The sequence below is a fragment of the Serinus canaria genome, chromosome 3 (assembly GCF_022539315.1).
Source record: "Serinus canaria isolate serCan28SL12 chromosome 3, serCan2020, whole genome shotgun sequence".
Lineage (NCBI taxonomy): Eukaryota > Metazoa > Chordata > Aves > Passeriformes > Fringillidae > Serinus > Serinus canaria.
Window position 1 is genome coordinate 41,347,623 of NC_066316.1, and position 72,089 is coordinate 41,419,711.

A 72,089-nucleotide genomic window follows, 5' to 3' on the forward strand; every position below is an offset into this window, starting at 1 on the left:
CCTTTTTCTGCTTTTTTCCCCCCTCTCCCTCTCTCTTTCAGATGCTGGACTAACGGGGAGACTGTTTAACTTAAGTGTTTCTATAGGAGGCTGTTGTAGTTTAACTCCTGCCCACCAGTAGCTGAGGCGAACAAAGAAGGGACTCGAGGTCTAACTATTCATCCATTCTCTGCACTTTAATTTTCATTGATTTCGAAGACAAGGGGAGCCCTTAGGGATTCTCGCTGAAGGGGGATGACACGCCTTTAGACGCGATCAGCCCCCCAGCCAGCCATCTGCTCCCAACCAAATGGCGCTTTTTCGCTCCCAACCGCGTGTCTCCGCACCGCGCTCGCCCGCCGCTCCCCGCCGCCCCCCGCCGCCCCCGCGCTCTTCGCCGTGCCCGCGCACCGCCACCGGCCCCCGCTGCCGGGAACGGCCGGTCCCGTCCCGTCCCGCCCGACGCCCTGCGCGGCCGCACCCGCCCCGCGGGGTGAGCCGGCGGCGGGACCCCCGGGGGCGGGCGCGGGGAGCGGGCCCCTGCCAGGGCACGGTGACCCCGCACGGCCGGGACTCGGCGGGCTCGGCACCGCCTGCCAGCGGCTCGCTGGGGCTGGTGGGGTATTGTGCTCTCCCTCCCTGCCCCTAATTGATACCCTTCCCGCAACGCCGGCCCCCCTCTTCTGCTCCTGCGAGTATTTACGGTCGCGCTGAGGACCAGCGCCGCCGAGAGCTCCCCATCAGCTGCAGCTTTTATTTCTAAGCGAGCCAGATTATGGGAAAAGTCACTCAAAAAGGGGGGTGGGTGGGATATGTGCGTATATTAATTACGGCGACGCGCTGCCATCGCTGGCGTGCAACACTGATTTTTCCCGGGACGGGGGGCTTCCGGGCATATGGCGAACGGCGCGCTGGCGGAGGGACGTGAACGTGTGGAGCTATGTGTAGCCGAGTGTGCATAATATTTTAATTAGATCTATAGTCCCTACGGAGGTATGTGTGCGCTGCTGTCCCTCCGCCGCACGCCCCCTTCACCTGTTCCTCCGGGCCGGGCCGGGCCGGGCGGGAGGGGATGCGAAGCGGGGGGAGGGCAGGCAGGGTGCTGCTGGGCCGGGGCTCTGGCTCCCCCGCTGGCCCCAGGCTCGGCGGCGTGACCGGGGGTGCTGGCGCTGCCCCAGGCCCCGCCGCCGGGCGCCCCGACCCGAGGCGGGTGCGTGACGGGCGCGGAGGGGCCGCGGTGCCGGAGGGGCGCTCTGCAGCCCTTGCCGTGTGCGCGGAGGAGGATTAAGAAGTTTAGCGTGTAGGTTAGCCCAAAGTTGCAAAGGCATGTGCTGATTAGAATAAGAAAGGGCAGTCGCGTGGCTCAGCTGGCACACAGCGAGGCCAGATGATAGATAAGCAGCTCTGGGTCTTCCCTTCCCCCCACCCCCCTTTTTGAAATCGCAAATCATCTGCTCCGGCCCTATCCTCGCCCCTCATTTTCATTACAATGGTTGTGTGTTTACCTGTGATCCTGGGACGGGGCATTCCTTTGTCTCCCGAGGAGATTACCGCAGCCAGCTGCTCTCCAACCCTTCCCTGGGCAAATCCCGAAGTGGCCCCTATATGTGTTTTACTGATTGCACACGAGGAGAAAGCCAGATACCCCCTCCCCCCGCCCCGGCCCCGTTTATCTGCGCTACTTGTTTGTTTGGGTTTGCTCCCTGGCTCGCTTCCGACGGGATTTAGCTTGTGGGAAACTAAGAGGGATAAAATTGATCACTCGTGTGCGTGAGCTGTCATTGCTCCCAAAGTCGGGAGGGTGAAGGGCTGCTTACCTCCGCCCGGGGCGCCAGAACCACAGGACCCCCCAGGGAACGACAGGACAAAAGGGATTCGGGGAAATAAGGTTTCCCCCCTCCTTGCCCTCCCTTAGCCCTCGGGTTCCCCCACCCCACTCTGGGACATAACTTTTCCCGAAACCTCCCGTGGGTGCCCTGAGCTGGGCAGGTCCCATTCCTTCCCCTGCCCCTGCTCTGGGACATGCAGTTTCAAATGCTCTTCTTGCCCATGCCCCCCTTGGAAACACCACGGCCTTGCATTTGGAGTACTGGCATCTTTGTCTGCCTTTAAATTCAAGGATTTTCAAGGTCTTCACCACACCAGAAGCCACCGAACATATTTGAACTAGAAAACCTTCTGAAGTGCCTTACCACATTAAATATCCCTTGATCCTGATATTTATCCTGCACACCAGCACCCCATTTGCCCTGTCAAGCAAGGCCAGTGTAACCCCATGCAGCGCCCAGGCCTGGCTTGTCTTGGCAGCAGTGTCACAGAGGGAGGGTGAGGGATAGGACTCAGATCATGTACAGGTGATAAAAAATGTGATGGCACTCCTCAAAAAAATGTTCTGCATTGCAGCTACAAGATTCTGCTGGAAAGATCCCATTCTGCTACCAACTTCAGTAGCAATATTCACTGTCTTTGCCAGTTCTTATAGGAAAACTCCCTCTTTCGCCCAGCATTATTAATCGTCATCTTAAGCCAAAACTTATAAATAGTTGCTGCAAACCACCACTCCAGCACAGGTCACCCTCTAGAGCCCAGTGACAGCACAGAGTGCTGCTGTACTGTGTTGCATTTCATGCATGAAGGGTTTTTGTGTTTCCCCCCTTTGCACAGTGCATGCATCTTGTGCACTGTATGCTGGCTGCGGAGCAAAACTTGCTGCTAATAAACTCTGGGGGAGGAGAGGGGGCAGCAGTTTGATTACGTGCTTCCAGAGCTTTCCAAGCCACTTCCAATTTGTGGAGTTTTTATTTTTTTCTTCATCTCTCAACTTTCAGGGTAGGCAGGGGATGGGAGAAGGTGCGGGCAAAAACTACTCTGCAGAAGGTGATTATGAGAAAGAGGATGGGTATGGATGGGGCGGCCCTGAGCTTTTGGAAATGTTCTCCCCTTTTCTGAGAGCATCTGCCTGGAGACGAACAGATGTGGGCACCTGCGGTGACAGGCCACATATGCTCCATCCTATTCACAGGCATTCAGACACAGCCACAATGGTGAGGCTTTGTGCACTCGGAGTCACCAAATATATTAATCTGCACTCCCCAGAGCACCGCTCTCTTTAATTTTTCACCGGCAATAACATCTGATCTAATCTTCCCATGGGCTCCCCCGTGTCCCTCTTCCCACTCCCGGGAAGATGTGAAGTTATTCAGGTCCCCACCTGTTGCCGGCGGGCAGCGAGCGGGTCTCGCTCCCGGCCCGCACCCAGGGCGTCAACCCGGGGTGCGCGGCCCGGCGGACAACGGGGGATCCCCTCCGCTGAAAATCGTCGGGCACGACAAAGCGAATCCGCCCCCCACCAAAGGTCGCTCTGCCCGGGGGGACATAAATCTCCCAAGTGCGACTCGGGGGGGTTTGAAGCGATTTCGGTGCGCGACGCTTTCATGTCCCCCGCCCCGTCCCCCCGTGCCGACCGGGTTTGTCTGGGGGCACAATGGCCCCTCCGGCCCCATTATGGCCATACAAAGCCCAAGGACCGCAACTCGCGGGCGGGGACAGCCGCGGTCGCCGACGGCCCGGCCCCTCCACAGGCACGGCACGGCCCCTCTCGGGCACGGCACGGCCCCTCCACAGGCACGGGACGGCCTCTCTCGGGCACGGCACGGCCCCTCCACAGGCACGGCACGGCCCCTCTCGGGCACGGCACGGTCCCTCACACGCACGGCCCGCCCCGCCGCCGGGCGCAGGCGCGGCCCCGCCCCCCCGCGGGAAGCGGAAGCGGCGCTCGGGTCAGTGCCACGCGGTTGGGCCGGGGCCCAGGGACTCCTCGGGACTGGGCCGGGCCGGGCCGGGCCGGGCGGAGCTGGGCGGGACGGAGCGGAGCTGAGCGGGGAGGGGTGGGGCGGCCGGGGTTCCGGTCCCGGGGTGCCCGGGCAGCACGGCCCGGTAGCCGTAGGGACCCCGGAGTGGGCGGCTCGGCCCTGCCGGGGCTGCGCGCAGTGCCCCCCGCACCCTGCGAGGTCCTGAGAGGCCCCTTCCAAGCCAAACTGTGAATAAAGGGTGGCATTCAGAACTCTGTCTTTAACCGATAGGTTTCGGGAATGCTTTTAAAACCTGTCTATTCGCTGTACTTTGTAAACTCACTTTCCTTTCTTTAGTTTTTGAATACCGTAAGCATGTATATGTCTTAATAAAAAGCCAAAATCTGTCCTCATTTTTCTTGTATTGTGTACTTCACTATTAACTTGAAATTTCCTCACTGGGGATACTCAAGAACTGTTCAAACACACTCCTGTGCTGTGAGCTCTAGGATGGCCCTGCTGGAGCATGGAGGTTGGACTTGTGGTTCCTTCCAGCCGTACTCATTCAATGTGAATGAATGAGTGAATTTTGTTTGGTCATATTTACCAGAATCTTTTGATACTTATATTTTGCACTGATACAAAAGCCAGAACTGGAAGGGAAAATGAATGAGTACTTATGTTCGGTTTGCAGAGGGAAAGTAAACTGTTTTAAATTGTTAAAAGCTGGGATACAGCAATGAAGTTTTAGCAAAAGCAGAAAAATAACAGTTCTGTTTCCAAGCAACTTTTAAAAATATTATTGTAGAATTTCATTGTTTTCCAGTATTGCATCTTAGAACATTGTTTTTATTTCTCTTCTTTCAGACTACTGTGAGTTTTGGAGATCAGCCATGGGTGTTAGAGGCTTGCAGGGATTTGTGGCAAGAGCCTGCCCTGGTGCGTGCCAAACGGTAGATCTGAGAGAAATGGCAGAAAAACATCGCATTGATCATCCTGGTTGCCCAGCTGTTATCGTGGTAGATGCCATGAGTTGTGTTAGCCGCTGGTACACACCAGAATTCTGGGTGTGCGGTGGCCAGTGGCGGGAGTACCTTGCCATTTTAGAGGATTTTATCAATGCTTTTAAGGCAGCCGGTATCAAGTTGGTGTTCTACTTCGACGGGGTGGTAGAAGAGACAAAGAGAGATGAGTGGATCAAACGGAGGATGAAGAATACTCAGGAAACAGCCAGATTATTTCAGTATATCAAGAATTACAGGCAACAGCCAGGGAAAGAAATGTTTGTTCTTCCTTCAGCTCTGCCTACTTTTACACGTTATGCCCTAAAATCACTCGGTCAAAAAACAGTCTGCACGTTGCAAGAGGCAGACTTTGAGGTGGCTGCATATGGTTTGCAGAACAACTGTATAGGAATTCTGGGGCAAGATAGTGACTACCTCATCTATGACACATGTCCCTACTTGTCCATTGAGAACCTCCGTTTGGACAGACTGGTCACTGTTATGTACTCTCGAGAAGTTCTTTGCCGTGTGCTGGGTATTAGTTTGACACACCTTCCTCTCTTTGCGTGCTTGCTTGGCAATGATATTGTTCCAGAAAGCATGTTGGAAGGCTTTTGGAACAAATGTTTAATCAAAAGTCCCCCCAGGATTAGCAGCCGCAACGGAAGAACAAATATACTGATGTCTGTAGCAAATTACATCTCAAAAATTCCATGCTCGTACAGCAGCCTGAAACGCTTGGAAGAGATTCTACCTCTGGGATCAGACAAGACGTTGCTCTGCAGAGGAGTGAACTCCTATCTTTTGCCTGGGCAGCGGTCTCCATGGATTCCTCCTAATGAAATAAACTGTCAAACGTTATCCCTGCAACAACAATCAGCTCTCTGTCAAGATAAAGAAATCTTTCAGGTAACTTGTTTTTTAGAGCTTAATGATCACTTCACTGCCACAACTAGTTAGTGGAAGTTAGTAATGAGTACATCAATCTTATTGATTTAAATTTGATCGTGCAAGAATATTTTGTTTGTTAAGTAGAGCCCCAGTTACGATTATTGTATGCATTAATATGAGCACAGATGCAGCACATTTAATAAAAAGTAATTTCTCTCATTTTGAAATGTCAGGTAGGTCACATAATGAGGAGCTGCTCTTGTTTAGGCCAGCAGCTGGGCAAAGAAATGTACTTCCCATATATTATATGATTTCCCATGTCAATATTATTTGTGTATTGACTTGGTTTTTACTTTGAGGACCCACAGGTCAGCCATAAGCTGGTCAGTGATCTTCTTGGCTGTGCCTTGCAGTGGAGGTATCAAAGGTAGCTGTGCTAAGAATGCAGAGATTGAAATTGCTTGTGGTGGAGACATGGAAACTCCTACAGAATCGTGTCATAGTCATAGAATGGTTGGGTGTGGGACTAAAGATAACCTAGTTTCAAACCCCAGCCCTGAGCAGGGAGACTTCCACTAGACCAGGTTACTCAGAGCCCCAATAATCCTGGCCTTAAATACTTCAGGGATGATCCAACTCCTCTCTTGTCAACCTAAGCCAGTGCCTCATCACCTTCACAGCAAAGGGCTTCTTCTTAATATCTAATCTAAACCTACTTTCTGTTGGTTTAAATCCATTTCCCCTCATCCTGTCACTACACACCCTTGTGAAAAGTCCCTCTCCAGCTCTTTTGTAGCCCTCTTTAGGTATTTGAAGGCTGCTCTAAGGTGTCTTCAGAGCCTTCTCTTCTCCAGTTACACGACTCCAGCTCTCTCAGCCTGTCTTCATAGCAGAGGTGCTCCAGCCCTCTGATCATTTTTGCAGCCCTCTGGACTCACTCCAACAGGTCAAAGTCCTTTCTGTGGTGGGGGTGTCAGCGCTGGACACAGCACTCCAGGTAGGGTGTCACCAGAGCAGAGTAGACAGGGAGAATCCCCTTCCTTGCCCTGCTGCTCATGCTGCCTTGGATGCAGCCCAGGCTTCAGCTGGCTTTCTGGGCTGTGAGCACACGTTGCTGGTCAAGCTCACAGGTCAAGCTGCTTGCTCAGCAAAACCCTAAAGCCCTTCTTAGAGCTGCTCTCAATCCTTTCTCCATCCAGCCTGTATTTGTGGTCAGGATTGCTCCAACTCAAGTGGAGGATCTTCTACTCAGCCCTGTTGAAATTGATGAGGTTTGCACAGGCCCACCTGTCCAGATCCTTCTGGATGGATCCTTCCCCTCCTGCATGTTGATGGCACCACACAAACTGGTGTCACCTTGCCAAGGGAGCACTCGATCCTGCTATCCATGTTTCTGGCAAAGATTAACCAGTTAACCCCTGAGGACACCACTTATCACTGTCCTCCCTTTGCACATCAAGCCATTGACCACAACTCTCAGTGCAACCATCCAACCAGTTCCTCATCCAGCAAGAGGTCCATCTGTGAAATCCATGCTTCTCCAGTTCAGGGACAAGGATGTTGTACAGGACAGTGTCAAATGCAATAAGTCTGTATTTTTTGTCATTTTTGGTTCAAGTTAAATTATCCTTGTTTTCATTGTCCCTAAATGACCCAAAAGCACTTCAATGGGTTTATTAAATCCCAAAGGGCAGGGGTGCAGTAGCAAGTTTTAGTTATGGCATCCCACACAGACAGGGATGCACTGGTGTTGGGGTAGATATGGTATGGCAGATTGAGTTACTCTGGGAAATTGGATATGTTAGCTTAAGGTGGTGTACCTGGCTAATAGAAAATGTGCACCTTGCATCAGAATTTATGGTATAGAAGTAAGTCTAGAGTACAATTCTGTCAATTCATGGCAATTAAGATAACATATTGAGATTTTTTACAAAATCTATACAAGGAAGTGTGTTTTAGACCCTATATTAGCCATCTGTTACTCCCTATTTTATTGGGTTCTTGTAGACTTCAAACACAGAAGTTTTTTTTTATTTCTCTTGCTTATCTTGAGCATTTTCTTTAAAACTATTTTTCTGTTTCCTCATATTACTCTAAAGAAAAATATAATTTACATTTTGCTTTCTAAAAAGACTAAAACATTTTATAACTGCATTGTAACCTATGCAATGCTCATTTCAGTTAAACTGCAGATATAGTTGGGTTTTTATATTCACCACACATAGATACAGTATGTATCACTTTTGACTGATGAAGTTAAGTAGAAGATATTTTAAAAAATCAGCAGCCATACATCATAATAAAGTGTTGAAAAAATCTCTTTCTGCTTGAAGTGCAAGAAAAAAACAGCCAGAATGCAATTATCTAGGTTGGATTATGGCCAGGACAATAGTGGCAATATCCTTATTCCTTAAGAGAATGTACCATGTGGTCTTTATGACAAGTGGTCATTATTTCTTGGCTTGGTCTTTAATTTGAAGGGTTGAAGTTCTGAAGCATCATGCTGAGCTACTGCTCTAATAAAATAATAATGTTTAGAAACTCCATTGAAGAACGCCTCCCTGTTGCTGCAAGAATCCTACATGAAGCCAGTCCCCGCGCCAAGGAAATTACAGCCAAAATGTTAGACATGTGAACTTCTCTTTTGTTTTTGTTACAAGTGTTCAAATATTTGTATATGTAATGTGTGTGCTTTGTTTCATATTTTGAAATCCATATGTAGTTCTGCTTATCTTGCACATTGTCTGAGCTTCACGTAAATGGCACACAAAGCTCAATTCCCACCATGAGGGCATAACCTCTGTTGCTGTTTCTCTCAGAAGAGCATAACTATCTGGCTGATTGTAGGTATGAATCAGAAGTATTTTCCAAGATACAGACATTGAATACAGCAATACTTTTGAAATCAGCTTGTAGTTTTTTCAGTTCATAAGGATGTGTAGCTTATTTGCAGATTGCAATAAGCTAGCGTTGTTGATGCTCTCATCTGTGGCTGGCTTCTGTGCAATAGTTCAGTGCTTCATTAAAATCATGCTTAGAAATACTCGATGCTCTGTTTTTGTTTTATACAAAAGTATACTATGTGATACTATGTGGGATTACATTGTTTACACATATTAGGAATATTGAACTATTTATTGCAGGGAAACCTTTATTTTATAAGTGCTGTGTTGATTGGCACTGTACACAGAAAGTATGACATTTTAGTAGAATTAGTTTTGACCACTAATTACCCAGTGAATGACTGCAGCTTTGACCTGCTGAGTTCCCAGGTTTGCAGTTACTGGAATTCCAGTAACTCCTGGTAAAAGAATCTGTGGTAGCTGCAGCTGGGTGGCACAACCCAAATAGTACAACTAGCACGACACATGCAGAGAATGCAGAGCAGAGAAACGTCAGTGCCTGCTCACCATATGGCACAGGTCCTGGGGAATTTGTTAGTGGCACCCCATGGAAGTATTCACTCTGCTCAGCTGTTTAAACAACCCGAGTTTTGGTCTGGGGTTGTGAAGTAGAAAGTCTGTCTGTCTGTGCACTTGACCAATCCAGATTGCCAATGTTACTGATTGGAATTCTGTGCTGATGAGCACAAAATGATGCTGAGAGCATCTTTGTTGCTTTCTCACCTAGGCTGTTCCAGACCAGCAGACCCTGCTGGTGCTGACGCTGCTTGTAGCCAGATGTGTCTGCATCCAGTGTGTGGTTAATGTGCAGCCTGGGTGATGCTGTTAATTCTGCTTTTCAGCAACATGCCTTCAGACCTGGTTTTTCTCACTAGAGTAGATGACATTTCTTTTCACAGTGGAGAGCTATTGCAAAGTAAAAGTGTTGTGAAATTAAGTATTCTAATTTTACCAGAATGTAAAATACACCAAGTCAGATCAGGAAAGAAATACAGCTGTCTTATATAGTTCATCTTGCAATAAAATTGAAAGTTTGCATTTTGTTGTGATTTCACTCACTGTTTAAAGAAAGATACATTTTCAGGTGACCAAAGGAGGGCAGCTATACTGGAATTTAGAATTTATTTTAAGAATAGTTACTTTCTAGAAAACTGTTGTTCAAGCTCTTAAATTTTAAGAATTAAAGGAGGGGCTAAGAAAGGTAAATGATGGTTTTCCTGGGGATTCCAAAAAGATGGATGTCTGAAAATAAACTATATTGGTGTTATTTGAAAAAGCACTTGTTCCCTCCCTGTCTGTTCCCTCCATTTCTACTGATAGAGAAATATCTATTTCCTCAAACAGTGAATACATTTTGTTACTTGTTGATTATTCTTAATTTTGGACATAATGCCTTCTTCCTTCTTTGAACAAACAGTTAGCTAAAGAACAGCATATCCAATCTGAAAATTATTCGATCTTCAATATCCTGTGTCATGGAGAGATTGACTGCAGCAACTCCTTGGAGGATGACTATGATACAGAGATTCCTGGACAGGCACTTATCTACCGCCCTGCCCGTCAGCATATTTATTCTATCTTGTTGGAATCTGGAAAAGGTAAGGATTAAACTACTTACACCATTGTACTTTCAATTTTGAAATATGAAATCTTGAATCTTCAGTGGCTCTATCAGCATTTAGGATAGAAAATGCATTTAGGATAAAAACTCCGAGCAGCTGAAATGTAATTCTTATGGAAGTAAGAGAAAATGTGAGAGTGAAATTGTGGGGCTTTTTCTACATGCTGATCCATTTCAGTGCTTTTAAAGTGATTTTTAAAAATTGGAGCTTTTTTCCTTGCTAAATGGGAAGTTGTGAAAGTTGTTCATGATCAAAAAATTGGGCAAAGCAATGGTCTTTATGAGATTTTTGAATGTTTGGAGGTATATGAAACCTAATGTACTTGGATAAGTGTGGCTCTGGATGAATTAGTGAGTTGTAATACACTTTTACAGAACAATAATGCACTGTTAAAGTTTTACCTTCTGTTGATTTTAAGTCTGCAATTTTCAGAGCAGAAACTACTCAGATAGATACAGTTATTGTAATAATACAAATGCAAGTAGTTATGCCAGCTATTATTAGTTCTTTCATCCAAGTGCTAGAAAATACGATTTCTTTATCCAGTGGTATAAACAGATTTGGTAGCAGGTACTTGTATCTGTGCTTGCATTCATCTTCTTGAAGACAGAGAGTTCTTTATTCACATCCTTGGACCAATTTCATATTTGTAAGACTTACATTAGTTAAGTGTTATCTTTACAGTGTCTTTCAGCCAGTGAGTTAAAGTTGAAAATTAAAAGTGTACTGAACTTTAGTGTTTTGAATGTGTTGATTTCTCCGTGGTAATCGCTTTACATTTTATTGATGAAAGTGCGCCGCCATCAAACCTAATATTCAAACTATTTGCTTAGAAAGGCACAAAAAGGTAATTAAGTACATGATTTCACTCAGCAGCCAGAGGTTGAAGTTGTGCCATAATAGGAAAAACTGAATCAGAGTTTACATAGCAATTTGGAGAGAATAACAAAAATCCCAGCAGTAATCATGCACATCTGTCATTTTTCATTTTTTGGTGTACTGCCTCCAAATTTTGTAGATAATTAAACTTGGTTGGGTTTTACTTATTCATCTAAACAGTAGGATATTCATTGATGTTTTCAGAAATACCCAGACCAAAATTCCTAATTAACAGCTATTGCTGCAAGATGTCAGGGTAGTAGGCAGGTTAACATTTGTGTTACAGTGGGTTTAGTACTCAGAGAAGATTAGAATTGAAATACAGAAATGTTTATTTAGAGTCATGTTGAAAATGAAATTTTAATGTGAAAGTTGTCTTCTTTTAAGGAAGTGATTTTAGAATAAAACCACAGATAGCATGGGTTATTTATTCTCAGTTCAGGCTTCCAATTCTAGAGATAATTTTCTAAATTAAGTCATAGTTTAGAAAATCAGTCCTTAACCTTTCCAGAAAGGTAAGTAGATTGTGTCTGCATGGATGCCTCTATTAAATCTGCATTTTTGATGCATGTGTCTACCTCTAAATGCTTTAACCATGTCACTTCCTAGTAGTTCATGAGTTGTTTTTTTATTCCAGTGTATAGTTGCTTCTGAGTCTAGAGTGTAGATTATTAGTCACAGTCTATACTGGAATGCATAGCTATGTGTGAGCATTAGTTTTTATGGATTCACTGATAGACCTACAAAGAAGCTTTGTTCTTTACAAAGTAAGTAGAATCCTTTGCCAGTTTCCCGCAGATGAGGTCAAGTTGACTGGTTTTTGTAATTTGATAAGGAATAGGATGGGAAGAAGTAGTCTACACTGTCTGTAGGTTGTAGTATAATGTAGAATGACATTGGGTTAGTATTTTAAAGGAGTTTAGTGGAACAAGACAATGAATTAAATTAGTCCATGTGGAGTCTGCCACCATTATACAGCTGCTGATGCAGAACATTTGAAGCTAACTTGACTAACTCTACACATTGTTTGCTCCAGTTTTGCAGTGGTCATGCATGTGTTAGTGATCCTCTTTTTTACTCCTTAATATCATCAATTAAAATATGGTGAAATCTGACTTCTTTGCAGTTTGCAGATTACTTACAAAGCAGCCAAAATTTAGTAAAAGCAGTGGTTACAGTTTTAGTAAGAACATGTTAAAGCTAATGTAAACTGTTTGCCCTACTCTGAAACAAGAAACTTAGTTCTGAATGTCTAGATTGTGATTTCTAAGGTGCTTAAGAGACCCACAAATCCATAGGAGCAGAATGTCATATCCTTTGAAGCCATGGGCCCATACCATGCCACTTTGCCTGAAGCCATTGGGGGATGTGTTGCTTTTCCTATCAGTGCCACTTTAAATAATTTTCTTGCACTCATTTCAATCCTTGCACATTGTCTCAGTTGTGCTGTTGCAGCTGTTTGTGCAGCTGTGTGGTAGCCTAGTTTGAGAAACTGAAAATAGCCTCTGTCTCTCTTCCCTGCCTTTTTTGTAGTCAGGTAACTAACCTGGTCTGTTTCCCTATCTGGCTCTGTGTAGCCACAAGCAGCTGTGCTGAAACACCCCAAGGGAATGGCAGGGACTGGGAATGAGCAAATCAGTGCCTGCCTGTAAAAGATAGCAGAGCTGCTGAAAGAATTGCTTATATAACATTGCCTTTGGTATAGTTTGGTGTGTGGTGCATGTACCTTTACTCATGGAAATGTTGGAAAATCACAGCCTTATTTTTGACGTTACAGAATAAATAGGGGGCTGATGGTGATTCTGACAACACAGCATTTGTTGTCTGTGTATTTTAAAAGTGCACTTATAATTAATTGAGCCATTCTGATCAATATGTGAAATATTGCATACAGTGATAGAAATTGTCAACACTTAAGCATCTTTCTGAGAAAAAGTACTTCTGAAAAAATTCAAGTAGGAGGGGAAAATAACAGTAAATAATACACCCTGATAGGCCAGCCAAGCTTTCTTATGTGTGCAAAGGATTCAGAATAAAGCCAGCAGGTTTTGGCACTAACACAGTCCATGAAAATACCTGCACCTGCATGTCCATTGCCAATTAGGAGGTTATGTAATGTAGCCTGAGCCCGTGGCCAGCTCCTCGAAGTCCTGGCATCACTCCCAGTTCTAAGATTAGCAGGCCAGACTGATCCTTGCTTTGACACTGTCAAAAACAGTCCCTTAGCAGAATTTTTGCCATTTATCACCAGTGACCACTCAGGAGAGTTGGTGTTGTTGCAGGTATAGAGGAACACACATAGCAACATTTTCCAGCTCTCTCGTGGCTTGCACATAGTTGAATCTTTCCTTAGGCTGCCTAGGCAGTGCTTTCACAGGTCATTCAGAATCTATTTAAACAAAGGAACTTTTTTTTTTTCATTTTTAATTGGTGATACTCTTTATATGCATTGTGGGGAAAAAAGTTGGGGTTTTTTTCCCCAAGACATTTCCATGCAGAGAGGGTTGACATTTAGAAATCATATCTCCACTTTGTTCTTGGTATGTTAATGGGTCATCAGTTTGCAGGACCTTACTTTCAGCTATTTATATGAACAGTGATATATGTTTGTTACTAATGGGCTATAGTAATGAAAAGCACTCAGCTGATGTGGTGCTATGTCTTGTACCTTCATTCACAAACATTAAAAGAATGAAACTGTGGACTTTCTATCAACTTCCCTTTTTACTGTGCATGAGTTATCTCTCACTGGTGTTTAGAATCAAGACGTTTTTCTGTGAGGTGTGGAACTCATAAAGAGCAATGCTTCTCATCAGCAAAGTTAGATTCTATTTCCATGCTTCTTTATACTATATTAACTTCTCCTCATGTCCTTGACAACTCCCTCCTGCAGTATATGGTGTTCCTAAGCATGTTCCCTATTGCTTCCTGTCCTTCCCAAATCCCATCTACCTTTTCTCTCATCTCTAGCTTTTCTACAGCTATTTGTGTATTGATTTGCCATTCAGTCTGTTTGGATACAACAGGTAAGTTGACTTTCCTGCCTTTCTTTCAATTGGTGCCCTAATAGGATCCCTCTGTCAGCTGAGTCTTCAGTTTCACAAAATGTTTAGGACTTTTGAAATCCATTTGAAATCACTTCTACTTTGGTAGATTTAGTGGAAGCAGAGCAGTGCATCCATGAATTAATTATAAGACAGATGTCCTAATTGCATTAGGTTTGCCTGCTTAAGAAACCAGGCTAAAATTTAGGAGTCTGCGTGAGCTGAATACATTGAATAATGCAGAGTAATCCACACACTAAATCTTAAAACTGAATGTTAAAACATCAGAATGTTTCTGAAAGTGACTTTAGGTTATTTGATTGAAGGGTTTTGTTCATGAAATAACATTATCATAGACAATGATTTATAATCAAGATGTGAGATTATTCAGCTATTGAAATGTACAGTTTAAGGCTTTTCCCCGCTGTAGTGTCAGCATTTTTAATTTTATTTTTAATGTCATTGGTTTTTGAACAGATAAGCATGGCAAGTCATGTGTAACACAGTCCCTCATACTCCATGTGTTGGTTCTTCAGTCCCTCACCTTTATTGGGAGTTTGTGCTGCAGGTCCATGGGGAAGAAAGGAAGGAAGAAGCAGGGCTGTAAGACAGATTTTGTAGTGTTCTTTTTCCCTTCTCTTACCCCTGACATTAGAAATTCATCTGAGGAATTTCTGCCCTTGCACCATAGCACACTATTTTTTCATTCCTGTCGAGAGTTACCTCCAGCATTGAGCTATGAGTGAGATCAGGAAATTGTGTGACGAAACCTTTTTGGGTGGACAAGGAAAGGACAGTGTTGGAAAGGTTTGGAAACTATCTAGGGGAACTTTTTGATTAGGGTTCACATGGCCTCAAAAATACTTGTGCAGTAAATTTTAGGTAGTTTGGAATTGGCGTTAAAAGGCAGGATTTTAAAAGTATAATGGCTTCAGTATTAGTTGAGAGCTGGAAGCAATTAGAGATGCAATCCTGTGAATCTGGAAAGGGACAAGGGAAGGAAAAAAAGGAAATATTTGAAAACTCTACTCCAAGTGCCCAGGACTAGCTAAATCTCTTTAATTCATACTGTTTACCAGACTACAGAGAGGAAGTTTAGGGCACTATGACATGGGTACCATAACCAAAATCTGGACAGAATGCAAAACACCATTAATAGTAGCACTGATTCTCTGTTTGTTTGGGTTTTTTTAATGAAGACTTGCATTTGAATGATTTTGAGCTGGTTCTTGTAAATTGGATAGTCTGCATTTCAAAAATTCTTAAATGTGCGATTTTTTTTTTTTTCCTGGGTGTTGGTTTGTTTGGGTTTCTTTAAGCATCAAGTAGTTAGATGCACAATTCCTGAAGTCAAATTTTTAATTTAAGGGCCATCTTTAGAGGGGCTGAGCAAGGTTTAGGTTAGGGACTAGGAAAGCCACTTGAAGTATTATGTATAAACAATTCCTTTATGCTCGATAAAAGGTCTGGAACAATGGGCTGTAAAAGCTCTGCATCTGATGGTGGGATGACTCCATTGCTGTCAGGTTTCAAATAGCCATCAAGGCCTCCCTACTAAGATTTTGGCTCAAACCCTGACACAGGAAACGTCAGGGCAAGTTGGGAGGTGAATCGTATTAAGCTCTGCCTGGATATGTGGCAGCGTGACAGTGCTGAGAGACTGAGGTAGCTCATGCAGGTCCCTGAGCTATGCCACATGCCTCCAGAGCTTCCTGAGCTGCCTTGGGGTGGGAAGGCCTAAGCCTGTTTCAGAATGTTTTCCACAGACTCTTGTATTTACAGTTTTGGTTGCAGTTCCCCAGTCCAAACTCATGTTTATAGTACCTAATTGAAACTCTCTTTATCTGTTCTGATGATTTGTCATAAAGATACTGAAACAATTTTTTCTTGGTTTGTTTCTAAAGCTGAGCAAACAAGTCATCAAGAAGTGCCTTCTATTTAGAATCCTGATCACAGCTTATTCCAGCTGTTACAGTAGTGTCAATACTTGCATTTGACTTACTGATCCAATTCTATTTTTTTAGGTGGAACCTGTCCTTTGGTAAAAGAGTGGTTTGTCTATTTTGGAAATCCTCTCAAGCAGCCGGACCTGATACAACCTGTGCAACCTTCTGTTCCAGGTAGAATAAAAATGTGTATTAATCTAAACTGAAAGAACCAATTCACTAAAATGAGGTTGGACAATCCATCATATGTTTGATACAAAATCCAGGATGACTGTGGAGAACAAGGAGCTAAAGAGCTGCACACTTGTAGTTGCTTTTAATTGCCCTTTGTAATTATAATAGGATTCAGCTTTGAGATGCATGTTTTTGCTGGGTTTTGTTAAACCCAGTGCTAATTCAAACATCAGTTCTAAAATGCAGACAATTTCTTAGAAGTTCTAAATACTGCTCTGAGGCCAGGATAAGTGGTGTGTGGGGCCATATTAGAACTTGTCCATTAAGCTGTTTGACAGATTGTGTTAATGAGAACAGTGGAGAATGTAAAAAGGAGTAATTTTTATATCACCTCTGACAACCCAGAGAGAGATTCCAGCTTTTAATTAAAAAAAAAAAAATTGGGCCGTTTATATGAAACTGTTTCTGCTCTCTTAAGCCTTCAGTATATTGTGTGGTTTTTCTTCTCTTTGGTAAAAAAACACATTAATGAGCACTCTTAGTAAAACTGGAGTTATGAGAAATGTGTTGAGGAAGTATCATACATTTCAGTGAAAAGATTGAGCACTGTCTATATATAAAAGTGTATATATATATATATATATATATATATATATATACACACACAATTGTATCATGCAGTATAAGTTTAGGATTGGAAGTAAACAATTTTATTATGTCAAGGGGAAAATTGTCCTAAGTGTTCATTTGTCCATGCAGTTGTAGTCATCCTTGATCTCATAGCTCTCTCTCTCTCTGTCATCTGTTGGCAAATGGATCAGCAGCTCAGGGATTTTTCTAGTCTTTCATATGAAATGTATTTGTTCCACTGATATACAATAGGATTGATATTTTGTTAAGAAAATTTACTATCTACTCAGTTTTTGGAGAATAATTACCAGCGCATCTTCTCTCAGCATCCTACATCCTTCTGTAGCAGTCTTTGTGCTGATCTGGTCTAAATCCAAATTCAGAAGCTGAAATGCAGGCACTTTTTGTAAATTTATAGTAAATTTTCTTTTTCAGTATCCAAAGATTGCATATTTATCTTCATATTTGAAACTCATATATTTAATGAGAGTCTTTGAAATCAAAGATGAAGGAAAAGCAGTTGCTTTTTAGATATCAGCCTTTTCAAAATCCTTTCTAAAGGACTGTTCAGAAAGAAATTGGTTATATAGACAAAATACAAAAGAGTTTTCATTTGATATACAGTACTTTCACTGTCCAGTATCCCTGACACAATATTAGGAGAGTGATTATCTAATTGGCTTTATGATAGCAAGAAATTGCTGTGAAATTTTCTAAATGGAATATGAATATGCAGAGTGAAAATTGATCAGTTTGTCCTGTGCAAATGTTTTATTTCAGCATACAGTGGTCTGGGAACATGCTGCAAAACAAGGAAACAAAACTCCAAGTATAAACTGTACCTGTGTAGTTACATTTCAAATTGTGTGGCAAATATACTCTATTTGTTGTTGTGAAATTTTCTATCCCAGATAGTATACTTCCTTCCTCCCTTTCTGGAGAATGCACTTAATCTCATGTACTCTGGTTCTATAGCTCTGCAGACATACAACACATAGAGCCCACCTTCATGTTGACAATAAACAGGATTTTAAGTGTGTTTGTTTATAGCAACCACATAGGTAGAGTTTATAAAAACAGAATCTTCTCAGATACAATCTTTACTAACTCAGTAATGAAAGGCTGTTCAAGCAGACTATTAAAAAATGGGAGGAGGACTTCTAGTGTTTATTTTTAGTCCTCTGTTGTCATTCCTTCAGCAGACAAATATTTTTCTAAAATTTTTGCAGTCCATATTTGTATGCCTTACATTTGCTCATGCGTCTTTGATTTTCCACAGCATGACTCTCTAATTCACCAAATAAGGTTCTCAACAGCACATCACATTTTTAAGACAGGGATCATATTTAGAGCTAAATTTAAAGTTGTTTTAGGAAGTTAGAGTTCAAGGCTGTCAATCAAGATCAGGTTACTCAAAAAGACAAAAAAGAATTGTATCAAAAACCTATTTGAAACATCAAAAGTGCATTTAATTTGTGAAGGTTCTTTTTTTTTTTTGGCTCTTGGAAAAGAGCTGATAACCTGATCATCAAAACTACCCTAGAGCTGTACTGAGAATATATGGAAAGCCCTGACTCTCTTCCAGTTTGATTTAGATCAAAAAGTCTAAAGAAACTGTGAACTTTAAACTGTAGTGTACATAATGATAAATACTTTAAATTTTGCATCGATCCTAAAAAACAAATAGAATTCCTACTAACTTTGTGTGTGTATAAAACAGGAGAAGTGCCTTGCATCTGGAAAGGTTGCAGGTGATAGATTGAATGTTAGCTTTTTTTAAAAACAAAATATCGAATCCTAAAGACAGGATGGTAAGTAAGATGACAATTTAAAATATATTTAAAATATAGTATGTATGAACTATAGTTTTTATTTTTGAGAAACAGTCTTCTGAATTAGCATCTGTGCTTGCTTGCATTGTCTGTGTCTCTTTCTTCCTTCTAGAATGTTTCTTTTCACTTGAATGAATATGGTAATGATTTACACACATTGACAGAGCAGCACTTATATTGATAAAAAGTGTAACTGGCAAATCAATTTTGTTAGAAGATCCATGGTCTAGGAAAATACTGTTTCACATCCATGTCTTGTGAATGTAGCAGCTATATTTGATATGTCTGCAGTTTATGTGGAACAGGAAAAGTTCTAAAGTCTTTGCTGGAAATGTATAGATTCTGCTGTTCATTTTATTTCTGACAATGCATAGGATACTGTAGCTTCATACCACAGAGTTTGAATGTACTTTCAGTATTCTAATCATTGCATCCTTCATGAATGTGTCATGAATATATTTAAGTTCAGAGTGCTGTCTCTGTCTTTAATGGTCAGATTTAATTGGCATTTGAGTTTTTTGGCCACAGTTGTCGAGAAGTTGCTGTAGAGTGTTCCTAGCAAGTACATTTTTATAAACTTATTTTTATTGCTTGGTATTTACATGAGTATGTAAAAATGAAGAAGTATTAAAGGTCTATTAGTGGTGTTATAAAATAAAATTTCAATAGTCATTACAAATATAAATGAACATTTACTATTACACATCTATATACACAGTAATGATGTGTTGAAAGTTGCTACAAATGTCAGGATCACCTTGAAGTGTTGAGTTAAATGATATAATAGAACTAATGCGTTCCACAACTTTTGCATGTATTGCATATCCATAAATTGATTATTGAAATTCAAACAGATGAAATAAATGTTTATGTAGTCCCTTGAAGTGCTTTTATTTCTCATACTGCTTTCTCTATGATAATGGTATTAAATGTGTGAGCATGGAGGAAAAAGGTAAAAAGTGATTTGTCCATGCTTTTTTTTTTTTTAATTCACGGGTTGGTTGTTTTTGTGTTTAGGCAAGTAATATCTTGCCTCCATGGAGGTCTTTTTAAAGCTCCTCTTCTTGAGATTCCTGAGAACTGCAGTTCTCAGGAATCTCAAGAAGTGAATATGGTTTTCACACAATTTTGTGCCTGTTGAGAGTAATTAGGTTTGCATATGTTTGTGTAATTAATAGGAAATTGTGGTTCCTACAACCCCAACAGATAATTCTATCATTACTAGTCTTTATTGCAAAGGTGTTTCCATTAGGTACATATAAATATGTTTTGGGGTGTTTTCCTTTTGTTACTCAGTTTTGGTTGTTTTTCAGGTTAATTTCATAAATTTATAGACATGTTCAGAAAATGAAATATTTCTTCTGCCTCTCCAAGTACATTTCTATTTCAGAAATGTTTTCTAATTACTGTAAATAAAGTAGTGAGGATATATGTAAAGCAGAGAACATTCTGAGGGTCTACTGTAGATGAATCTCAGATGTGACATGGACTGCATTTATGGTGGGACAGTCATTAAACTTTAGGATATTTGTTTCTTTGTTTTACTTATCTTTCATTTGATGTAATAGATTAGTCTTGGGTATTACATGGAATTTTATTACTTGAAGAAGAGAGCTCTTCAGAAAAAAAGTGCCTTTTGTTGGTGTGTTCCTATAGGAGACAGCATCAGGTTTTCTTTCCCAGAATAAATTACTCATAATTTATGTCTACCTTTTTTTCCCAGGCTCAAGGAGATGTTTCTGAAAGTGTAAGGAACTGTTTATGGAAGAGATGTCTTGAATTTTTTGTTGAGTTCTCTCAATATAGATATGTAATCTTGAATATTGACAAAGTTAATGGTTTTACTCTGAAGAAAGAAGGATTTCTGGTTTTAGCTATGCCCCTGTATGCAAAAGAGAACTTTTCTTTTAACTGATTCTTGGTGTATCTCTTCATGTGCAGAAGCCATCCAAACTATTTGGGTTTACCCATATACAGCTTGTCTCACACATCAGGGTTGCTTAGGCTTGGTAGCAGAAGTTGGCTTTTTTTTGGTTTCGTGCATGTTATGTTTAATTTTCTTCCTGGGAGTCAGTCTCTGCTGGTCTTTTTTTTCTTAAGGCAGCAATTTCCAATCTCAGAACCAGGGATGTGAGTCTTACTGTGCTGTCTGTACTACCCTGCTCACTGCCACTATTTATTTTATCTCTTTCCTGCATTTCTACCTCCAGTCAAGCAACTGGATTTTTTCTTAATTATACATTTCCCTTAGAAACAAGGTTAGAAACTTACAGATTTTATGATAGTAGTTTTTTTTATAGTTAAAACTTTTGACAGGAGAGTTAGCCTTGAGAATAGTAAAGGAAACATCCATCAGGGAGATAAAGAAAGAGAATACTAACTTTTCTTTTAGTTTCCCCCTCTCCAAAGGATTAGTACCATTTGGTTAATGGGCTTTCCTGGCTAAATAAACATCATCTAGGTAGATTTCAGCACCTTGTCACTTTAACCATTTATTATCACCAAGTGTTCCTAACTGGTCTGCAGCTGCTGCATGTCACATGAAAAAGGAAGAGGTGTTACCAAATGTAGCTTAATTAGTCCACATTTAAAATTCACACCTCGTTTTATTTAACTACAGAAGCAGCCGTACTTTATGGTACGATTCTGTCTTTTATTGAGATTCTCAGGCATAACCAGTTCACTGTTCTGTTATTTCACGTGCCTTAGTGTTTATTTTGATAACAGATTTAGTGTAATTTAAATGAGGAGCAAATTTTGCATTAGCCCACACGTGTCACAAGCTGGGAGATGGCAGCATGAGGTAAATATTAAGGATTTAGAGACAGGCCTGAATGATACTAGAGAAAGTCTGGAAAGATCCATTATTCATAACTGATGACAGTTCTTTTGTGCATGTTTGCAGCAGAGTTTCATACAGTAGCCTAGGAAGTGAAAAACACCAGATCCCCGTGGTTTTTGTTCCCAAACTGGATCGTGCTGCAGAGGAGCCAGACCCACACAGTGCCTGGTGGAGAGTGCCTGCTCACCACCGAGTGGCATAGGTGATCATGAGGGACATGTGAGCATCCTTCAGGGACCCCTGATAAGTTAACTCCAGCAGAGAGAGAGAAACACAGACCTGGTGGTTCTCTGCTGAATCACTGTTAAAGTGAGCCCCATTTAATGTGTGCATCCCCAAGGGAAAGAACACACTTGCAGGCAAACTTTGCCCTTGCATAGGTTGAATGCTTGCTATCTCAAGGTTGTCTGTGTTATTGTAAGGGTTGAATTCAGTCCACTCTGCTTAAACATGCCTGTATTCAATAAATTTGGTTTAAATTACAGGCCATTTTTTTTTCTTTTTTTTTTTTTCAAATGCAAGTTTTGTCAAATACATTTTATTTTTGACTCTGTCATGCTGGCAAATGCCAAGAGCATTTAATTTCCTTTCCTGCCAGAGCAGTCATTTCCTTTCAGATTGTAATGAGGTAGACATGTTTCATCTTGTTGCTGCCAAAATAAAATAATGGATTTCTTTTGTAGGTGGAACACCTAATTTGAAAACACTGTGGCTTGCCAAGGGGCCTGACGTGGAGAAGCAACGGTATAGTACATTTCTGGCATGCTTTCACCTTCAAGATGAGATGGAAGAACTCCAAGCTCTGGAAGCACCTGTTGCAGGATTCTGCTGCTTGGTGGCCTATCTTATGATGCAGGTAAGAGGGACAGTTAGTTTTTCCTCAGTCGGGGCTGCCCGCCCTGATAAGTGCACAGGACAAATAAAGTGGTTTTTGCTGGGCATTCCTCTTAATCCTTACTGTAGGCATAGCTGATCAAATATAATAGTACTGCATTACAGTATTTTTAATTACTCCACTCAGCGTGCAGCATCCTGTTCAAGAAATACTTGGGGTTTTTAGTAGCTCATCATAACTGTCACGTGCCCATGACAAAACCCTCGGGCAGTCTGGCAGAGAGAGTAAAAACCGAGGGATTTCCCCTGCTCTTTGGGACCTGTTTGCAAATTGAAGTTGGTCCTTTTGTCTTTCCTTTGTGTCATCAAAGGGAGACATTCCTTCAGGTGACTATGCAGACTGTGCAAACAGACAATATAAATATTTAGTCAGCTCTCACTGAGTACTTTTTCATGCCTTCTTGTCAGGCTACTAATTTTCAAGCCAGAATTGAGGATATGGCTCTTCTCATTAAATTCTGAGTAAGAGGGGATCATTAGGTAGCACTTCTGTTATAATTCCAAATACTGAGCATCCTGCAGACTACCTTAATTGTAATAAAAAGGGACACAAGATTAAATACAATATTGCTTCATTATTTACTTTTCTCTTAGGTATTTAATATATTGTCTGTACTTGCCACATTTCAAATGGTGATCTCACAAGCAGATTTTCCTCTCTGAGGATTAGCAAATTATGCATTATCTAATCTGATAAGCTCAGTTTCACTTGTACTTAAACTGAACTGCATTTTGTCTTTTGTTTTGCTTTTTTAGACTTCAGTTTCCTCAACAACAGATTTGTACTGGTGTGTCATACATGAAAACAAGTTCTCCCTGAATTTTCCTTTCATTTCCCTTCATATATTTACTCAAACTTAGATGACTTATTGAGGAAGTGCATATGGGGATTATACAAATGATCTGTATGGGTCTTTTTTTTTCTTTAATATTTGTATAACAGAATAAAAATTGAATTTTTTTTTTTTTTAAGGTAATACTTATTAAACATCATTTCTTGCCTTGCAGTTTCAGGTCAGCAAGATCTACATCATGTACCTACCTTTTAACATACTTGAAGTGTTTTTCCTATTAGAATTTATCACTGTTCCACTTATTTATTGACTTCTTCTGTGTACCCTTTCATAGCATAATAACTGAATTATTTGAGAAGGGTTTCTTTAGTGGGATTTCAAAGAGGAGTAACAGGATGGAACACCTACAGAGATGTGGATTTACTGAACCTTGATCACAGGATATTAATAAAATAGAAAAAAAGTGCTTGTCTGAAAATAGTTTTCAGAACTTATTATCCAATGGCCACTGTTATAAACAGAGACAAAATCAGATTTACAGCTCTTGATTTCAGCAGGAGTAGCAGCAGAGAGATCATGCAAAGGGCTCAGTTTGATGGAGTGTTTTTCATGGCAGTGCCAGTTTCTCAAGAACTGCCCCACTTTCCTGATTCTCCTCTGCCCTCGGAGTCACACTGATACAATCTACCCTGGGAACCAGACTGGGGAATTGATTTGGAGTAAAATGGTTTTCATTGCTGAGTTATTTTAAACTTTGGTTATTTCTCTGATATTGTCTGTTTGTTCTCTTGGGATGTTTGGGAGGAAAACATGAGGGCAAGAGTGTCAGTAGCCATGCTTTGAGCTGGCCATATTGCTTCCATTTGTTTTATAGCTGAGGAAACAAGGCTTGTCTAGCTGTGTTCTGACTCTTGTCTTTACACTTTCGTCTTAAATTTTTATTACAGAAGGAAGGTGAATTGTTTCCTCAGAAATTATTTAAGCTGAGAAAATTGTAGTTTGCCTTGAAGCAGGCCCGAAGTCTTCCTTCAGCTCATATGAGGGAAAATAAACTTCTTTAAAATTTCATTACTTGTAATTGAATCTAAGCTAAAAATGAGGGTTTTGCAGGAGCCAGCATACTAACCAACCCATCTGGCTTCCTCAGAATGTATGTGCAAGTATTTCATGAAAACTTCAGATGCATTTTTTTAAATAAGAAAACAAATTTTATTGAACAAACTTTAACTATGTTAAAAAAGTGTTGGTTTAAAAAATGTTTTTTTCAAGGGTACCTTTCAATGGTCTCTAAATTAAAAACAAAAATAGTGAAAAAATTGCAAAATATTAGGTCTGTCTTTAAAGTTGGCAAAGGAGCAAATGAATTCAAATCAAACAGTGAAGCCTCCAGACAAAGGGGAATTTTCTCATTCAGTCTATAACAGTTTTGGATTAAATCTGACAGTGGAACTGTGATAACTCACCAAGTTTGATCACTCAATAAAATATTTCTCTGAAGAAGTGTTTTTACATTCATGAGCATTTTTGGCTGATCTGCTCTGTTAGGGACATTTTCTTGCTGTTGTCCTTGCAAGCAATCTTTGATTTCCTTTTCTTAGGACAAAATTGTGCAGGTATTAAGAATTGTTTGTAGATAAAACTCATTTTTTCTGTTACTTCAGTGTATAAAATGTGCAGGTTCAGTAAACCTCTTTTGTTGCCATCTACACACAGGTGACACCTGACTTGAATTACAGGGTAAAGTAGGGCCATTATCAGATCTTAGCAGACAGGTGCAGTTAATGAATACCAAGGAGCATTTTGAAAGCCTAAAATGTTTCTGATATCCCTCACATTCTTGTGCCTTATGCAAGATTTAACAGCATCATAGAGGAGAAAGTATTTTACAGTGGGACAAGCAGTGGGGCTTGATTTACAAAACAAACAAAAAAATTACTGAATAGTGGTTGAATGATTTTTATCTTATTAAAAGAAAGGCAGTGCAGAGGTTCTGGCAGCCTCTTAAGTGTTCTGTACACCCACAATGCACATTTCAACATTTTGCAAGAGAAACCTTTCCTCGAGTTCCAAATGTTAAGGAATTGTAATGCTCTGTGGATCTCACTTGGGAGCTCTCTGTATGTCCTCAGCTGCTGTAACAGATGAGTGGTCTTGGTGCACTTGTGTAATACACAGTGTTTAGAAGAGGAAGGAAAGGATTAGAACTCAACTGGAACTGTCATGGAATCATGCCAGCTGCTCTCAAGGTGCTGTCTGTCTTCTGAGCTCAGCTGCTCTCAAGGTGCTGTCTGTCTCCTGAGCTGCAACATCTCTAAACGCTTTTTCACAGCAGAAAAAGTGCCCATCCCACCTTTACTGATACAAGTGAACTGTTACATCAATATAGACTTGTCATGTTCCCCACTTGAACATTTTAGGTTTTACTTTTGAGTTTTCCCTGCTTCCATATGTAGCCTTAAAACCTGAAAGAAATCAAGTATGTTTTGATAAATCCTGAAATTTAGGTTAAAATAGGTGATTAAAATATTTTTGAATATTTTTGAAATTTCTAACAGATAAATGTATTAGCATTTTTAAAAATTCCTAATGGTCATCATATCTGTGCCTCATTGAGGTGTTTTTATGCTATGTCTTGATTATAAAGGAATTTTTTTTAAATCTCCTTTTTTTTATACTGTGCTTGATGTAATAGAGAGGGAGAAATTTCCTGTTATTAAGAAATTCCAAGGGAAGTGGGGAAGGGAAAAATGAAGGTTGGGCATTTTGTTTGAAGGGAAAAATGAAGGTTGGGCATTTTGTGTGGAAATCCATGTGTATACACTATGCACAAGCATTGGGGTATGCACTTGCTTCAAGCTCTGAAAGAAAGTATTTTGTTCCCTGTATGTTTTCATAGATGATGCATTCCTGGTGGTCATCACTGTTCGAAGTTTGATGTGCTTGAGCAAGAGGATTCAATTTTCAGAAAAGTCCTCCTCAAAACCTTCAGATAATGTGTCATTTTTGCATCTGTTTTAGGTCAGTAGCCTCTCTCTGGAAGACTTAAATGCATTTCTGGCACTCATTCTCTGCTTGAAAGGGAAATCAGCAGCTCAACTGACAGGCCTGCAGGTATGCACTGGAATAATTATGAAATACTCATGGAAACATTGTGATGAATGTTTTGGGGGTGAATCATTCTACATTAGTGTTTTTACAGATACAGGAGCTAAGGGTCAGGGTCAATATCTAGGCTTTTCGTGTGCTGTATTTTGTGTGAATACTTATGTTTGCTAATCACACAAAAAATTAAAATGGAAGGGACATTTTGTAGTGGTTGCAGTCCTAGAGTGAGCAAATTATTCTCAGATTTCTTCCTTCCTTAGCTTCCATGCTTCCATCTGTAGAAAAATTGGTAACGTGAATCCTGTCATACAACATTGCTACATTTTTTTTTTTTTACTGAGGAGGATTTTGGTTTTGGATGTGAGTTGTATAAAAATCTCTAGATTAAATTAAAGTTTGGTATTACTGCTTGAGGGAGAATATAAACAGTATAAACCTAACCAGAAAAAAGTTACCTAATGTGACTCACAAAACCATTTGGATTACACTATTCTGTAACTATTTGGAAGTTCTTTTAAATATTTTGTACATACTCCATGCAAATCTGTTTTTTTTTTTCCTTTCTTATCTTCTGCTTTTCCACATGTGGATTGAAGGTTCCTAGATGGTTATTGCAGAAGAACTGTGCAGAAAAGAAAAGTTCTTCCTGCACATGAAATTATGCAAGAATATTTTTGATTGCATAGCCTGAAATTGCAATCAAATTATTAGCAATGTGTAGCACAGACTCCACATGTCAATTGCTATTTGAGTTGAGGGTGTACATAAAAGTAAGTGGGAAAGGGTTAGAAATGGTTAGAACCTTAACATATCTTCATTCTGTAAATCCTGCTTGTATTTCCAATAAGTTTCCTGTTTCTTTGAACAGTCCATGAGAGAATGTTGAAAGTACTTTTTTTGTTTCTCTCAAGGTAATGCTCCTGCTGCTGTCCATTTGTTTCTAGTGCACGAGTACCAAAATAACAAAACCAGTGTGATCCCACTTACATTATTTGATTTCTTATAACAGATCAAGTCCAGGCTCCTACAAGTTTTTTCAAAGTCATCACAAATTTGATTTGTAGCTGCCTGTGTAGCAAAAAGGAGGCAATGAAAGGAAGGCAGTATGGAACACAGCAGAAATGTAGGATTTATTTCTCTCAGATACATTACTGCATATAGTGCTGCACCCAGCATTGGGAGGATCAGTACTTCAAGTCTGCATGGCAGTCATTCAGCAACAGCATAAGGGAAATCAAGCCCAAGCAGGAAGTGTTGAAACAACTTGTTTATAGATGCATTTACAGGGATTGTTACATAAGTTTCTAAAGTGCTTCTAAGTTTATTCTGCTTGAATTAGAGGTCTTTGTTTGATTCATTTGTGTTGTGGCTCTTTGGAAATACAAATCTGCATCCAAATGCATAACATTAATCAATATATGCTACTTGTCAGCATTGTGCTGATTGAAAGTTGTTCACAAGATTTTGTTATTTACCCACAAAGCTTATGGCAGATCAGCTGTGCACACAGAAGTGCAGGAAGTGTGAAGCTGGTCTTACACTGTGTCATGTATCACTTTATGAAGTGGACAGAATATTGTTGCAATTGACTTCTGATGCTGTTGGCAACTCCTTTCCAAAGTTATGTCACTCTGCTGCTTATGTAAACACTTCCTGCACTGTCCCACAATGCCTTCTGCTGTGCTAGAAACCAACACAAGATCCATTTAACATAGCTGCAATTTTTTGTATCAGGCCACTTTGTAGATCAGCTCCTTGTCTTATTCTGTCAAAATTCACGGTAGTGCCTTTGGTAATAGTTTGAGCCAGAATGAATCCTTCTGAAGGGAATAGTGAGGAAAGATTTTGGACTTTTTCTCTTCTGAGGTTGTGGATACATAAATAAGAGTTTCAAAACTTTCCTTCATTGCCTTCAAATTAACCTCTTTTCCTGTGGAAAGAAGTTGCTGTTTCTCAGTTGTATGTGTATCTGTGTCGTGTCAGCTGTATCAAGAATAGAGAAATTAATGATGTCCTGGGAATTCTCTCTTGAGAGGGCAGGGGACTAAATAAATAGAATATCTTATACAAATATTCTAAGAATAATGATCACTAAAGCTAGCTTTCTGAGAATTACTATTCAAGCATCTAATTTTCAAGATCCCATCTCAGAATAGCTTAAACAGTTTTTACTCCTTACTGTGTATATTGAGTCATTTTACAAACTTGAGTTATGCTCAATAGAGTTATTGAGTTATTTTAATAGTTAGTAAATAAGGTTTCAGTACGTATTTAACAGCTTCATTTTCTAGATATTTGTGTTTAAAATCGAAGGATCCAAGTGCAATGAATTACACGAACATGTAGTTGATTAATAAATGGATTTTACAGTAAGAAATCAAGAATAGTGTTTAAACTGTTTACCATAGTTTTTGTTCTCCATTGAAAAGTTAAAAGCAATTCCTAGAAACAGCTAAATCACAGAGCTTCCAAAGAAAATGGTAAAATTAGTCAGCGTCTGCGAAATTTTATGAAGACATTTTCTCATTTGCCATTCTGGACTTAACATTATAGTATTATTTAATGTAGAAAAAAATGTTTATTTCTTGTAAGTATTTATTTGAAGAACACTAATTTGATTTAAAAAAAAATCTCTTTCTGTAGAGAAGTCAATTAGCAAATATGTTTTAGCAGAATACTTATCTTCCACTATGAAATATGAGAGGAGATATAAATAGAGCCCGTTCTGATGGAATGAAGAGAGCATTTCAGCCTTCACTTGCAAATCTGCTTTCTGATATGCTGTCCATATTTCATAGTTAATGAGATCCATAAACCCACAAGTCTATGAAACAGAAAAGTCTATGGTTTGAATAAAGTGGGTTAAAGCCATTAAAAATATAGTTTATCTCATGCTGAAAGAAAGTGGGCTGTGAACATGTAACAACTGTACATTAAATATTACTTTCTGAGAATAACATAATGTTTATACATGAAGATTTGATTATTTTTCAAGATCGATGGTTTCAAAATACCAAAAAGTGCACACGATAAAAAAGACATTTTTCTGGTTAGATTTTTTTCTAGTTTTCTTATGGTGCCCCCCTTATATGGTAGATTAGCATTCTACTTTGTCCAAGCCTCCCATAGAGCTTATACATAAGGTCAGAATTAAATTTTGGACCCCAAGTTGTCTAGTTCCCTTCTTTCTATTTAAATCTGGTGTGTGGTGTTGGCAAAAAGCCCAGAGAACCATCAGTCTAACTTGGAGGCCATTGCAGAGAAAAAGAGGCACTAGCAGTTGTGCTTCCAGACTCATTTCTTACATTGTGCTGGCCCTGGTTGTTTACAAGTGCAGTTACAATAATGCATGTAAAATACTGCCCAAACAGGAAAAACCATAATGAATTATAAACACAATTACATTTTTTCTAAGATTTCTCTAAATATGTGACAATATGAAAAAATTGTGTTGGAGGTGCAAAGCTGTGAATCACATCTTTTCTGTGACCAAAGATGAGATGGAAATACTTGGTTAAAAAGGAAATAAAAACTGGAAATCAGTAGATGAATTTTGGGTCCTGATAAATTATTTTAGAAGTGAAATATATGTCAGAAAATGGGAAACCAAAGTTAATAGCAGGTGCATGGGTGGACATGCACATCACTACTGGAATTTAAGGCATTTTCAAACCCTTGATAGCTTTGCTTTAAAATGTCCCATTTTGCCAGAATATCTGCTTAAGAGTAATAACATCTTTTGTACCACTTGTAAAAGGAGCAGTTTGGCTCCCTGTGAGGTATAAGACAGTCAAGCACTGAAATATAGTCCTTCAAATTTTTACGAGCTTTTTGTTATTTAAATTTGTTAGTGATGTGAAATGAGCACAATTATTTTAGATGAAATTATAAGATTCAGAGAGTCTTTGCTACTTGATTGTAAATGAACTTTCACACAATATGTATTAAATATAATTTAATTAGCTCTTGGAATGATAATAATAATAAGTACTCAGCAAACTAGTTAAGTAGCTTGAAAGCTGGAAATAGCTCTAGCAAGAATTTTAGTTGCACAGAACTTTTGAGTATTTTTCATTGTGCAGTGTCATGGAAGCAAAATTACTTTAGTTTACCTTGGTTTATACCAATATCACACAAGTTACTTTTCTCTGAATATTTTCCTCAGAGATACTCGGCCACATCCATGTAAAATAGCACTGTGTTTTGGAGTCATAAGTGGTAGTGTAGGTGTCTTGGTTGGGATCCCTCAGATTTAAAGGATGTTGCTATATCTCTTCTGTGTTTTTTTCTTCTGTGCCATGCAGATTGAAAGACATAAATAATACCCAGATTCTGAACACTCAGTAATTTCAATCTCCTGAAGTGTTGGCAAGCCAGGCTATGTTTGTCAACACCATGATGTGTGATATTTTTCAAACAGACCCCAAACAGCCTTTGTGAGTTATCTGTATTTGTCAAAATATGATTGTTGAAAAAAAATCCTTTTTTTCCCCAAGGAGTGTATGTTTATTGTGTCTGTGTGACTGTTTCCTAATTAATATTTGCTTGAAGTCTAATTGGATTGAATAAAACATAAAATGCAAGTAAGAATATTGTATAGATCTTAGGGATAAACCCTTCTTACATACAAAAAACCTGTTTCTGTAATGTACATTAGTAGTAACTAAAATGGAATTTGAGTGCATTCCCAGATGCTTTACTGAATCAGGGTTCATATTCCCTCAAAATTTGCATCTGTCAAAAGTGTTCTAAAAATTATAGGCGGGATTGTAACTGGCAGGTGGTGGAGAGCAGGGGGGATTGAGGTGATTTGCTGATCTTGGCACCACTCCCCAGCCCATTTTCTCATCTGTGGTCTTTAGGTTTCCTCAATGTTCTGGGCTAATCTGGAACTAAAGTGCAGCAGTATGGGATGTGATTCCAAGTTGGTATTGGTTCAATCCCTGTTTAAAATTAGAAATATTCTTCTCATATACTCAAGATCTTAAATGAAGCAGTCAAAATAGAACAGTTCCACTGCACTTACATGGGTCAAGCATTAGTGCAAATACAATTATGTTCCAGGAGCTGTAGTTACTCACTGCTCACAGCACTTTTCAAAGACCCATCTCTAAATTTGTGGCTATTTTCATAAGCATCTTTTGAAGTTCTGAATAAAGTTTTCTTAGTCTATTGACTAGCTCTGCCTTTTTTGCTGCTGTTGTTCATAAGCATATTAAAAAGAAATCTTGGGCATAACTAACCTATTCAACTTGCAGACTTGGTGTTCTGCCCCACTCTCCCCATTTTCTTCTTGACAAAATTTGGTATATTTATTAGTATCATTAGAGTCTATTTCCCTGAACATTTTTTGCAGTTGAAGTGAGCCCCAATGCCAGAATTCACATAGCTGTGAAAATTCTATTATATGAAACTGGCACAAATACAAACCACAGCATAACTAGATCACAGAACTGTCAAGGCTGGAAGAGGCCTCCAAGATCATCTAGTCCAACCATCAGCCCAGTGCCACCATATTTAACATATTCAACAAATTTAACATATTTACCCCTAAACAACATCCCTTAGTGCCATCTTCAGTTGCTTCTTGAACACTTCCAGAGATGGCAACTTCACCACCTCCCTGGGCAACTTACTCCAGTGCCTAACCACTCTTGCAGTGAAAAAAAATTTCCTGTTATCTAGTCTTTATCTCTCCTAGTGCAGCTTAAGGCCATTTTTCTCTCATCCTTTCACTTGAAACATGGCAGAAGTGACCAACTCACTACAGCCTCCTTTCAGGTAGACGTAGAGAGCTGAGTTGTAGGTCATCTCTTCTATTTTGTGAAAAAAATTCATTTGTTTAGATGGGTTCAGTTTGCCCAGGGGGAAAATCTTGCTCAAGTTTTTGAGCAAGGGTCTTAAAAAGAGGATTTTTTATTCCTTTGTGGAAGATGGTCTTGCATGTTTCTGCATAATTGTGTTAATTTTGCTGTGTGTTTCTGTGAGTTTTCCCCTTTACTGTCCTGTAGCTCATAATTAGCAAGGTTTCAACAACATGGAAGTGCAGCAATGTTTCAGTTATAAATTGCTTTTAGACTGTATATAGCTTAAAGAATATTTCAGGACTCTTAAGGTAAAAGACACTCTGGAATTTCAGATAACAAAATTGCTGTTAATTTTTAATCCATGCCAAATAATATTGCAGGAAGTGAAACATGTTTGTTAGTGAGGGTAATAAAGCTCTCCCAAAATATCAAGCAAACTGACAGCTTTGAAAAAGTCAGAGATAACTTATTACAGAGAGGGGAAAATAAATATTTCTGGTATCAATTGGCATTTTCCTGCCAAGTTTGTGTTGGTCAAAGTGTACGTTTACTTCTGAGTTCAATAGTTCTCACTTCCTTACATATTGTATGCTGGAAGGAGCCCCAGCCCGTGGGGGTTGGAGGTGGTGTTTGCATGGCGTAGGTGGGGTTGCTCCCGGCTGCCTTTGAGGGCCGACCTGTGTCCCCCGGGGCAGGTGACATCCAGGGGCTGGAGCAGGCAGGGAGCAGAGCTGGCGGGAAGCAGTGGCACGCGCGCACCTGCCCGGCATCTGCTCGGGGCGCCTGCACCTGCCCGCGCCTCTGGCACGCCCGCGCGGGAATGCCAGCTGCACATCTGTGCGGGCTGGCCCTGGAAAAAGGAGCAGATGGCTGTGTGCAGCTTCAGAGAAGCCAAGTGTTTGCTGAAATGAGCTGCTCAGAGGTGGATGCATTTATAAGCGTGTGGCTACAGTGCTTTGCTGGACATACTGGAGGTTTTCAAATTACTATAGTAGAAGTGTTCATCTGGAAGTTGTCAGAAACAGCAAGAACTGATTCGTTCCCTTTCTTTTCAAGTGTATTCTGGATTGACATGGCCGCTGTCCAGGGGTTAAAAGTCAAGACGGTGTCCAGTGTCCTATCTGTTGCTTCTTCTGTGACTTTGGTCAAATTGTTCAGTTTTTAGTTCTTGCTTGTAACAGTAGTCTCAATAATATAAGTTTTTTAGCCAAAATTGCTGTGTGAAAGTGAACTTTTAATATGTTAACATTAATATTGATTTCATACATGTATTCTCCTCCCCTTCATCTTTGTTTTGGGATTATTTCATTTGATGTTCACTGAGAAACAGCTGAGATGTGGTTGAAGGAACTTTTTCTAAAGAAATACAGTTGTGTTGAGAGAAAAGCGATAAAAGGACATTATAATATTCATTACCAGCATTTCTTTTTTAGCATCCAAAGACATCATCACTTGTTAAGACATTCTAATCCCAATGTTTCATGTGAGGAAAGAACAAACAGGGACAATAAACACCAAATGTGTAAAGGTAGTTGAGTATTACCTCCAAAGAAAATTAGTGATTTATGGACAGATTTAGTTAAGTGTTTATAATCTCATCAACATGTCAGCATGTTTAACTTTCTAGCAAAATCACGCAATTGTATGTTGTGTTTGTACCCTGAGGTTCCAGTGCAATAGAGGAATAGTTCAGGCTAGGAGCAATGCTAAGTAGTAATTTTCAATTACAGGAGGCTGAAAGCATAGTGGTGTTCTGCAGGAAGTTTATTTTGGCACAGCACCTTTGGCATTAAAAAAAAATAAAAAAAAAATGTACCCTTTGTTTTAAAATGTTTGGGGATCGGTTCCTGAGGCTGAAGTGTTATCAGCAAAGTGCCTGCAGAGTCCGATGCTTGGATGAAGGACTGCAATGCCAGAGTTTGGCTTATTACTGAGCATGCATTTTCTTTAAAACAACATTCTTCACTGTATTCAATAAGTCTTTAAAAATGGCCAAGTTACTCTCTCTCTCTCCTATTAACTGTTTCCCTGTTTATTTTTAATTTGCTCTGACATAGTGCTAATACAAGAAAATGTAGAATACTATTGTAAATAATTTTATTTTCTATAAAACCTAAATTTGTCGTCAGTTCTTGAATAGCTCAGAAGACCATCTTTATGGTGTGTGCACCAAACAAGGATTCTCTTAATTTCTCTGTATGCATTCATCTAAACCACAGCACAGGGTTGGCATTCTTGTGCAAAAGGCGGCAACTTTCAAGCTGTGTCTGGCAATTTTCCATTTTGAAAGGAATAGGTGTTGTGGAAGTGGATACTCTATTGTAGCTTAGTTTCAAATGAAATCCTGATATCTCGAACATCCCTGATCACAGGTTACAGTTTGTCAGTTCCCTTCACAGGTCATCTGAAATGCTGCTGTGTGACTCATTTGATTTGTCTTGGAGCTCAGGATTGTCATGAAATAGAAGCAGACAAGTTCTTCTTTTCCTCCTCAACCTGTGGACTTAACACCTAGAAAATTCCTTAGCCAGAACTGTTTGCTTTGGCCCGTATCACTTCAAAGGGTGAACCGCAGTATCAACAATCTTACTGTGCAGCTGCTTTGCAATACAAAGAAAGTCAAGGGGGCAAAATAAACCCCTACAAAACCTATATTGCGCTGGCAGGCAATATTTGCTCTACTGGAATTCTCTACACAAGGTATCTTGGTTCAATGACAGTTTTATTTGAAGAGCTTATGACATGAGTAACAGTTGTGATAATGTTTCTGGAAGCTGCAGTGCTGCAGACATGATAAATTTTGCCAGGACTAATTCTGTGAACTTCACCGATCTTTCTGTTGTTTGCAGTGTGAAATAAACCAGACCCTTAAGAAATTTAAACTCTAACAGCTTAAGAGAGGGGATGATCCTGCATTAGGACAATTGAATGAACCTTGAACCTCCACTCTGAATCTAGGGAGGAAGATAAAGAATACTGATTTTTAACTGTGTTTCATGAGCCAGTCCTATGATTAAACTAAGGGATAGTGCTGGTTAATGGTGTGGATAGGGACTTCAGATCAGGAGTATGGTCAGGATGAGGCAGCAGCAAATGAAGACCCTCATTTTGAAGATTTTGGTAATGGAGCTAGACATTGTGGAGTAGAATACAGAAATATATAGTGAGTGTCAGAAAGTAAAAGAGTGGGAAAAGTTTGGTGTTTGAAGGCTTACATTGGAAAGTTACTGGAAGAGAAGTGACCTTTTGCATGCTTTCTAATTTTTTTCTCTGTGTCCCCTAATAACATTTGATTGTGTTGGCCAATTTCAGCTGCATTTGACAGAAATGTAGGAGTCTGGGAGAGCAATACTTACTGCTGGTTTTTTTAAATAGACAGCAGGGAAGATGGGGAAGGCACTCTAAGTTGCCCAACAGGACAAAACTTTATTGTGGCATCACTTTCATTAGGGCATCCATATGAGAGGGAGACATCACTACAGAGGGCTACGAGAATTTTCAGAGTCCCAAAAAATTAAAATGTATTTTCCTACCAACTAAATTCAACACTATCCATGTGATGGAAAGGTGAGGAGGTTCAAGGATAAGTATGTATCTAAAAACGTGAACAAACATTTAAGACACTAGAAAATAAAACCCATACAGGTTTGTAGAAGGGACATGGCTGCTGTCTGGGCTACAGTCAGATGGTTAGCTTGGTGACTATAATTCAAAATTGATGTCAGCATTCTGTCGATCTCATAGGTACTGGGGACTGTCACTAGCACTTTAGATCAGAGTTGAGCAGTTGTGGCTAAAATAAGGGAAGTAATGTTACTTTAGTCTTTCTGCAGGTGTTGATGTGCTGTCCATTGCAGAACTGAATAAATATGCTCAGAAGACTAAACTTTTTAATTGTGAAATTAATTATTAAAGAAGTGTCACTTATGCTGGGATTTGTTGTGGATATGATAAAAGCAACTGTTTTTGAAAATTAAACAAGAAATGAGATGTAATCTTTTTGGGATTGAAGGAAATTTTTTCTGGTTGCAAATTGGTTAGCAGTAATACTTCTGTGTTATTATTTGTGCTTAATGGTGTTTAATTGTAAAAGCAATTTTTAATTTTTTTTTAAAGTTCACTTCAGTGGTGGTTTTGGTTTAATGTAAATACAAGTGTTGTTCCACAGAGAGGTATCATTTTACATCAAAGTCTTGATAAAACCCAGTAAATAAACTTTCCTGAACATATAAATACTAAACAATTGGGTTGTTTACAGCTAAATATTTACTTCAAAGTCTTAGAAGTGTTTAAAAACTGGTTTTTCTAGTTTCTGTTACAGCCAATGCCCTCATAGGATCTCTTTTCAATCCCCGTTTTCCTTTGCACACACCTTGTTTAAGCAGGAAGAGCTTAATTTAAGCCTTAATCTTTCATCAGAATAAACCTTAGTCTGTTTTCAAAATACAGGCACTCCTCTCCCCCCTCAGTTTGACAGGGCCCAGCAGCTTATTGCTTAAAGCTGACTGATGCCTAGTAAATGCACTATTTCATCAGCCCACCTCTGCAGGGTGTCACTCCTGTAATTTACCAACATTGCACCAGTGTAGGTTATCCTTTCCTCCAGACTGAGAGTAGAGCTCCGGTGTGCAGGAGCTTTAGCATCCTTTGCCTGCTCCCACTAGGAATTTATACTAATGGCTGAAGGCAGGACAATCTGCTCTCTGTCTGGGGTTGAGGTTGTTCAGTGATGCTTTCCATTGCAAAGACTTGTCTCAGCTGAGCATTCATCTCTCTATATTTAGAACACGGTGTGCCTTAGAGCTCTCAGGCAAAGCTAAGCCTTACTGTTCTAGTGACAAGTTCCTGAGATAGGATCTGCCTGCTGCCTTTATTACTCAAGCACAAATTGCCTATGGTTAAATATTTGATCATTTAAGATACAGGTGGCTGCTAGGAGAGTTATTGTCAGAAGCAGCAATACTGATGGTATACCGAGTTCAAACGGATCCAAAAGGAGCTGGTTAAACCAGACAAGTACACAGATTTTGATCACTACCACTTGAATTCCAGCAGTTTATTGCATGGAACAAATTATATTGATTTGTAACTTTTGTTGTTGAATTGATTCATTTTAACTAGAAATCATCAAATACTGATCTGTCCTTGAGTGTTATGGTTTCCCTTTTATCACAAAAACAGGTATGTTCTTTTGTAGGTGGGTGAAGAAGGTGGGGAAGGGAGGAGTGAAGAAATGCATTATGTAATTTTAAAGCTTTTTCTTTTTAAATTTCTATGTCAAAATATTAGCCATAGTCATTTCTTATGTATTCAACTTCACCACAGGCAGAAGGCAACAGAACAGGAAAAAAGTAAATTCTAACCTAAGTAACAATTATTAACACAGAATTTTTACATTGAAAAAGAGCATGCCCAGAATATTGTTGAAAATTCTACTAAAGGAACATGTTTTTAAATGAAATGTTGTATTTAGTACCTTGAGATACAGAGGACATGTAAAGTAGCACAAGTAAAGAACTGTGTAATTGTCATCATATATTTTCTCCTTGGTTTCAAGAAATTCAGATGGTGAGATGGCTTTGCTGTGTCTGCTGACATCTGGCATGTTCAGATACTCACCCTCACATTTCAACTCTCATAGAACCTATTTATTATTTTGACAGAATTTGAAGCTTTTAAACTCCAATCAGTTGAGGGACAAATGATTTTTTTAGTATGCTCCTGGAAATAGTTTGTGCAGCTTTCAAAATGCATAGTACAAGGTTTATACCTCTATAAAAAAATCCCTTCTATCTACAAAGAAGAGTCAGAGGACTACTAGTATTTCCTTAAAACATTCCGATTATTTTTTTTAGTTATTATTTTATTAGATGAAATTTGAATTGGAAATTTGCATTTCATATACAAGATGCATGTATTTTCTCTTCCTGTAAGTTAAAACTCTTCAGCAGGATGTGCAGTCTCCATCTAGACTTGCAAAGTGAGGCTGTGAGCAAACACCTTCCACCCTGCCAAGCCTCTTTCTGTCACCAATGCACATGCACACAGCCACAGAGATTGGCCTGAACTCAGTGATATAAGTCTTCTAGCAAAAAGATTTCTGAAATTGTTAGAAAAAAATTTCATGCATAGTATTGGGGTTGCTGTAGCACTTCTCTTGCTCTTTTCAAGAGCTTACCCAGTTCAGATCAAGCCTCTGATATCAGTAATCTCTGCTGCAATGATGCTAAAGGACTGGGAACTTTTGAGTTCAGAGTCTTCAGAAAGTTCTCTTTTTCCCCAAGTGCTGGGAGGGTGGGGAGCTGCCATTGGTAGGCTCAGCAGCAGGAACACAGCAGAGGCAGCTGGTGCAGGAGGAGCAGTTCTCACACATTCCCTGTGTCTCTCACACAAATGTCATCAGCTGCTGGTAGGAGTAGCAGCAGTGAGATCACAGGGCTGCTTCTCACGTGGTTCACTGGGGTCATGAGTTTATAGAAATGGTAAAAAGAGCAGACACAGTTTCCGTAAGGAAGTAATCTCGAGGGTGTAATGCCCTGCAAGACAAGGCTTCTTTTCTTTTGGAATTTTCCACTTCCCATCATGATGTCTTACATTGCAGACACCAAGCAGTTGTGAGCATTCCCATGGCAAGGCCACTCTGGTTTGCCATGTGCACAGCCTCATTGTTACAGACTCACTGTGCTTTCATTTTCTTTGGTTTTCATTGCCAGACATGGAAAACAGAAACTACCCTTTAGTCAGTGTATTTCCTATCCTCTTAAAATAAAGAAATCACTGTTGATAGCTCTTGCATTGGTCTTGCTATGCTAATTTCCATCAAAACACCAAGCCTTACCTGATATCCCTCACACACACACAAACCCTCCACCCCCCAATACTAAAGTGCTTTAGGAAAGTCCTGGGCTGATATCCCTAGACAATGAGGTCTTCTAACCATAGAGCCTGTCACCAGCAACTTTATTTTTTCTTTTTCATCTCAAAGTTTAACTGAAAGGAGCACAGCTAGGGTTGTAAATGATGTGGATACACTTTCTTAGCAGATTTTCCTTAGCAGGTTTGATCTGGTGTTCAGAAACAATCTAGTAAATGCAATGTGAGAATCTCAGCTGCAACATGATAAGTGACTGTGTGCACTCTAGCAGTTTACTTTAGTACAAATACTGGTTCACTTAAACCACATTCCTCTCTCAAGTACCCTTCAGCATCATTAAACAGTTTGCAAACCCCTGCTTTACATGCCAGAGCAAGAGAGTTATGAGTGTGCATGTAGTTACTAGTCTCAGCTGGCAAAATGGTAGCTGACATCTGGAGGCAATAACTTCCTGAAACTCAGTGGCCTTATCCCCTACTGAAAGGACATTTGTTTTAAAGGGAGGGCAGGAGAGAGTCTCCTTACTCTAATATGAAGTGTCACGATCAGAAAAATATGGACCTTTCGTTTTCTAAATGACTGCTCGAATTCTAGTGGGAGGTGTCCCTGCCCATGGCAGGAGGCTTGAAGCTAGATGAACTTTAAGGTCCCTTTCAACCCAAACCATCCTACAGTTCTGTGAAATTAGCTGGAGTTGTCTGCATTTGTCTGGATGCCAGTGGTTGTCGCCAGTTGTCTGCACTGGATGAATTTCAGCTACTGACTGTCATGTTGGGTCAGTGCCCTGGTGGCCAGCCTGATGCCTTTCCAGGAATCACTAGAGACAGAAGTTCTTCCCAGAGGGCTCTGAACCTCCCTGCCTGGCATCTCCCTGCCTGCATCTTCATATCTGAGTCCTCTTTTGCTTTTGCATTTTGCAGAAAGCAGCCCATGGAGATGCACCTCGTATCTTCAAGCCAGCTTAACAAAACCTTACCGCCCCTAGTCTGTGGCTGGGGAGAACCCCATCACAGAGGTCAGCTTCACCTAGTCAAATTTTGCAACAGAACTCAGTTAATTGCATAATAGTGCAGAAAACCTAATTCCTTCACCAGGGTCTGGCTCTATTCTCCAAACAATTTATGGTTTTCATTTTTGGAAGGAGCTTTGTAGCTCTTTATTGCTAGCAAAGGTTTCCTGATTTTGTTACGTGGACCTTAGGAAGGAAAAATTCTGATTCGTTAGTACTACATTTCACAGATTTTGCTACTACTTGTCATTTTTTAAAACATAAGGCACTGATGCTGTATGTTCATACCTTTAAGTCTTTTGGAGATCTTTCAAGGTGTAAGATGTGGTAATAATGGCCAACCCTTTCCATTGCATTTCAGACAAACAGTTCACAGCCCTGCAGGAGCTAGAGCTAAGACAATTTGAGTCACTTTTTGCCCTTTCTGTTCCAGACTGGTTTGGATACTATTCCATTTCTGGCATAATTTATACCCTAAGGGTACACCAGCTACCAGGGATTACAGTACTGATGGCCACACTGTTATGAATCTCTCCTGATCCTAACAGACTGCTGTGGCACAGACTGGAAAAGGCATTGCCCACTGAGAGCTTTGTACTGTTTAAACAATACTTAAAATCAGAGTTTTCCCCATACTGGATTCAAGGTTTTCTATTTTGCTGTCCTCTGCCACAACAGGATGTTAAATTCACGCATGGAGTTTATCTTGGCTGTGAGTTTTAATTGTCGAGTTTCTCATTTTGCATTTTCTAAATGTTGTTACACGATTCCAGTATTTCTTCTGGAGACATTCAGGTTGAAGTGAAATAATTTGACTTTCAGATTACAGTCAAAGGAAATTCTGGAGTGTTTAAAATAAAAGCTAGGATAGAAAATAAACTTTGTTCTGTCAAATGCTGCAATTTAAATGATCTCTAAACGCTGTAACATTTCCGGGATAAGCAAACTCTGGAAGGTCAGTGGATCACTGTACACATCAATTTGTACTCCCAGTTCATGTTTTGCATTCCACTAACAGAACTTTTTTCCCTGCAGAGCTGCTCATGCTTGAAAAATACTGTGGAGCCATTTACTTTGTCTTTCCATTTACATTTTGAATGTATTTGTCTTAAAAACTTGAATGAGATGCTGTGTTTGTTAAACTTCACTTCTTCCACTTTATTGAATAAAACTGGATACAGAACGCTCAGACAAATTCTGCTGTGGACTAGAGGGCCATCATTGTCACAACATCAGGACAGCTGACAATTTTCTCTGCTGCTGGTGTGTTTGTATGTGATGGTAAGATGGCTCATACTTCTTGCCTTTGTGTGTGTGTGTGTTCACAGCTTGCACAGGTAGAATCCAGGGCTGTACATCTGGGTGCTGTCCTTATCCGTGGCCTTACGACGTTGCTCATGGCCAACAGTGCCTGTGGCTTTCCATTCAGGATGGATGATCTGATGCCTTGGGGAGTGTTTGATGGAAAACTTTTTCAAGAAAAATACCAGAAGGCACACCAAGGCTGCTCTGTGGAAGAACTTTTGGAAGGCAATGTAAGTAATCACTTCCTTTTAATTCTGCACTCTTTGTAGAAATGTACCTGTCTGTTTTATTTGTTGGTTTTGTATTCATGTTTACACTTTTCCCCTTTCTTTGTATTTTTCTTCTCTTTCTTATTCCTTTTTCATTCTGTCCACAAAAAGTAATTTTTAAAAAAAGAGTAGAAAAACTGTGCTTATGAAGGAAGCTGTAATTTTACCTTTATTTTTGTTCCCACTACTCAGAAAATAATAGAAAGAAAATAGTTGTCAATTTCAAAAATGAAAAAGCCCACAATGGTTTTCTAGTACTGAGATATTGAGATCTTTGTCCCATAAGATTTTAAGCAACATATTAAGAACACCTTTAAAAACCCAAATGTTTTAGAGTGATATTTTTATAATTTTAAATTCAAAGAGGAACTGCAAATCAGAAGAAGGTACATTCTTTTAGAAGGTACATTCTTTTAGAATAGGTAAATATGGATATTTCTTTTAGAATCTCACCAAGTACCTTCCTGTAGCTCTAAGTACTGATTTAGTTCTCAGTTCCACTTTATCTTACAAATCTGGGCCTTTATAAGATTTGCATGCTGTGTTACCAAAAGAGCAGTGTGATTTCAGACATGTCTGGGCAGGGAGGTCCTGCTGAGCACTGTGCCCTGCTCAGGGGCAGCATGGCCAGGCTCAGAGGTGGGGTCTGCTGGACTCAGTGCTAGACTGTGCTGATGCACTGGTGAAGCCTCAAACCAGACCTGCCTTGTGCCCCACCAGCACTGAATGTGTGGAGAGATGCTTGAGTAGATCTGTGTCCATCTGGGAAGGTAGCTCTAAAGACCTTCAATTAATGTGTCTGAAAAGCCTGTATCATTTAATTACTTTTGAAAATCTTACCTTTGAAATGCTTTTACCTGCTACTGAATGTATCACTTGAGGTAAAATAATTACAGAGAAAAAAGTTTTCAGTTTTGATTTATTTTAATCTTATGCATCAGTGCCAGTTGTTTTTGTATAACTGGTTTTCTTTTGTGATTTTGTGTCCAGCTGCATACCATGCTGGTCTGAAGTGAGGAGTGCAGCTCTTGTGAGTGGGTGGAATGAACGTGTTTTTAGCATGAAGGAGGAGAATAATCCTTTCCATATGTGTTCAATCATATGAGTAGGACCATAACCTCCATCCAAATCCTGTGGTTCCTATTAATTGGTCTGTTGATTTCAGTAGATTTTGGATGGGGCTAATGGTTCGTCCAGGAATTTCAAACAGGGCTTTTACAAAACAATAGAGGGTTTAAAGAATAAATGGGAAAAGTATCCAAAATGAAATTGATACTTGTTTTCCTCTTGGGTAGAATTCAGGTTAGTAGATAACTTTGACGATAAAAATTAAAATCTGTACAACTTTTATATTAATTGATACAGATATTTTTAAATGTGTCATGTAGTAAGTTTTAGCTAACATTTTAAAATCTTGTGTTAGTGTTGGAGTTCTATTTTATTCTCTTTTATAATGAAGATGAAAAAAGATCTTACTTTCCTAGAACAGAGTTAGAAATATGCTTGGTCAACTGAAATATCTAGGTTAGGGTTTTTAAAAGCCTGATGCTCTGTTTTAAACAAACCCCAGATTAACTGTTCTGTTGTGAGGAAAAATACTCTAGCTATGTGAACTTTCAGAGTAGTTTAAATACCTTTTTCTTTTTTAGGTACAATTTTATGGTACATATATGGCAGAGATATGTACCCAGACTAATAAAATAGCTTTCCAGCTTATCAGTTTGAGGCAAGAATCTGTTTTGGGGAGAATTGCCAAGAGATGCCAGTTTAGTTGGGAACACTGGCAAGGGAACAAGTGTATGTGATTGGTTTTTCCTCTTATTGTAAGTTCAACTTTAATAAATAAAAATGGTACTTAGTTCCTGGCAGAACTTAATGTGCTGCTGGAAGCCAAGATTTTTCAGCACTTTTTTGTTAACAATCTAACCTTGAACACCACAAATCTATTCTGGTGATAGTGACAGTATTGTATTCAGAAAAGAAGTTATTCTACATTGTATGTTTTGTTATGGAAAAGAAAAATAATAGGAATAAATTATTCCTTTGGTTGCTCAGTGTTTGTCTCCTAACTCCTAGGATCCCTTCTCTATTATCTGGACAGTTGCATTACTTCAGGGTCTTGAGGCAATCTCAGAACCAGTGTTGTTTTGAATCTGATAGGCTTAACTACAGTTAATAGGTTTCTGACAATTACAGTGGAAATACAATCCTGGTTAAATATTTACATGTGTATCAAACATTTTTAACATCTTAGAGTTTACTTCCTATCTTCCTTTTGGTTCTTATACCAAAAGAAGAAAATGTATACACTAAATACAGTTGATATTTTTGTAGGCAAGTTTTTGTGTAGCTCAGCTCTTTGTAGCCTAGCAGCTGTTAAAGATAAAAAAATGGACAGCTTCTGATAAGAATAAAAATAGAGCCATCTTGTTTTTTTACAAAATTATGCTAAGCTCATAATTATGCAAGTTCTGTTTTTCAAAACGCTAATCATATTAGCTTGTTTATCCACACAGAAAATTGGCTATAATAGTCTCATAAAGAAGTGAGGCAATGATATTATCACTTTATTAGTCTTTTTATTGTGCTTCTCACTAATGAGTATGTTCATGGTCAATTTTTTAAAATTAAAACCAAATTACATCATGGGGTCAGCATAATTGATATGTTTTGTTCTTTTCTGATCTCACTTTTCATCCCACCTCCATACATTCTGGGTTTATTCTCCCAGGAATAAAATGAAAGGTTTTTCTCTGTGCTGTTCACAGGCTGGACCCAGTTTGTGTGGTAAAACAAAATTAAAAAAAAAAAAAACCTGTGGGTTTTAGTTAAGTCTCTCTAAAGATGTTTGTTAATTCAAGAAATGTATTAGGGAAGTTAGGGAAGTTCTCAGCAGGGTTCATTCAGGGAGTCAGACGCTACCTTTAATTTAAGATCTCTCTAGTTACTGCAGTCTTGCTACTTGTCAGAATTTTGGCTTATCCTGTCATCTTCAAAAGGAAGTGTCATCCTGTAAAAATCAGTTCAGTTTTATGAAAATAACAAATTAAGCTATTATTCTAAAATCTTTCTTTTCCTAATTCTCTTCATTGTGTAGTAAATGCCCAGTACCAATCAGAAAAAAAAATACATTCTAAGATCTGTCACTTTTTCAAAGCTCACAGAAATCAGAGAAAGTTGAGGATGTATCACATCTCTCAATATTGCATCCTTAAATAGCTTCAGCTTGTCCTTTTGACAGTAGAATTTTTCATCACACCACAAGGCCAACACTTGAATTTAATTCCCCCATTTCTTTTTAGACTGAGTTATGTTTATCAGCCAGGAGTTGGGGCAGATGTATTGCTGTTGGGTAAATTCTGTTTCTAATGTATGAGATTAAGAGACTGATTCTAACTGGTGTATTTTCCATGAGTTCATCAGTCCTTTTCTGGAGGCTTTAACCATCTCTGCCTGAGGTATTGCAGATGGAACTCTAGTCAAGTATATTTACAGGTGCAAGGTCATAGAATAGGACAGGACAGCAAGGGATTTGCAGATGTGAGCAGAGAAGGAAAAGCTACTTCACTGAGTAAGGGGAAAGCATTTCTTCTGCACCCCTACTTGTCCCTCCAGGTATCCACATTTAATATTAAATGTTCAAACTTTATTCCTGTTAAAGTGTGAACCAGATCTACCAGCTTCATGCACGCACAAGTGTGGCTAAGTCTTAGAGTTGTTGTGTATTTGTTTAATTTGTGCTATACCTGAAGAAAGAAGACTAGGAGAGTCATTGATTTTTAACTGTGTTCTCTGCAGGAGTCTTTGTACACACCCTTCCAGAATTTGAAGTCTTTCATTTGCAAGGTTTGCATGGCAAAGAACAGAACAATACATAGCAGACCAAGAGGGAATGGATTTAACACAGGTTGGCATTGTGTGAATTTTCTTAATAAAGTTAATATATAGATGAGCTAAATTATCCTTCAACAGCAACAGCAGCTGCATAGGCATCCCATCAAGCTAAGTAAATTTGAAGCTCTTTCTCCAAGAAGCAATGAATAGATCTAAGAAAATTTTTAGAAAATTTAAGAAAATGTTTACTTTTTTTAGCAATTTCTGTGAATTTGATTTGAATTTATATAGAATAATATTTCCATCTAGGTACATAGCTAGTGAGATATATGCAATAAGTATCATTAATTGACAGAAACATCTCTCTTTATTCAGTGACTAAAGATATTTTTATAGGAGAAATTAAATGGCCCAGCTTTTTCTTTCAATCCCTCAGGGGAGCTATTTAACATTGATAGTTGAAGGTCGGAATGAGGCATTGAAGATGAAATACTTCTTATTGTATTCACTGACATGTTTCAAAATAGGAGAGCTTTTGGGCAGTTTGAAAAACTCTGCTTTCTTGCTCAAGACCTTGCTATTTCCACCAACTTTTTGGCACAGTTTGCTAAAGAACTCAGTGTGCAAATTTGTTTTCCCTACCTGAGCTGCCTGACTTTTGGGGTAAAAAACATCTAAAAGGTTTTTAAAATCAATCACGTATCAGCCTGAATATTGAGGCTTCAAGACTTTGAAATAATTTACACTGAATCTCAGTGTTTATGCTCATATTTACTACCTGCTTAATACCTGATCAGTTGTAATGTCTGTGAGGATAAAAATTACCCCTTCTGAATTCCTTGAGCAAATTACAACAGACAGCATTATTTTCTGCTAGTTCAGTACTTTGCATTATGTGGCAGCAATATTTCTGTTATGGCTCTACAACAAGCTCATTCTGGACACTCAAAATTGAGGATATCTGTTGGTGATTTATAATACCAGACCTTGGTAGCATCTGCTTTTCCTTGAGAGCTATATTTAACCATTTTAATTATGATTTGTGATTCCAATTTGGAGAGAGATTTCTGTTTGTTTTAATGACTGCAGTCTCCAAATCTGTGTCATAAAATTTTGATCTGGTTTCTAAATACACTTGTTAACAGCTTGTAATCATGATGTGCATAGATGGAAATAAGGACAAGAACCACGCTTGTTAGGCTGACTTTAGCTTGGAAAGATCATAATTGTGCTTGAGTATTTTGGCACAAAACTAAGAAATGCTGCTTCCTGAAAAAGAATACATTGTCTCTCTTTTTCTCCATTTAATCTTACATATTGTCAGAGCTGCTTAGTGAATATTGTTTTTCAGGAAGAGAACAAAGAGATTTTAATCCCAGGTTCCAACAACAGCCACACAGAAGTCATATTGTTTCTCCATATCATAACCAGATGAGGGAGTTCACACAAAGACATCTGCAATCCCAAGGTAAAAAATGGGTACATGTTTGTGGGTTTGGAATTGTCCCTACCACCAGTGTAACAGCTCTGTGTCTACCTCCAGTTCATGTTTATGTGTGCAGGAACCCTACAGCAGTCAGCAGCAAAACTTGCATTGGTACTTTAAGTTTTAGCTTTTATAATTTTCAGATTCTGTGCTGCTTCAGTGTGTAGTTCTGAGCTTCATCCTAAGGCTTGGTAAGCTCTCTTCACAGAGTAGGTAGACAGAACAAGTCCTTTTCCAGCTAGGGACCGAGGACAATCCATACTAGTTTAGGGCCCAAGAGCATAAACAGTGTGGACTGAACAGGCAAAACAAGAAGGATGGGACTTCATAACCTAAAGCTGTAATTGGACAATTAACTCCAATATGCTAATGGACCAGAACTTATGAAAATGTGAGCCCTCATAACCAGTCATCCATTTTTGTGACCATTTTGGGTTCATCTTGGGTGTAGCCCTGGCTGGGCTCCTGTACTGCCCAAGGTGTATCCATTGAGGCCTTTAAATAAATACCTACCTCATGCTTTACCTCTGTCTAGCCTCTGTTCTAGGTCAGCTTTCACAAGGCATCAGCATCAGTTACACAGTTTTGTATTGCCCCATGCAAAAACCATCTCTGCAGGGTGAGCTGAAGTGTAGCATTGTAATCTGCAATCATCTTCTACTCACAGTGTTCTGGGAAATAAGCTTTCATGTGGTATTTGTAATTTTCATGCTTGTTCTCAGCTGAACTGTGTTTAAAATTGTAACAGTTCTAAAACAAATTGGCACAGCTGCAGAGAAATGTGCCTGAAGTCTTTAGCTGCAGATCTTTGTTCATACTTCAGCAAAACCCTCAAGCATATGAATAAAGTTAAACACATTCCTGAATGGTTTTCTATATCAGGGTCCCTGCTTCCAGGTCACTGCCTAAGTGATACAAATGCAAGTTTTTTCTTGCCCTGGCATTAATCCTAAGTCATTCACCTGGCTCACTTCTTGAAAAGAACAGACATTTCAGTGAAACACCACAGTGGATAACACTGTTGATCTGGCTTAATTCAGTTTTACTTCCTCGTTACTCTGAGTTGAAGCACATACATGTAGATTAAAGAAAATAAGCAAAAGGAATAGAGGTGTCTAAGAAATTATTTTATTAAGTCTGCAGAGCCTGAATTTCTTTTATGTTTCCAGGTGAGGTTTTCAAATAAGATCGCTGATGTGATTAGGAATGATAAATAATAAATAGATACTGTGAAGTCTTAAATGTGTTTCAGCTGCCACTGTTGAATGCTTCAGAGTAAGATAATATCATCTGATTCACAAATAATATTCTTTGATCTTCTATGTAAAATATAAAGCTCCAATATAGAGTATGTATGCTGACCATATGCAAAACCCAGACTGGTCATTATTACCCGTTCTTGACCATCTGAAAAAAACTGACCCCTGGTATTCAGGGGTCAGATAATCTCTGACCAGCTCCAGAGATCTTATGTCTAGGTGTATTCCACAAAGTAACTGTAACTGTGCTGCTGTGTTATAAATGTCTTTCAGTAGCATTATTAAACATCTTGGCTTCTTCTACACTATCCCCATTTCCTACCCTCAGGACACTCTTAAAACATGATCCCATAACTGCAGTTAAATTGCCTGTGTTATAAGTAAAACAGGTTTATTGGAAAAATACATCTGTCCTTATAAAAGAGCCCTGCAATGTTTTAGAGCTCCTTTTAAAGTGATCTGCCAACATGACTCATTTTGGCAAAATTCTTTTTCTAAGTTTGCTAATATTAGCACAGGTATTTGGTTACTTCTCTGTGTAGTTGTTGTCTGTTATATGTGTGTCTCAGCAAAGAGAGAGAAAAAAGGAACAGCTATTTTCTGTTCATGGTAGCTTATGTGATAAAACTCCCTAGTAATAATACTGCTGTCTGTCTATCCCATCCTCTGTGTACCTTTCCATGGCACACTGTTATGGCTCCTGCTGTTGCATATAATACATAAATCACTGGATTAAATGTAGTAAAAAGTAATGGGCCAGTAACCATGGGACCCATATCTTCTGTATCAGGAGTGTATATAATGATTAGGCAGCCTTTGCTCTTTCTTATCAGTTAATGTTTAAGAATTCTGTGACAATGTCTCAGCTTCACCAGTGGAGGAAAGAGTGCTTCCACCAAGAAAGCATCAACCCGAGATGGCAGTGGCATTTCTCTGAGAGGATGGCTTGAACCCCTCAGGCAGAACAAGAACTGGACTCAGGCATCCTTATTTATATGGCCAATAGTAGCTGCTGTACCCAGCTGCTGTAATAAGCCTCTCATCCTCAAGCTGTATTTTGAGTGCAGGGAATTCAGCTGTGGCTTTTTTTGCATTTTGGGAAGGTTGGGGTGGTTTTTGTTTGATTCTATTCATTTAACTGCTCTCCATAAATTTCTTGGCTCTGTGTTACAAATGGATAAAAGCACACCTGTGTTACTCAGAGCAGGACATCTAAGCCTCAGGAAGGTAGACTTTCCCTTATTGTTTCTTGTTTGATAATTTATGGATTTTAGGTTTGTGGCTGCAACACCACCCCACAGGCCATATACCCAATTGGTAGACAAACTTCATTAATTAGAAGTTAAGACCACTAATACATTGGTTTGCATCACAGTGTTAACTCATTCTATAAGAACCTAAAAATAAACTGAGCATTAAGAACTGTGGAAATCACTGTTAGTTCCCCATTTCTTTACAGAATGTAATTGCATCAAAAGGGTACATTCACTTCAGCCTTAGCACACTGTAAAACACATAACTGCTGATAATACAAGCAGCCTCTCATTTGCAAGATACTGAGTCAAGTCTTCCACACTGGTGTTACTTTCAACCATGCTTCTGATTAGTAGGATTTTGGTAGAACTGTAATGCAGGTGGGACCTGGTGGAACTTCAGTGCTGAGAAAAGATTTAATTTACATTGTGAGTGCTGCTTTGCTAATAGAACTCTCTAACTAAAGCAGTATAGTGCACAGGCACACTTAAACCACTATGAAAATATTTGTAAATATAGCTTATATCTGGTTCTAAACAGCATATTATCCTTACCTGAATTCATAGAGTCAGATCTACCAGGCACAGATGAGATTCACTATCCCAACCTGTTAACTCGGTAAGGTTTAAAAGTTACAGTCACCCAAGAGTTTTAAAAAGAGCTCCATGCACTTTATCCTCCAGTATCTCAGAATACATACATACATACATACATACATACATACATACATACATACATAATTACACAGCAACTGGACAGGCATGTGTCTTTTTTGAAGATATGTATAATTGTAACTTTTCTTGCATGCTATCTTAATAAGTCCTTGTTTTTTGCTTTAATGTTCACTGAATGTATTTAATTCCTCTCTTACTCTCTCCAGGTGGAGGATCAGGACATCCACATGAGAGGAAGTATCACCTGCCTCCTCAGTAAAGAATTCATGTCCACAAGTGGCAAATGGGATGGCAGAATAATTGCCACTGGGATAACTTTTGTTTTTTCAGGCTTTCGCCTGTTTTTATGAACAGTGCAGAGTAACTGGACAGTGTGACTGTGGAGGAAATCACACAAAGCTGAGGCTGTTCAGCTTGTTAATCGCTTGTTATGTTAGGTCTAAGCTTGTTATGAGACCAGAATCACCAAAACTTAAGTTACAGCTACCTGAGCACAGTAGCATGCCAGTATAGCTACTCTGTTTTGTCCATTTGACAAGGGAAAGTCTGAATTGTTTTTTATTCCATGGTGAGATATTCCTGAATGAAAATTTAAGACTTAAACTATAATTATTGCATATTTTTGTAATAGTTGTTTATATTACAGTACTTTCCTCACAATGAATAATGTGTCGTATCTACTCTGTACTGTGGTTTATGTCTTGATTGTGGATTATATCTGTGTTTTGAGGGTTATACCATTGTTTCTGAAACCCTGAAAAGTTTGAAACATGACATCACTGTTGTAAGCATCTTCTGCCAGTGAAACAATGTGACTTTCTTGTAAAATGTAACACTCTTTTACAAAGGAAAAAAATTGCTTTTGCATTTGATACTTTTAGTTAAGCAACTTTTTGTAATTTTTTCTACTGACGAAGGAACCTATCATGCTCTACTTCTATAATGAATAATACATATGAGAACTCAATATTTCTTTTCTGCCCAGAAGTCTAATTAAAACACTGACCTTCAAAATTAAAAATTGGTGTGTTTCTCTTTGTGATTCAGTGTCAGTAATATATGTATTGTTTAGTTCTGAAATCAAGGGGGTGTCAAGAGAGGAGCCAGGCTCTCCTTAGTGGTGCCCGGCAATAGGATAAGAGGCAGTGGGCAGAAACTGTTGATGGGAAGTTCCACTGGAATATGAACTTCACCCTTCACAGTGAGGGTGACTGAGCCCTGAACAGATTGTCCTGAGAGGTTGTGATGTTCAAGAACCACCTGGCCTCAGTCCTGAGGCCCGTGCCCCATGCTCTGGGATGACCATGACTAAATAGGGAGGTTGGACCAGGTGACCCCCTGTGGTCCCTTCCAGCCTGACCCATTCTGTGGTTATTCAGTTAGTGCTGTTTCTTAGGCCTCGTGCAGGTGACTCCTTTGAGTTGACTATCAGTGGAACTTCGTTCCTGTTTAGTATCCAAGCTATGTCAAAGTGAATAGCACTGTCACACATCCATAACTCCATACTCAATTTCCTCCTGTGTATTTTTCAGTTTGTAACCCAAAAAATATATTTTTCATACTCTGTATATAGCAACAATCCAACTAAATAAATAAGCAATAAGGATTTCAAGTTTTTTAAAAATTTGAGCAGACACGATTTCACACAACACGGTGTCTTGATTTGCATTTCAGGAAATGTGCTGACATCGTAGGGGTATTCCTGCTTCCTTTTTCAATTGATTTTCCATTGACTGTACTATCATTTTTTTACTATCATTTTTATCCCTCCCCTACAAACCTTTTGAAATAATGTGGTCTGAATTTTATGAAAACTTCTCTGGTTTCAGGGATCTCATGATGTATAATAGCGTATTTTAAAAGAATATGATTGTGTGCCAGAATGTGTTGGTAATTCCCTCTTCAGGCTTTGATATGAGAAAAGATGTCTGTTGTCCTCAATAAACAAAGTTAAATACAGTTAGAGTGGGAGTTTTGCTGTGCTAGCTGTGGTATGAATTGTTGGTAATAATTACCCTGATTACTGAAGAATTGATAGCGTCTCTGTGAGGTTGGTTTTCTTCCTAATGTTAGACCATAAGCAAAAGCTGCTTATTATTATTATTATTTCCAAGCCAAAAGATTTTTTTTTCCCACCAGGAATACTAGAGGGAAAGTAGAAGCATGAAGCTGAAACATAGTGGTACTACTCTCCTGTCTCACTGAACTTTGAACTGGTCACAATACCACAAAGCTTATGGACTCTAGAAGGAAATAATTTTGTTCTAGTCTAGTAGGGTTTCCTTAATATGTGGACCATAGGGTGGTTTTGAATGGTTGCAGAACAGAGGACAAACAGACATGGAATTGAAGTGAAGGAGCACTTCAAAGAAGTGAAGAAGTGAAGAAAGCATTCTTGTTCTGCTATACTGCTTAGTTGTCTCTAGCCTGTGCACAGGGTAGCTGCCTTCATCAAATATTCACTGAAACTGTGGATTGATTTAATACCTTTGTGTGTTCCCCTTCTGGAAGGGGATCCAGAGGACATTCCATAACATCAATAACTTAATCAAGTGACTCAGCAGAAATTGTGGCGTGGTCATTGTGAGAGAGTGACTGACAGGAGCACATCTATCAGCTTTCTTCATCCTCTCAAATTGCTTCGCTCATTTGTGACACCATCCCTGGTGATTCCCATCACTGGGAATCTGAATCTGGGCTGAAGAAAAAACCCTGAACAATGAGTTAACCTTATGATGCTGTGGCACTGCAATTATCAAAACTTGTAGTTTGTGCCTCTTTTATAAAATAGGAGACTACAATTTTAATTACTCTGCTGTCTTAGCAAGTGCTGTGCTGAGATGGAGCTCTCCAGGTACTGTGGGACTGCACCCTCAGCAGTGAGGTCACTGCCCTACATTGCCCCTCCACTGCTGGCTTGCCTTCCCTGCTGGAGCAGGGCCCCCTTGCTGCTCCATGACAGCTTTAAGGCCCTGACAGCACAGGGGGTCAGAAAGTTTGGCTGAAACTACCATAGTACTTGTCTAGTGTCAAAACAATAGATATGGCCTGTGGGCTGAAAACAGCTGGGAAACTGAAAATGGCTACAAACCAGCCAAGTGTCTTTGTGCATCCCTGCAGAATTAGGACCTTGCTTTCTTTGCTTTGCTAAACCTTGCAGCTGACACCCAGACCTTTCTCACCCATAGCCAGGCTGATGGGCACACTGTGTTTCAGCTGTGCCCACCACAAAGCTGGTTCAGAACAAAGAAGCTCATTTGATAAAGAGTATGTTCTTGAAGCTGATTCTTGTGGAGTATTGGTGATCAGGCATGAAGTTTAGCCTACAGCTTTTACCTAGAAGTATGGCATTGAGACAACACAAGATGAGTTGAAAAGTTGTCTGTAACAGACAGGGGCAGCTGGCAGGGTATTCTGTCTGAGTGCTCACCAGCCTAAATTTATTTATCTTAAAATTTATCTTAAATTTATCTTACTATAAAATTAAGGTCTGATGGGTCTGATGTTTGGTTTTGCTTGTGCCAGTTGGAAAAATACATCTTTATTGTATTAAAACCCCTCAACCTTAGAGTCTGGAATATTAGTTCCGGTAAGGAATCCAAACCAGTTACTGACTGTGATGCTGTACTGGGTGCTGCTCATTGCCTGGGTAGCAGCTCTGGCACTGCACAGCTTAAAACTCACTAACACACCTGAAATCAGAGTGCAGGCAGGACATCAGCTGTAGCAATTGCACCTACTGCCTCCTACACCCATAAAAACAACAAATACAAATACACAGCACCAAGCCTGGCAGAGTTCAAGGAGAGTTTGGACAATGCTCTCAGGCACGTGGTGTGACTCTTGGGAATGACTCTGGGCAGGGCTAGGGGTTGGACTCGATGATCAAACTGGGCATATTCTGTGGTTCTGTGAAATAGGGAGGTAGGCATTTCTTCAGGGCAAAGAACTGTTCTGAGTGCAGAATTTCAGTCACATGGTGCTGTATTCTGCATGGGTGTTCATGCTCAATATCAAAATGTATCTTGCCAATAAGCACCACCAAAAGACTCTCTTCTCCTCAGTGATGACATTTGTGATGACTGTTTACCATTCCTTTGGAGATGAAGGACTTGATTTGGTGATCAGATGCAGGCACAAACCTGAAAGTGACACAGGCTAGGGAAGCAAAGACAAGACAGAATTCAAGGTATGGGTGCACACAACCCATCAATTTAGTATTTTGAGGCTTTGCAGTATTTTGAGTCTTTTTGAGTATTTGTCTTTGCATTGACTCTTATTTTCCCTGTTACACATTTATTAGTAGTGGTTCCATAGATAAACAGGGCTATATTAACTGCTAATATAGTTAATCTAGGCATGATTTATTTTATATTAATACATTGGTATTTCAAATGTATTAAACTTCTCTTTTTCATACCAGAAGATACAAGAAATATTAGGCACAGAAACCAATCCTGGATAGAAGCTCTCTGAAAATGCTTGATAGTGGCAGGCTTTGTAAAAGAAAATAGTGCACCCTGTCTCAAAAAATTAGGTAGCCAAGTCTGCAGCTGGTTTTTGGACTCAAAGAGCAAAACTGTACTGTAAGAGATGTTCTCATATCAGATGTGTTTCCTAAATATGCTTTAGGTGGCTTAAAAACTTATTATTCCCTGAAAGCAATCATAGTTTTTAGAAAAGTGATGAGAAACTTGCATGGCATTTATGGCATTTGGAAAAGTTAGGTCAAGGTAACCATGCAGGAGTTACCTTCATCACATTCAGCTTTATTTTAGGCAAGAGGTTGTTTGTTATTAGCAGAAGACCAGCAGGCTCTGTATCTACTTCCCGATAACACTTTAATTTTCACTTGTGACCATGATGCAGCTCATCTAAAAGGGCTGTAAGTGTAGAAGGTGCTGCCTTTTGATAATCATCTTTGTCCCCTAGTTTAATAACCCAGCAGGTCCTTCAGTCCTTCTGATCTTCATTCTGCTGGAGGGTTTTCAATTCCAGTGACGTTTGTGGAGGTCTGGGGCAGGGTGCTGGTGACAAGGCTGAACCTCTTGTTACATAACACACATAGGAAAGATCACCACTTTTAAATAGGGTGATAAGGCTGCCCCCAAATCCTTGAGCAACTTAAAATACTCCTCTCTTTAACAAAGCCTTCATTTTGGAGGTGTGATTTAATTTCTACTCCACCTTCCCTATGCAGAGAGGGAATTTCCCAAAGGAGCAAATGGGAGAATTTCAAACAAATCCACTGTGAAATTGCATCTCCAGACAGAAGAGGGAGAGCAGCTATACAGTTGATGTACAGTAGAGTAGCACAGAGCATTTAGAAGCTGGTCACTGCATCTAGACCAAAACTTCTAGGTTTTAAAAAGAATTTAGAAACCTTGAGCAAACACTAGTTTGGAATACACTTAATGCAGGTCTGTTTGTGGTTTTTATTGACTACCTGCCTATCTAGGCTCATCTTGTAACTGTGTGACACCAGTGCAATTGATTGTGGTTTATGCTTTAAATAAAAAGATTTAATGATTTCCTGAAGTTTTTGAACAAAATAAATACTAACCTGCAAAATCAGCCTTTTTTTTTTTTTTTTTTTGAGGAGGGAATTATTTTACTTATTTGCATTGCTGGTTACTATATTATTTCTTGGCAACAAACAGTGCTGTAAGAAACTTTTGCTCCAAGCAAATTAAAAAATAGCATCAAAGAAAAAATATTAAGTGCTAACAGGAGTCAGTTTGCATGTCTTAACACTTCCTTGTTGGGAGCAGGAAAGAAACCCCAAATTTGTCACTGTGCATTTGTTTACACTAAGGTGTTATTGGTTAATCACTCCACCATCCCTCTCCCTCACAAACACCCCATCTGCCTGTAGGAAGAGTCCAGCTTAGCAAGGCTGATCATTTATGATGTTAGAAAATAGGAAGGGAGGGGGGAGAGAAGAGGGCAAAAAGAAAAAAGAGAAATAAAGCTTTTCTTCTGTCCTTATGACCCAGGAGTGCAGTTTCAGGGGGTTTTTGACTGCTCTGTGTAGTGCTCGCTAGGGGTACAGCTGGTGCCAGCTCCAGCATTAAGGCTTTGAGAGGATGAGTGTTCAGCCTGCAGGAGGATAAGATGCTCTCTGTGTGCTGGATATGAGCTATCCTTTGAGGGGAAATAATTTCAGTCACAAAACAGTTGTGCTTCTAGGTGTGTGAGGGCAGCATGTGTGAAGTTTCTGTAAGAGACTCAGTAGCGTTTTCCTCCCTTACCAAAAGTTTTCTTGCTCTTTATACGACTTCAGTAAAATCCCTGAAGGGCCAGAGGGAGGGGCTTTTTTTTTTTCCTTCCTGAATTCTGTTGGTTTTAATTTGGGACTACCAGAACAGACGTTTAAAAGTAATTTTATGAAAGAAAATTAATCAGATATGAGGCCAGGGCTGCTTGAAAAACTAGAAATTAAAGGTTATGCTTTGTCTCAGACACCTTGTGCAACTTACTTCATATGAACTGCATCCTTTTAGATGTGTTAGGCTGACAGTGCTGGGAAATTAGCCCAGGCCTTCTGACTTCTGGTAGTTTCCCTGTCTGCTGGACTACAAACTGGCATGACAGATTGCATCCAGCACAGTAGGCTGCAGAAAGTAGTTAATGGAAAATAGACTGCTTTGATGTTCACTTCTGGTGGGCTGATCCTCTGGTTTAAAGGCTAAACATCTATTGTCCCCAGTAGGAGTTTTCTTTATGAAAAAAACTTTCACAAAATCTGTAATTTCCATTTTGTTTTCTGAGACCGTGGTTTGCTCTATTTCTACATTCAGTAGCCAGCAAACATTTTCAAGAGTGATTTGTAATTTTCGTGTCTCTAACTTCAGAGGCCACAGACATGGCCTTATTTCTCAGAAACAAGCTAAGCATCTGTCCTCTTCTGCAAAAGCAGATGTCTCTGAAGTATTCCCACCGGAGCACCAGAAATGAAGGCACCTAAACACACTGCCTACTTTGCTGGAAAATGGGGCTAAGCACTGCAGAGATGCACCTTAGAAAACAGGCTGGGCTGGAATTAAAACGGGGGGGAGGGTGAGGAGAGTGAGAGCAAATACAGTAACAGCCTATGATTAGAAATCTTAACAATGACAGTGAGTTCTGTTTAATTCCTAACTGCTTAAAAGCAGGCCCGGGGAAATGCTCTGCTTAGAAATGTCATGGAAAGTGCAGCTGGTCCATAGGCTTTATCTTGAAAAGCAAAGGATCTTTCCCATTTTGCAGTAAGGCTGCCATTTACCGGGCCATACCACCAGCAATTTGCAACAATGGGAGGGAAAAAAGCTGCCATTTGACCTAGAATGCAATTTTCAACTAATTAATAAAGTGACCATTAGTGCCCGAGGGGATAATAACAGGAATAAGAACAAATTACTGCGGGGTGCAAAGGAGGCTTGGGCATTGTATTGCAAATTTCTTATGGCACTATTCTTTCCCCCCCCCCCCCACTAATACTTTTAAAGTGCCCCCACTCAACACTTGCTCCTTGTAGGACCCTTGCAAACCACATAAGAATTAGCCCTTCAAAGATGAATCAGGATCTAATTGTTGCTAACAAAGTGCCACCTGGAGAGAAATGTTACAATATACCTTCATTACAAAGCATTCAATCTCTCTCACTCTCACAAGTCCTGGCTACAGTACAGACAAAAAGAAGCAGTTGCTAGCATTAAGATCAGGCACCTGCAATTATTTGTAAGACACTGCCAGTCCCTGCACAAATATGCCCCTAACATTGCAGGAGCCCTGTTAGAGCTGCTCTGTTTGTGCTGCTCCAGAGCAAGTTTTGCTGGGATCTCTCTATTAGAAACTCTCTAACCTGCCACTGGTGCCCTCAAATTGGTGGGGACATCAGGAGAAGAAGCTGCACCATTTGCCCTGCTTTTCCAGGATGTGCTCTAGCATATGCTCTCAGTAAAGACTCTCCTGTGTTTCATGGATTGACAATGCCCTGGTTTCATTTCTCTGCCTGAACGAGATTTTGCTTGTGGGTGCAGCACATCCACTACAGGTCCTGCCTGTGGTGGCACTTTGCAGCTTCAGTGGCTGGAGCTGAGGACAAGACCCACCAGTGCCTGCCACCTTTGTGGCTGTGTGTCCACAGAAGTCAAAGGCAAATGGCATTACTCCTGTCTGTCCTGAAAATCCCAGCCATCTGTTTTACAACAAACTGAAAACTACTGTCCACAGGCTGGCTTTGCTCATGCCTGTTTACAGAGTCAGGGAGTCAAGCTCTCAGGCTTGACTGAGAGAAAACCTCCCCAAGAAACTAGCACAAACTCTAGCTTTTGATCAGGTAATCTGTCTGTTGTGGCCAGCACGAAGAAGGGACAGACACTGGTAGCTGGAAGCAGGTGAGGGAACACAGGACCTTCCCTTCCCTTTAGGAGAAGGACTTGCTCCACATTAAGGTGAAACCAGTCTCACTTCCCAAAAGCATTCTGTAAAACTTGTTTGGTGGGGTTTTTTAAGCAGTGGGAGACATGGAATCATAGAACAGCCCGGGTTTGAAGGGGCCTTGTAGCATCACCTGACCCAACCTTCCATGGGAGAAGGATCCCAGATGAGGTTATTTAGCACCCTGTCTGACCACACCTCGAGAACCTCCAGTGATGAGCACCGTACCACATCCCTGCAGAGGTTGTTCCAGTGAATGATTGTTCTCATGGTAAAGAATTTATTTACTGTATTGAAAGGAAACCTTTCCTTGCCCCTTGTCTTCTTATTTCAGTAAACATGGATGCCCTGCTCGTTCTGAGGATCAGGAAGATGGGGAGTGAAGGAGAAGTGGAAGCAGTCTCCCCTCTTTCTGCTCCTTGCTCAGATTACCCATCTGCTTACTCACCAGACTATCCATGCTGCTTCAGAGAACTGAGGGACTCACTAGAAGGGAATGCTCAGGTACCTTGGCCAGGTTGATTTCTTAACTGATGGACATGGAGTCAGGAACTTCTGGAGATCTGAGCAATGTTAACATCCTTTGGCTGCTGATTTTCCTAGAAAAACTACCTCTGTCCAGAAGTAGCACACTCAGGACCTGCTTTGTTGGATAAATAACCCCAATGCCCCACTTGCCTCATATTTTGGAACATATATAGTGCAAATAGAGATACAGAAAAATTTTTTACTCATAAAAAGCACATTTTATGGAATCAAACCAATCCTTCTGGATCCTGAAAGACTTCAATTGTTAAATGTGATTCCAAATGTTCTTAACTGGCAGAAACTGGCTGTATATGCTCACCCTGCAGCTGTTTTGTAAACAGTCAGCATTATTGCTGCAATTAAAACACATGCTTTGGATTTTTCATTTTGACTTTGGCTGTCATTGACCATCTCCAACTACCACTTAAGAAGACTGTTCACCAAAAAGGATCTGCACTGCTTTAACATCAGTGAAGATTTGCCAGAGGACCAAATGGTGATGACTGAACTGCAGCCTTTGGTGTGACTGGGAGAGTGAGGCTGCACCAAATTAGTAAGTATGTACCAGCTCTGGTGGTACATGCAGCAGAGGAAAGGAGCAAAACATCCCCTGTGACTGGAACACCATTCCCCAAACAGCACTGAAAGAGCTAGACTTCCAAGAGCACGGTCCCAGACTTGCAGATTGCCTTTCTGATACTGAAAGTCATTGATGGCATAAAGCAGAACACAGCCCAGAGCATAAAATGAGCATCTCTCAGCAGTCTGCCATCCTCGTGCTTGAAATTGATCAAAAATGGCTCAGCCACTCAGACTTCCCAGGTGAGAAGTGTTCTCAAGTGGCTTTGCTAGAGTTGCAGTGCTTGCCTCTGGCAGTTAGCAGCAAGAGCACAGTCCTGGGACTCCTTGCTCCTTACGCAGTGATCTGCAGTTTCCGTGTGTCTGTCCACTCCTTGGCACACATGGTTCATCAGGGAGCTCTCACTGAACACGTGTGTTCAGAGTTGATGAGGATCTAACTTGTTCTGCTGTAAGAGGATTCTGTCTAATCATTAGGATGGGGGACAGAGTCAGGAAACCTGATTGATTCCCCTGCACCTTCCTAGATCTGTCATTTACTGACGCTGTGACCTTGCTCAAGATGTACCAGAATCTTGTGACACTCATTGTCATCAGCTGGAGCTCAGACCCATCTCTGGAAGTTTCTAGGAAGCTGAGAGACATGGGAAGTGATTGCTGCAGTGTGTGTTCCACACTAAACGTATGGAATATTACCCCAATAACTCTGTAGTGCTGCACCGAGCTGTGCATAACTAGGAGCCACTTGAAAATATCAGCAGATGACTCTTTGTGCAGCTCTTTGCTAAAAAGCTGTATTTATCTCAGAGATATTGCAGTTTGAAGAAGGGCAGGAGATCCTTGTGGGAATTGGGCTATACAACTGCAGAGCATCTGGGTAAAGCTCCTGAGAAGAAGCTGTGAATAAACAGGAGGACGTACAGGAGGTTATCCAGGCTGCAAATCTCTGACCAAATTCGTGCTCTCCAAAGAAAGGCACAAGGAGCAGAGATGGAAGCATTTGCCGTTTCCAAAACAGCTTGGCAGTCCCCCAGGACTGCAGACAGGCTTCACTGGAGGGTCTGTTCTTCTGCTGACACAAGAGATGGATGAACATACAAGTGCCATTAGCATTGAAGGGAGGTGCCTGCTAAACTTTCCCACGAGCTGGTGGAGGAAAAGGCTTCCAAAGGTATCTCAGAGCTAACAGAAGGCTGTGCCTGCACATGCTGCCTCTCTTTAATATCTGCCTCTGATACAGCTGTACACTTACATCACTTGGATGTATCTACTTGACATCTTGCTGTCTGTCTGTCTGTCTCAAAGAGGCACTTTGGAGCCATGCAGCATGCTTGCCCATTGTCCTCAGTGCACGTCTATAACTACACAACTTGCATGTAACCTGTTTGTATACTGACCCTCAATCCCAGATTGATCAATTGTTGATTCCAAGGACCAGTCTCCTTTGAATCCTATTTTTATTGAATGTTCACCAGCAGGAATATATGTTTTATTTTTTTTTCCTTTTGTGGCTGTCTTTCTGTCTTTTGTAGCAAGCATTAAAGTTTATTTTGGGCCGAGGAAAGCTATGCCCTTTGTGACAATGTGTTGTGGAGCTTTATTTAATCCTGTGGGGTATTTGGGTGCATTTTGTTGGGGGAGGGATGGAAGGAGTAAAAGAAAAAGCTGTAGAAATAGTGGAACTGGAACTGAACTAGAAGGTGGCAATCTGTTAAGTAGTGTTCTTGGGAAAGCCTGTCTGTGGTGAAAATAAAGCCCCATCGTTAAAACCGGGCGCACTTTCCTTTTCTGCCCCCGAATGTTGTTAACAATGTTGCACTCTGGTTAAGTAAAAATCTAAAACTGCAGTGAAGTGTTAGTAATCGGTTCCTGAGCAGATTCCCTAATGCTATTCACTTTTCCCTGCTAATCTTCCTGTGTGAGTTATAACAATGAAGCACCAAATGAGAAGGAAATGTCAGGTTATGTTTCAGGGCCAGCCTCCTGCCCACCCTCCATCTGTGCTGATGTCAGTGCTTATTGGAACATATGCTGCCTGTTGCTCACTGACCATCTGTTAGCTGAGCTGATGAAGTGTTCCCGTTGCTGGGACAACCCGGCCCTTGATTGCCAGTGGCACCGCAAACATTTTCTGCTCAGGTTTCACTTTTATCTGTGCTCTGGAATGGCAGCTCGGCCGTGGCAGGGGTTACCCCATCCCTGCCTTTTCCCTCGGCCTGGGTGGGGAGCGTGGTCAAAATTCAAGGCACAGGTTTTGGGGCAAACCACTGAAAGGCTGCAGCAGAGCTGATGTGCCTGTGAGCTAACTGCTGGCATTACAGCTAGGACCCAGGGCCAGGCATGCTTTCCAGTGGGAGCCCAGGGTGGAGGGAGCATGTCTGGGAGTGCTCAGAAAGCTTTTGTGAAGAGGCTGTGCCTGGCAGCACGCAGGAACACCCGCCGCCCTGAAGACATGCAAGGCTACAGAGGGATTTTTGGAGAGAAGCAAGAGGCAAGGGATGGGCTATTTCTCCCTTGGTTAGGAGTCACTTGTTCTGAGACCTCTGCGTGTTGTAGTTGTGCCTGACGGCCACAGATTTTTTGGACGTAACTGAATCCAAATGTAACAATTCTTTTTTATGGCGCAGGCCTCAGTTTAAGCCAGAGCAGCGATAAAACCATGTGCCCGCACTCAGCCTTTTAGCAGCTCTGTCTGGTGAGCTTCCCCCTCTCTTAAAAATGTCCACAAACATTAATCAATGCTCAGGACAAGCCCGTGGGGCTAGCAGGTGGCATTCCCACTTTACAGGGGGGGAAGCAAGCGTGGGAGCTGGCAGGAGATGGGGAGGCTCACCAGAGCCCTCCCAGCCCTGCCTGCGGAGATCCCCAGAGCAGATCGCCCTTCTTTACTCACCGAGAGCCCCAGCTCTGCCATGGGGCCGAGGGGAGCTGCATTCCAGGCACCAGGGCTGGGAAGGCTCTGATTCCTCCCATCTTATATGCGGAGGGGATAGAGCAGCATCTGATCAATGGATGCTGTCGGTGGAGCTGACCGTGATAGAGAGGGTGAAATGTGGCAGCCATCAGGATACAGGAAGTCTGGATGCTTGGGAAGGTTAAACGCTCTGAAGCTGTGAAATGTCTTGGTTTTACACTTTCTGTGTTGGTATTCCCTAGTGTTTTCCCCACTGACCCCGGGATTTTGGTTCCTGGATGACCTGATCTCTCAGCCCCAACTTTGGAACTGAAGACTATCCCATCATCCTTACGTTTCTCTCAATTCCTTTCCCCCACAGCCTTGCCTCTTTCAAGTTTTCTGAAAATCTTTTCTCAGATATATTGTCCCCTTGCAGTCCCTAGCTTACAAAAGCAAACTTTTTAGTCTTTCATCCAGCCTATCCTTCCTGTTACCTAGCTCAAACCAGTCCTTCCTGTAACCTGGCCAGTCAGCTGTACTCTGGCTGGCCTTTCTACCAACTCCCCTTACTTCTCATGCTTCTAAAATCCCCTTTTCTTCTGTTCCTAGCACAAAAATCCTCTTCCCATTGCTGTCAGGTATCCATACCATCTTTTCTAAGGCTAAGTTGCAAGTTTTTTCGGAAAAAAGGCTCTTTATTTTTCATCCCATGCATCAGTTATTGTTTAATTAAATGACTAAATAGTACAGTAATGTTGTGTGCCCACTCAGAGACCACATGACGTGTGGTAGAGCTGGATAAGATATGATCCGTTCTGACGTAACCCGAGGTGTTAATAATAATGTACAATTTCAGCAAATGCTGCTATTTCAGGACGTCCTGGCACAACAGGCTGCTTTTACTCACCCCAGGGACAAGCACATGAACAAATTACCACAAAGCCAGCAAGGATGGGGATTTACATTGCCTCATCTGCTTTGTGGTGAGTGCCTGAGTGCTGGGTCTTATTCTGTGGCACATGTGGGGCAGTGCCCCGTGCTTGTGGCGAGCTGCATGCCAGGTCTCTTACCTTGCCTTTGTTGTGGTTATGACAAAAGCATTTATCTGCAGCTTATCACAATTACCACCACGGAGCCTGAGCACTCTAAATTCAAACCACCTCTTGTGGCAACTTGTTTCATGCCAGTCTGCTTTTAAATCCACTTTGGTGTCCTAGCTGGTTGCCAGAATGGTGCAAATGTGCCAGCGTGTAGATGAAAATTAGGCTGATCTTTTCTCCTCTCCAAGAACATCACAGAGCTTGGTAGTTTTGGTATCTTTACAGACCTAGACAACTCTGCATTTTGAATCAAAACAAAGCAGAATTTAACACTTTGCTTGATTTTCCCTCAGTCTAAAAATGTGAAGGAATACTAATATCATAAGCCATTAAAAGTCCAGCCCCCAGCAGGATTTGTAGTTCCCAGCTGAAAGTGCTATTTTTACCCAGGGCAGGACTGCACATTTGTGCCATTCTTAGGCCCAGATTAAACAGTGGCACTGCTTTCTACACATGCTAAAATAGATTACACCATGTCTTAACTGAGTGCTTGAACAGTGAGAGTGGTCAATTAAAGAGCTTTGAAGCCTTGAGATGCTGCCAGCAAGGTGAGATGAGGCATACACGTGAAATGTGTAGAAATGTGCGATGTCTTGCATTTCTAGGGAAGTGTAGGGGCCAAGGGTCACGTTGAAACTCCAGATAGCCATTCCCTTGCTGCCATCATGGGCACCTATGGAACGAGTAATGAGCAGTGCCAGAGGTCCCTGGTGCTGTGCCTGTTTGCAGGGCTGGAAGGCAAACTGCAGATGTCTTACTGGAAGCACAGGCACGGGGTGTGAGGTGCACACACAGCCTCAGCCTGCAGAAAGCAGAGGGGTGGTTCCAAATTGCCTGTCTATGCTGCTTAGGCAGGTGTGCCACAGCCAGCTACAGCAGCACTGCTGGGCTGCTAGGGAAGTTCGTAAGCTGGGCAAGGTTTATTGACACCATTAGAGAAATTCTGGTTTTTGCCAGCCAAGAACCTGATCTCTGCTGCGACTGCGGTGTCAGGCGTTCAGAGCTCTGCTTCATCACAGCTTTAACACCTTTCCTGAATCTGGATGTCTGGATCCTGTAAGCACAACAAATGCTTGCACTTCTGTGCTCTGAGGCTGGCAACGAGGAGCTGCTGTGTGTGTGCTTTTGTGAAAAAATCCCGTTCTCACCCCAGTGCTGGGGGCAGGCTGCCACCGATACCAGCTGTGAGAGGATTTGCCCTGCAATGCCTGGGCTCTGGAGATCACCCTCTGCACAAATTAATTAAAAGATGCCTTAGGTAGGTGTCCAGCCAGCACAGAAGGAACCCAGCTCCGTTACTAGCCTGCAATCCCCGGTTTTCCAGCTGTCACTATGTAATACGGTCTCCCCCTCACGTAATTCCTTCCTGTAGTCCAATAGAAGCCCTTTAAAGAGGAAAAAAAGAAAGAAAGAGGAACAACAAGCAAGTAATCCTGTCATACGATCTGCCCCAGTAGTTTGGGGCCTGTTTCTCTTTCAGGAGCTGCGAGCTGGCTTTGAGGTGCACAATAGAGATGCCTTCCCCATTGACTGGGGAGCTCAATGAGCCCGAGTGGGCAGCGGCCCCGCCAGCAGCAGCAGCAGCAGCAGCAGCAGCAGCAGCGGTGCAGCGCGGCAGAGAGCCCCACTGTTAACTGATTTAACACTCTGCCAGCTGCAGTCCCTGAGCCCCCAGAGCAGCGGCACGGGCCCTTTGGATATTACCTTTCAGCCAATTAGACATATGTCTCTGCATAAAACCTCCCGGGTGCGCTCCCGGCCAGGGCAGGGACTGCTGGGGACAAGGAGGGCACTGCGGCACCTGCGCCCTGCCTCCCGCCAGGAGCAATCTCTGGCTGTTTCTGGAATTACTTCCAGCAGCTATCAAGAGGACTGCAGGTGCTGAATGCAGAAGCTTGGCCTAACCCTCAATGTCACCAAAAAGCAATGCCCATGGAGTTGCTGGCAGTGAGCTGCAGCTCAGGGGAGCGCTGGAAGTTGCGTGCCCTGCCCAAAGGAGCTGCAGCAGCCACCAAGCCAGCCAGCACAGCCAGGGTCTGCAGGGGTGGAGAGCAATGGGAGGGCAGGGATGTCATGGATGCTTTTTTCCAGAATCAGTGCTCTTTTTCAGAACCTGCTCTTTTTCAGAATCAGTGCATATCTAGGTCAGAGAAGAGAGTTTTTACTCTTTCAGGTTGATCGAATATTTTTATTACAGTAAGGTTGAAGTTCTTATTTCAGTCATGCCAGTTTCTTTATGCTCCTTATATTAAAGCACTCAAAAATGCAGTATTATAAGGCATATTAATTCATGGTAAAATATGGCAGATTATGGTAAGTTTTTAAAACAAGGTATTTATTAAAATGTGTTTAAAATAATTTGATTACAAAAGCCGATTTGATAACAAGTGAAATGAAACTAAGAAGTTGTGACAAAATTAATAAGATTTAAAAATTTTCTTTTCATAGCAATGTAGAAATCAAAGCATCCTGGAGATGGAGGCTCTAATAGACAAAAAGACATTTACTTTAAAATCCTGACCTAAAGCTTTCAAGCTGGCACTTGTTGCTGACACTGTTAGTGAACAGAAATGAGTGAGCCAGAGCTGTGTGAATAATGCTTATTTTCCCACCGAAGATGGGAGTCCTTCATGGGGTTTGCACACTGTCAGAGCTCAACAAGAAACTGTGTGTGGCATACAAGAAAAGAGGGAAATAGGAGGATTGTTTTGCTTCTGTAACTTGGGAGAGAAGTGCTCAAGCTAAGTTAGGTTGGTCTCTGAATGAGTGTGAGCAATTTATTCAGCTTTGGCTTTTGGTTTTTGGTTTTCTTCCTCGGTCTCTTCAATCATCTTCACAGTAGGATGTTCTCTGCTTTAAACTTTCACTGCTCAGTAATCAGGCAAGTAGCAATTGTCAAGGGCAATGAGAGAAAGTGGGTTTTGGGGTGATCCAAATGTGCAGGATTAGTCTTCAGGTATTGGGTCCTTTTCACTCATGGAGAAAGCCTTGAGCTTAGTTTTTGAAAAAGAAGCCCTCTTTTCCATAAAACTTTTCCCTTGCAGTGTTTTGACTAGCTTCAGGCAGTGATGACAGGATTATGGAGTGGTAATATATAAGCTGGAATGAGAAGCTATTTGGAAGATCTCAGGATTGTAGTCAGACAAATAATTTAAGCTGGCATAAGTTGTCAGTATTGATAAAAGCAGTGGATCCACACTTCCTCTGCTTCTGATTGCTTGTTCTCACCCAGTGCTATTCTCTTCTTTCCACAGTTATTTTACTAGCTTAATGGGAAACTGGAGCAGATTCAGCTGGAGCTGGGAGAGGACAAGGATGTACCTGAATCTGCTTTGCCCAGTCTAACTCATGGCATGAATTGCCCATGTTCCAGGAGGCAGGACAAGATACCACCAGGATGGGCAGTGAGATCCAGGACACAGAGAGACCAGGGCCACTTTTTCCCTGGGTTAGCACTATCTTATTGTCTCCACTGAAATTTATTTAATTTCCATTTAACAAAATGGAGAGTTTCCCATCCTTAGCAGCTTTGAAAGGATCATCTTTCAAAAGAAGAGAGTTGAGGAGGTCTTACTATGCACAAGTGTCTTGTCCAGCCTACATCTGGTGAACCAAGGTCGGGCATTCCTCTTGCTCATGGTTCTGTGGTCAAAATTCTTCTGAAGCTCCTCACAGGTGTTGCCACCTCTAGACTTTGTGTAGATGTGCAAGCTTCCTCAGCAGGGTAGTTCAGAGCTGCTGAGCTTGCTTTTGTTAACAACCTTCACTTTATCAGAGAACATAGTTCTTGGCTAAAAAAGAGACTCTGAACACTGGCAAGGAACTGATAATTTTAAATATACCATAATAAAAAACATTATATTTTTCCCCCTGCGGAATCATGTCAGATATTTGCTTCACAGGTCTTGTATAAGATTATTATTCCCTTTCTAATATTTCTCTGCCAAATCTTCACTGAAGTGATCTTGCAAACTATTCCTTTCAGTCTTTTACTTGGTACAGCTTGGAACTTGCATATCTCTGTGCATTTGAATCCATTACTAATGCATAAGCATTCATCAGTTTGGCAGGAAGGGACACTACACATCTGTGATTCATAAGCTTCAAGACAGTTTTTGGTGATGATGATTCAGGCATCCACTGAATGTCCAAATTCCCTTTGGCATCAGTTGTCCAGCCATAACTTGCTGGATCCAGCAGTGTGGGTTCACATTGCAGGAATCATCTCCAAATGCCTGCTTAATGGTTTGCATGCAGTTCATGCTGGAATAAGCAATCTTTGCATGGGGGAAGCTGGCTGGAGTCGATTTCATCCCTTTTGGCAGAGAAGGATTGATAATGGCATCAGTTGTTGCACTTTTAGGGACAAACAGATGGCATGTGAATTCTTGTAATTTTTGAAAGAAGCCTGATGAAAGCTCCCAGGGTTGTCCAAACACTGAGAAGTTATATCGATAATGGCATTTTCTTTGCATGAGTTCTAGGGCTCCCAGTTTTCCTTTGTCTGAAAAAAACACCAACAGCACTGCATCCCCAGAAGACATGCAGGCCAATCAGTGCCCTGCAAGTGTCAGTCCCGGGGGAGCACGCTATTATATTTCTGTCAGGGAGTGATGCTTTGTGGCTGTGCTCTGACTTTCTCATGCATTAGCCAAGATCTGTAATTCTGCTGGGTCGTGCCCATTGTTTGAGCATGCAGTACAACACCCATCTTCCTTCTCTGAGAAGTCCTGTGTTCTTGTGGTGGTCCCTGGCTAGGAAGAAAGAGAGGATCACAGTGGAATTGAGATGTCCTTTGCTGTTGTGATTTACCCCCACACCCCCACGCTGTCTTTAAAGAAAGAATTTCATGACGTTTGACTTGCTGATGGGACAAGAAAAAAAACTTGTCTCTAATTTGGATTTCACGTCCTGCAGTTGTGTCCTTGAAATATTTGCTGGTAGAAGATCCTCTTAGATTTCTCAGGACCTTTTGTTGTTATTGTCTGGTAAATGCTTAACAATGTTTTAACTTTATGACTTTCTGCACCTTCGTATAGTTCAAATGAGCAGAGATGCCTTGTTAACACCACTCAGCCTTTGGACAAGTCTTTGTTAATAACACAGACAGATGGGATAGTGATGGTTTCAGGGGGGCTTTGGTGGATTGGGTTTTTTTTCCCCATCTGACTAAATAAACTAAGTCTTAGTCAAAGAGGTTTATCCATTGCTCTGTTCTTGCTGATGGGCTTAAGTCTTCCTTCTATCCTGTTAGCATTGTATGAGGAAGCCATGTGCGTTCGACTTAATTCAGTTCTGAGGACTGAAAAGGCCACAGCTCACTCTCACTGCATACTTTGATGTCTGCTGTCCTCTGTAAAACTGCTCTACACAGCACCACTCGGATGCCTATTGATTTTTACTTGGTTGCTTTCAGCTCGGTGTTCAACACTAAATTATCTTTGGCAAGCATATCCATCAACAAGTTGTCTGGATATGTGATTTGTTTTCCCTTTGTCACCCTGGCTGATACATACCTAGTGTCTCCTTCAAACCTGGTCTTTTGGGCTCCAAAGGCTTTTTTTCTCAGCTGAACTATTATTTATTGGTTTTTATTTTTTCTCTTTCAATAGAATCACTCTTGCTTTGAGATAAAAGTTGCTATCATATCCAGATTGACAAAGACACTTCATGAAAAATGCAAAGATAGCTTGGTATGCAAAAGGGTTTTTCCCTATGAAATATCCAAAATTTGGATTATCCATTTGGTATTTTTCAATGCTGTTATTTTAGTTGCCTTTGCTTGAAAGTAAAATAGCAACACCACCAGAAATTATTGAACTCTTGCAGCCACAGTTTCTCCATTGAAAATGGCAAGGACCCTGGTTCTTTGCAATGTTCCTTGAGCATCAGCACATGGTGTATTACAAATTACAAGCAATTGCTACTCCTCTTTCTTCTCAAGTATCACATGGGGGGAGTATTTTGGGGGGGCTGTGGGTTTTGAGTTTTGTGATATTTTTCTTTTTGAAGACAAATTCATACTACTCGGATCCTGGCTTTTTGTTTTTCTGGAAATGTCTCCCTGTGCAGCCATTGCTGCTTTAACCCTTTTACCCAATGACACCCCAGAAGATCTATTTTTGGCCATGGATATTAGTACTTTTCATAATCTTGAATATGCGATGCTTCACTTTTGTTCAAGCCTCAGGCAGCATTCTGAAACAGAATCTGGTTGCAGATTTAGGCAGCTTTCAGAAGAGTATTTTCAAATGAACAGTCAAATGTGACTTTAGCTTAGAGCTTGGCATTCCAAAATTGTGTGAAGTGTTTGGACCCTCACATACTTTCTCTGTTGTTTCAGAAACATTGACTTCTCTCTCCACTGCTTACTTTCACTGATGTAACAAATTTGCAATAGAAGAAGTGTACAGGAGGCAGCAGCAAAGTTCACCATCATATAAACATGTGCAGAATGAGCATGTGTATTATGAAAACTGATATTGTGACATTCAGTTTTAATTTTTTTGTGACATGATATTGTGACATTCAGTTTTCATTTATTTGGTTATCTTAGAAAAGCTAAACCAGATTGACAGCAGTAATTTGTCATCCAACTGCTAAAACACATAGATAAGTTCTGTAACAACAGCCAAACCAAAGAGGTAATGAAAAGTCTGATGATTCATGTAAAAATAAAATGTAATAAAACCATCCTAACTTGAAATTTGACCCTTTGAATTATACACCTAATTACCAGAGTCATTGATTAGGAATCACAGTGCTCTGTTTCCACCTCAGAGAACACTCTAACAGGAATAGAGGAGGAATGCAGATATTCTTTACACTATCCCTGACTTCCCTCAATCACACAGAGTGTGTCAAATTTTAGCAAAAAGGCAGAATTTGACAACTTCAGTAAGATACAACAGTAAAATAATGCAAATACATATTTCCATCAGAACAAATTGCTTCCATTCAAATTTTTGCTTTATTCAACTCATATAAATTTCTGATATTGCTATTATTTTTCTGTCTCCCCTTTAGAACCAGATAGAGAAGTCCCCTGCTCCTGGATTTTCATGTAGATAGTCTTGAAAACTGAAACCTTTCCATTCATTCTTTATTGCCTCTGTAATAAGAAGTGACTAGATGGATCTGGACCAGAAAATTGTTGAAACGGATGTTTTCCTGGGAAGAATTTAATCTTTAATAAAACAACGTATTTAGCAAAAAGTTATGTGGTTGCAAATGCCCTCTTTAGGCCCAGAGAGCAGTATTTGGTAGTGCCATAAATGAAACAAATATTACTCTCAGAAAGCAACACCCTGTGCAGAACACTGTTAGTACAGTTCTCCCACTCACCTTCCTTTGATCACCTGCATTTGGATGGACAAACATGTAAGACTAAATAATCTGATTATTAAGACAGATTGACTGCCTGTATAATGCCTTGTATTTTTGCTTTCATTCAGATGTGTCAAAAGGCCCATAATGAGCAAGGCAGGGAAACTTGGGAATTATCCACCTAAGCAAATTAGTTAAAATTTAAAGCAAGAAACAGCAAGAGTGGAGGAACTGGAGGAGCATGATGTCTGCAGGATTCCTCCTTTGTGTTTGCATACTCTGATGTTTAATAAAATGTTGGCTCTAGTCCAGGTTTTTCCCCATGTCTGAGAAATTTGTGATGTCTCCCACACAGATTCCCTGCACCTAGTAAGCTTTAGCATTTGATAGGGACTTGTCTTCAGGGAGGCCACAAACAGAAACACCTTCCTCAAGCCAGGTGTCTATTTACATAGAGACTTGTAGGAATTTAATAATTTGTAGTGCAATTTCAACTTCCATCAATCCTGGTGGAGAGTGGCCAGCCAACTTGAAAGCTGAGTGTACATGAATCTGGGCAAATATTCATAAAAATTAATGAACAAACCTCTTTTTTAGTAAACTGGTTTTAAAATGGTTGTTAAAGATCAGGCTCTTATCTTTGTTTAATAATATTCCATCCTCCTCCTGTTTTTGTTGCAGTTGTGAATCCCTGATATGTTGGGCACTTTCTTATCTGCTGATGTGTCCATTTAGGGATGTGATGTGAAGGTCACTTTTCCTAGCAGCTGATCTCCTTTGAAAATTTAAGCAGGCACAATGAACATAGACATATGTCTCCAAATGTGAGGTTTTGTCCTATTTCAAGCAGCTCCGCGTGCTTGAAACCATTGGTCATTCTTGCCTAATTTTTTTCCTATGCCTTGGAAAACATGAGAGTCAAACACAGGTAGTGTATCTGTCTTAGAGCAGGACAATTAAGGTAATTAGCCAAAGCAACCACTCAGTCTTAAAGCAGAGCTGAGGAAAATAGGAGGGAATTCTCACCATGAAAGGAGTAATTGAAGTTACCTCCATCCTCTCAGTAACTGCTGTCAACTTGAGAATTTAGCCACATGCAAACCAAAAAGAACAATGCCCCAGCAAAAGGAAAAGGGAA

At 40.5% G+C, this 72,089-nt stretch overlaps 1 protein-coding gene across 3 annotated transcripts; it reads left to right on the forward strand.

Moving 5' to 3' along the window:
* The first annotated feature begins 833 nt into the window (after positions 1-833).
* On the forward strand, positions 834-52,060 carry FAM120B (family with sequence similarity 120B). Of its 3 annotated transcripts, none has more exons than XM_050972205.1 (10): positions 834-972; positions 4,638-5,683; positions 9,986-10,166; positions 16,138-16,233; positions 22,221-22,393; positions 26,244-26,336; positions 41,349-41,555; positions 45,393-45,501; positions 46,780-46,896; positions 50,308-52,060. In XM_050972205.1, the coding sequence occupies exons 2-10, from the start codon at positions 4,664-4,666 to the stop codon at positions 50,358-50,360; spliced, it is 2,049 nt and encodes a 682-aa protein (XP_050828162.1). In that variant the 5' UTR covers positions 834-972; positions 4,638-4,663; the 3' UTR covers positions 50,361-52,060. The 3 variants fall into 3 exon arrangements, with proteins under 3 accessions (XP_050828162.1, XP_030091814.1, XP_030091815.1); XM_030235954.2 differs by lacking the exon at positions 834-972 and adding an exon at positions 3,715-3,758; XM_030235955.2 differs by lacking the exons at positions 834-972; positions 45,393-45,501; positions 46,780-46,896 and adding an exon at positions 3,715-3,758.
* Positions 52,061-72,089: the final 20,029 nt, after the last annotated feature.

What these genes read in the sequence shown, in the direction of transcription:
- FAM120B (XM_050972205.1), top strand. Translation starts at nt 4,664, where the DNA reads ATGGGTGTTAGAGGCTTGCAGGGATTTGTGGCAAGAGCCTGCCCTGGT. An exon ending in TGTGCAACCTTCTGTTCCAG is followed by an intron (nt 16,234 to 22,220) that starts GTAGAATAAAAA and finishes TTTCTTTTGTAG; the next exon opens with GTGGAACACCTAATTTGAAA. An exon ending in TGGCCTATCTTATGATGCAG is followed by an intron (nt 22,394 to 26,243) that starts GTAAGAGGGACA and finishes CATCTGTTTTAG; the next exon opens with GTCAGTAGCCTCTCTCTGGA.